At 42.3% G+C, this 72,089-nt stretch overlaps 2 protein-coding genes across 5 annotated transcripts in view; both read left to right on the top strand.

The window, feature by feature from the left end:
• The window catches only part of LOC308090750 (T-box transcription factor TBX3-like), a gene marked incomplete at both ends in the record, with an annotated part of 8,038 nt that extends 201 nt beyond the window's left edge, over nucleotides 1-7,837 (top strand). Inside the window, 7 exons of the mRNA XM_080436014.1 lie at nucleotides 1-86; nucleotides 713-980; nucleotides 2,479-2,625; nucleotides 2,894-2,970; nucleotides 5,076-5,133; nucleotides 5,717-5,936; nucleotides 7,779-7,837. The exon at nucleotides 1-86 is cut by the window's left edge and continues 201 nt beyond it. Coding sequence (XP_080292140.1) covers nucleotides 1-86; nucleotides 713-980; nucleotides 2,479-2,625; nucleotides 2,894-2,970; nucleotides 5,076-5,133; nucleotides 5,717-5,936; nucleotides 7,779-7,837 — 915 coding nt within the window. The remainder of the gene's footprint in view (nucleotides 87-712; nucleotides 981-2,478; nucleotides 2,626-2,893; nucleotides 2,971-5,075; nucleotides 5,134-5,716; nucleotides 5,937-7,778) is intronic.
• An 11,700-nt stretch (nucleotides 7,838-19,537) lies between these two features.
• On the top strand, nucleotides 19,538-67,852 carry LOC308090403 (acetyl-CoA carboxylase). 4 transcript variants are annotated; one of them, XM_080435560.1, is made up of 55 exons: nucleotides 19,538-19,708; nucleotides 21,933-22,194; nucleotides 26,023-26,155; nucleotides 26,323-26,461; nucleotides 26,850-26,959; nucleotides 27,182-27,263; nucleotides 27,486-27,584; nucleotides 28,404-28,510; nucleotides 28,630-28,740; nucleotides 29,219-29,428; nucleotides 29,941-30,111; nucleotides 31,388-31,549; nucleotides 31,690-31,853; nucleotides 32,392-32,542; nucleotides 32,964-33,067; nucleotides 33,447-33,674; nucleotides 33,937-34,087; nucleotides 34,187-34,321; nucleotides 34,450-34,596; nucleotides 34,693-34,881; nucleotides 35,322-35,422; nucleotides 35,815-35,903; nucleotides 36,167-36,291; nucleotides 36,401-36,514; nucleotides 36,919-37,032; nucleotides 37,150-37,239; nucleotides 37,543-37,661; nucleotides 39,556-39,579; nucleotides 40,057-40,185; nucleotides 40,789-40,932; nucleotides 41,738-41,843; nucleotides 41,964-42,071; nucleotides 42,729-42,785; nucleotides 43,088-43,132; nucleotides 44,355-44,396; nucleotides 44,992-45,207; nucleotides 45,537-45,692; nucleotides 46,082-46,309; nucleotides 47,252-47,407; nucleotides 47,516-47,662; nucleotides 48,471-48,740; nucleotides 49,189-49,286; nucleotides 49,809-49,929; nucleotides 50,941-51,051; nucleotides 55,496-55,639; nucleotides 56,304-56,424; nucleotides 57,888-57,984; nucleotides 58,704-58,800; nucleotides 60,056-60,191; nucleotides 60,977-61,154; nucleotides 61,264-61,376; nucleotides 62,468-62,622; nucleotides 64,030-64,200; nucleotides 65,810-65,946; nucleotides 66,117-67,852. In XM_080435560.1, the coding sequence occupies exons 2-55, from the start codon at nucleotides 21,962-21,964 to the stop codon at nucleotides 66,241-66,243; spliced, it is 7,212 nt and encodes a 2,403-aa protein (XP_080291686.1). In that variant the 5' UTR covers nucleotides 19,538-19,708; nucleotides 21,933-21,961; the 3' UTR covers nucleotides 66,244-67,852. The 4 variants fall into 4 exon arrangements, with proteins under 4 accessions (XP_080291686.1, XP_080291689.1, XP_080291687.1 ...); XM_080435563.1 differs by lacking the exon at nucleotides 33,447-33,674; XM_080435561.1 differs by lacking the exon at nucleotides 40,057-40,185.
• Nucleotides 67,853-72,089: the final 4,237 nt, after the last annotated feature.

Below are 72,089 nucleotides of genomic sequence, written 5' to 3'. Positions count from 1 at the left end.
GACCTGAAAGTCTCGCTGGATTCTAAGGATTTGTGGAATGAATTCTACAAAATGGGAACGGAGATGGTCATCACGAAATCGGGGAGGTAAAGATGTGTAGTAAAGCAAACTTTTACATTTCAAGGTCTCTCCTTAACTCTGACAGTGTAAATGGAACCAAATGGACCCATTTGGTTCCATTTGAACCCAGAGAGTCCCTGGAATGCACTTTGAGAACCACTGGTTTAGAGACAAACTAATTCGATCCAAATGGCAAGTAAATGTAAATGGATATATGGCATGTACATGTCTATGACTGGATGAGATCATCTAAACACTTTCAAAAGTAGACCTAAAGTAACTTATTAATCTTACATCCATGTATGAAAAGCCTATAACGGCTTGTAATGTTTATTGTCTGTTAATTAAGACTGTTTTATTTAATGAGTTCACCATATATTTGAGATTGTTAAAAAAAAAAAAAAAACATTTGGTTGTATTAAAAAAATATATACTTTTTCTTATACTGTCATGTAATATGTTTTCATGTTATGTAATGCAATTTATTTTTGTGTGGACCCCAGAAAGAGTAGGCTGCTGCTAAGGTAGTATAGCTAATGGGGATCCAAATAAAAAATACAATAATCAATACAATTCTTTAAGGGTTTATTTTGCCTATATGGCCTATACCCTCAATGTTAATTTAATAGCCTGCTCTTATTCTGTTCTACAGGAGAATGTTTCCTCCTTTCAAAGTTCGCGTCAGTGGTCTGGATAAGAAAGCAAAGTATATTCTACTGATGGACATTGTGGCTGCGGATGACTGTCGCTATAAGTTCCATAACTCCCGCTGGATAGCAGCTGGTCAGGCTGACCCGGAGATGCCCAGACGAATGTACATCCACCCTGATAGTCCTTCTAAAGGGGAGCAGTGGATGACCAAGCCGGTTGCTTTTAATAAACTCAAATTAACCAATAATATTTCGGACAAGCATGGATTTGTAAGTATAATAGGCAACGCATTATTATTGCATCTTCTTTTATGTGTGTTTATGTGCTTCAACTTCAGTTGCTTGTGTACGGGGGGGCAGAAGTTCAGAACTCCCGGACTCGGCAGTCACATCGACCTTTGTATGCAGTGGTTGAAAAAGTACTCACGTGTTTTACTTAACAATACGCTATTGTAGAAATAATACGTTATAAGTACAAGTTCGGTATTCAAAATCTACTTGAGTGAAAGTAGCCTACAAAAGTATTGGCACTTTGGCATCGAAATGTACTAGTACCAAAAGTAGACAGTAGGCTACTCATTATTCAGAATGTCCCGTTTCACAAGTTTTCAAAATGTAAGTGTATAAAAATCTTTTGAAAATAGCAGATCTACAAGCTCACAATGCATGGTGCATGGTGACCATTGTGAGCTTGTAGATCGTCTATTTTCAAATGGCCAAAATGTATATAGGGCTGAAGTTTTTAATGTTTTGTAATAATAATACAAATCTACAAAGTAGGCTAGTAACAAAAAAAATCAAATAATATTTGTAGTGAAGTAAAAAGTATAATAATTTGCCTCGGAGATGTAGTGGAGTAGAAGGAAAAGTATTGACAATTGGAAATACTCCAGTAAAGTAAAAAATACCTCAAAATTGTACTTAAGTACAGTAATTGAGTAAATGTACTTAGTTACTTTACGCCACTGTTTGTATAATAGGATAATTGTGCACAGCAGCATGTAGGCACGCCCAGCACATAGTTACATAGTTAAAAATGACACGATAGCTGTCCATGGTGCTGGAACCTTTGCTTGTGTGCGTGCGTGCCTGCGTGTGTGCGTGCGTGCATGGTTTGTGCATGTGCCACTGCCATGGGCAGGCAGTGTAGTGTTTTGTTTACCTGTGTGTGTCTGTTTTAACTAAGCAAACTACATTAAAATGGCGTAAAGAGGGATGATGTCTCAAATGCTTTGAACAATGTTTAAAGCATGTAAGGTCAAGGTTTAATGGGTTATTTTATCTAGCACCATAATGCAACAGTGCTTTTCTGAACCTAATGGTTGGGGGTTGAGGGGGGGGGGGGGGGTGTTGTCAAGTGCTCTGGCCCCAGGGCTTTCTAACTTGCTCCGCCAGCTTGAGTATGTTGTTTTCTTCTGTAGTGAATTAGAAATATAGTTTATTTATGCCATATATATGGATAGAGGTGCTATAGCATTGTTATTTTAACTCAACCATTTCTTTAAAATGACGTGTTTAAGAAATCAAGTGACGATCACGTAAAAGATGGGCCTTGTTAGGCTATAGGTTATCTCCGCCAGGCCTACGGGAGCCTGACAAAGGTCATATCTCACAAATGAGATTTTAAGAAAATCAAACTGTAATATTGTCACCTCCACATTCCTTAGTGTTATGTTTGTCATCACACATGGTTACAAAATGTCTATGCAGGCTATATAAACTGCAGCTGCAAAACAATGTGATGCACTGTCTTTCTCTCATTCTGCAGACAATTCTGAATTCTATGCATAAATATCAGCCCAGATTTCATATTGTGAGAGCTAATGATGTAATGAAGCTGCCCTGCTGCAACTTCCGGACTTATGTCTTCCCCGAGACAGAGTTCATTGCGGTCACGGCGTATCAGAATGATAAGGTAAACTTTCTCTCTCTCTCTCTCTCTCTCTCTCTCTCTCTCTCTCCTCTCTTACTTTCTCTGTTACTCTCACTCTAAACAAATTGTTGCAGGAAAGTACACAATTATTTTCAAGGACTACTTTACTGAGAGGCCTAATTGGCTGCGACCAACAAGGGCCTCATGGACTTGAACTCACTTTCTGTATAGCTTAGAAAATCTAAACACCTTTCAACTTCTTACATAATGTGCACAATGACAGCCTTATCCTTTTCCCCTTCTTCTTCAGATTACACAGCTAAAAATTGATAACAATCCTTTTGCTAAAGGATTCAGAGACACAGGGAATGGTAGACGAGAAAAAAGGTAGGCTGCTACATAGCCTGTGTGAAATGAGCCACTTGTTTTGCAACCAGGATGCATATTAAACAGATTTACCATATCTAATTCTTACCGCACTATAATATTGATGTACAGGTGGATTTACTAATCAAAGGTTGATTTACAGGAAGTACCCAAACCATCTGTCGCTACACAAGGAATATCAGGAATGCGCAGACTCTGATGAGTCCAGTGATCATCCAGGCACCAGGGTTCATTCTCCTCTTGAAGTATCTAACCCTGCAAGTCGAGGTAGACAGTAACCCGATAGCTTTTAATCATTAAAATGCATAAACAACGTAGTCCTGAAGTTATACATGAATGCTGAAAGTGTTCATGTATAAATGGGTTTCAGGCTAGACTATTCATTCTTCTGCATATATGTAGTGCCTGGCTTTGTAGAAAGCATTGATTTGGGGAAAACGAAAATAGGCCTATATATAAAAACAGCCTTTGGGTACTTCATTGTTAACCACTAACATGGAGTTTGAAGTTCAATGGGTTTATGTAGGAGGGGGGCGTGTCTGATTTCTTTATCACAAACACAGCCACAGATGACACAAAAACAACAGCGGAATAGTGCACAAAACATCAGAGTGAAAATATGAAAAAAGAATCCATCCAGGATTGTACAAGTTAAATAGCGAAAGCAGTCGGTTCTAGTGGCCACTGGCCATCAATATGATATTAATAGGCATGGTAATTTGAAGGCAATATAAAGCAGCTCTCAATACTTGCTGCAACAGAATAACCTTTCTCTGTGAAGCTCAATTGATACTCCACCACACGGCAGTGTCGCTTGCCAAAAAGTGATGTGTTCACAATGCTCATGACATTCGCAGTTTCACTGTACAAGCCGTTTGTACTTAGACATGCATGGCTTAATCTTTGAGACAAGCATATGCTACTGGATCAACCAGGTAGGTTGACCCTGCCTGGTAGGTTGATCCTGCCCCGCGGCGGAACAGGAGGCCTACCTGGTTGATCCTGCCAGTAGCATATGCTTGTCTCAACACCGGCTTCAGGTGGTCTCAAAGATTAAGCCATGCATGTCTAAGTACAAACGGCTTGTACAGTGAAACTGTGTTCAGTCATGAGCATTGTGGTACCCTTACGTCCCAAGTTAATTCTTCTAAATTGTCAGTGGGAGGTGGCTTTTATACTTAGGTAGCTATGTGGTTTTGACATTTAGTCCATTTTAGATCATGATCATTTGAAGTAGAGACTTTAGACCTATGTTAACTTGATAGCTGAATTTGACATTATTTAAAGATTGGTTAGATTGAGCCTTTTTGTAGAATGGCCACATGATCAAATTTGAGAGTAGACCTGTCTGAATGAAGACCAGAAGCCTAATATATTAGTCAAGGGGGATTCTCCTTTGGCTAAGCTATAGATGTGTGGCTTCCCTGTGGAAGATCTGGGTTTGAATCCAGGTGGTTATGTAAAATTCACATCACTCAATTCCCAGCTCTTTTGCTCTATTGGTATTGCATGATTGTAAAAGACCACTACACATTTTAGTTGAGCTTCGGGGCAATGAAGCTGCAGCCAGTAATTCTAATGCCCTTTTAATGTCATTATCCACCTTTGATTAAACTCATTTCAGATATTTATTTTAAAGCAATGTATTATTTTTCCTCAGATGAGAAAAACAGCAACATTGGACAGGATGTTGAGTCCCAAGATACTGGAACCTGTACGTCTCCTTTGGGCCAAAAGGGCAAGGAAACACCAAGGACCAATTCAGACCTCAAGAACAGTGACTATGGGTCAAGGGAAGAAAAGGTGTCGTTCAGTGTCTCAGACATTAAGCACCACCATAAGAAAGATTTCCAGAAGAGGGATTTAAATAGTGGTGTTTTAAGTGAAATAAAAGATGGAATCTTACCTCCACTTGTGCCAACAGAGACTCGTTGCCTACAGCGCTTGGTGATCCCGGATTTGCAAAGTCAACAGTTTTTAAAGCCATTGAATTCTGGACAGTTTGCAGTGGTTCCAGATTCATTGTCCACTGTTGGTAAGGGACACCTGTTTGCCTATCTGTCAGGGGTAAATGGACTTGAGAACAGATGCTCAACTTCTCAAAGCATCAGCTATTCGAGTTCCTTCCTGTTCCACCTGTCGCAGCACATTTTGGCATCTCAGGTAGGCTTGAAGCATAGATGAAAGTACATTTAATTAAGCATTTGTGTATCGAGTGGGCTAAGCAGAAACTAAGAACTAAGCAGAAATGCATCCTTTAGCCTAAATTATTTTCACCTTACATTGTTCAGAAATCCTTTAATTAATCCTTTAGTGACAGTGAATAAAACACCACATTTTCAACCTATCTTCATATAATTGGTCCTCTTTAATTTGCTCATTATACGATTATACATTTCTGTCTACTCGCTCTGTGTCTCAGAGGAGGGCTGTGGACAGTTCAATAACCTGCCTACCAGTGACTTCAAAGGCCGGTTTGGTCATTTCAAAAAAATTAAAAATAGATATACTGTATAATACGTTAATGCAGAACAATGGCTTCTATATACCTTCAAATCCCAATTGATGATGTCATTGGTAGGCAGGTTTCGGAACTGACTATTGCCCACCAATGAGACGCAGAGTGAGCTTATAATGAGCATTAGTGAGGGCCAATTATATGAAGATATGGTTGAAAATGGGTGAAGTGCCACCATAACTTGCTAAATGGTGACAATCCCTTTTTTTGTTATATATTTTCTTTCAGGGAATTCCGGTGACACCTTTTGCAGGATTCTTCCCATATCCATACAACTATATGGCAGCGGCGGCCGCAATGGCCCCAGCACTCCTCACCTCTTCAGCAACCTCCGTCCTGCACAGAAACGCCAGGCTCAGCACCTCTCCATCAAGCTTGCGATTCAGCCCTTATCAGATCCCCACCTCTACTGCACCAAGCGAGAATCTTCCCAGCACTAGACTGTCTGGCAAATTAAATGCAGGATCTACGTTGTTGAAATCAGACAGCACAGACTCAATTCCGGTGTCTGAGTGTCATCACAACACTGGGATCAACAAAAGTTTGTCACCTAAAACTCTTGTAAAGGTTTCTACTAATGAGCTGCAAAGTATATATAGTGGACTTGAGAAAACAAAGATGTCGCCCATAAACTCATGTGATGAATAAATCAATTCACAAATAATTTCACAATAGTCTCCTAAAATGGTATAAACAATGACTGTGTAGCTGCAGTTGAAGCCCTCATTGTTTACAATGTGTTATACTGTATACTGCCAATACGAAAACAGAGCTATCCATCCCATTCAACAATCTAATTGTAAATGGTTAAAATATGATATAGAATATTTTTGCGTAGTAATGCTCGGCAACACTCAAAACCTATTTTGTAAATATGTGATAACCTAAAGATAAATAATAACTCATTTATTTTGTATTTACCTATAGATATGTAGTGTTCTTTTTACACATGAAAAAATAAGTAATTTGGGGCAGACAAAGTTTCAAACATTGTTAGTAAGTGTATAATAATCTTCCCATGAGATATGAAGGTAGTGTGTGGACATTTAGGTGATTACAGTCCATATCCAGTTGATAAAACAGTTGAACATTGATTATTTCTCAGGATGCTTCTTTCACCAGCACCAAAGAAGCTTTTTTTAAATAGATTATTCTCCACTTTCTTCAGGTTATTTGATTGATAGTTGATGGTTGTATTTTTCCACATTTAAAATAAAAATACAGTTTTTCAAATTGTTGTTAATATTTGCATTTGACATTGTTGACCTTTGCTAAATTGTGATTGGCCTAATGCAGAAATAAATCAGCATTCATGATAAGTATATTTTATGGTATGTACTAGTTTCAGGAATCTATCACATCACTCCTATTCATATTGATTGAAACCTTTATTTATTCTCGAAAAGAGCATTGAGGTTCACCCTCATTTGCAATGCTGTCGAGATTACAGAACAAGATTAAGATTACACACACAAGAGAAATCAACAGTACATTCTACAATTCAACAATACAACATAAAAAAACACAGAAACAACAAAATAAGACCTAATAGAAAATGTGTAAATGAAAAACAATCACATATTGAGGTAGGTATAAGAGTAAGTCATTAAATTGTCCATAGGAAATTGGGGTGTTAATTTTTAGCTGGAGTTGTAAGGTATTCCATGAAATAGGAGCATCAAACAGTTTTCCCTACCTTAGAGCACCAAAGTCTGACGTCACAGAAAAATGAGGAATACCTATTTTATACTTACCGATCTACAAACTCACAATGCATCCCCATTGCTGCTCTTTTTGAGCTTGTAAATACTGTAAGCTATTTTCAGCCAAATACATGTCAATTTGGGGTCCGGTCTTGATATGAAAATGTTTGAGAACCACTACTTTAGAGATTTTAATGGACCAGAAAGTTAGAATCCAAACCCAAACAGACCTGGTTGTGTTGAAGCCCAAGCCCCCATTTCATGAATCTGACCAGACTTCTCTTTAGGAATTTTCTTAGGAAGAATTTTAAGTAGAAACTTTTTAGGGGGAGCTCTTAAAAACTGTTTTGCCAGGCCCCCCAGAAGGAAAATATTTTTAAATTGTTTTAAAACCTTCAAAACAACCACCTCAAGTTCTTGAGGTGCGTTGATTTGATTTCCCTATGAATAGCCTACAGAGTCTAAATTAATTTAAATTAAACCCTATGGGAATTTGTTTTAAAATAATATCTGTGGCTGTAGTTTTGCTTCTTGGCGTTGCGTGACAATACCTCGCTGGCCCATTCTTCACTCTTGTCATCTCTTAGCAAGTCCGCTGAAGCTGACAGTCAACAGCTCTGTAGGACTGGGAGGCCCATGGACCTAATGAGGTTGATTCTGATGTGATGATTTTGGACAGCGATCCTAGATTCTCTCTAGACACTGCTTCCCCCTCCTCTCCTGCAACATGTGACTCATTAAAGTTCTTCACAATTACTTTCATGACAACTCATGTCTGTTAGACATGAGTTTGTAGCCACACATCATTGTGTAAGCACTAAGCAGTCATAGCATCAGGTTCTGCAACGTTTCTGTGTAGAGAACAATGTGCTCTCGACATTGCACTTTGGATTACCAGCACACCTATGACAGACTATATTCGGAACATGCTTTTTTTTTTTGCCCAATTAAGCCCTGTATACTTAGTTGACCGAAGTCCCCCAGGGGTCTATATAGGCTCCTGTTATCACTAAATATCTTACATGGAAATGACTTATCTACTAGCTCACAACTTTTTGGGGTGAAAAAACAAACAAATTTAAGTAACAAAAACGTGAGAACAAGTGACCAAGAAATAACTGCATCGTAGCATCTATCAAAAGAAGGTGACAAGAAGGAATACAAAGAGAGAGGAGTGCTGGGGGTGAGGTGGGGTCTGAATAGTTGAGACCTATGTAGAGCATTGTCCTGGGTGTTTTATGCCATCATCAAGTGATATGGACTTGCACATAAGCTTAAAATAACACCTGGCCATTGATCAGTTCTCATCTGGACATTCTGCTCCACTGTGAATCTTAGTAACACTTTACAGTAGCATTAACATCAGCACCATACAGACACGGCTTGAGAGGATTATGGTGGATCTAATATATGGGTGGGGGTGGGGTAGTAGGATTCAATCTGATCTGTTTAGTCATAATGTGTTATTCTTCTGGAGGAACGTGTTCACTTACTTTACAAGTGCTCTCTGTCAGTTATACTCATTACGGTTGGAATCCACGCGGGACTGGGGTCAGGCAGGTCATCTCCAGATTTGCGTCAGTGTCCTTGGCTGGAGCCACAGTCCAGCAGTTGTTTGGGTTTGTGTCAAGTCAGCTTAAGGACCAAGGTGCCTAGATTCACAACCTCTGTATACAGTATATAATTAAAGCTGTCATTGCTTTAATTACATACTGACCCTCACCCTCCAATCTAATCTGGTGAAGTGTTGTTCCCATATATCCCAGAGACATACTAGGAAAGAACAAATAGATGGAAGTATGATGCAGGGAAGTGATTAGATCCTGGCTATTGGGCTCCAGCGCAAAATGCAATCAAAAGTTTATGCTAAACTATAAATAGTAGACCACTTTTGTAATTAGTACATTTGATTACATCATGGGTGTAGATTTGGGGGAAGTACTAATGTTGTCCACGCCAGGCATTCCCTTGGCTGCACAGAATGTCAAAAGGGTAAATTGTTCACATTCCTCCATGATTGGTGAGTGAATGGCATTAGACCAAGGATAGACCAAGTAATTCTGACATCACCACAAAAACAAATTTACGTTCGGGTGGATAAAGCTGCTCTGGAGCATTATTTTCTATGGTATAACCTGTGCCACATAACTTATTTTTTACAGCTTGGCTCTGCAGGAGGCTAGCCGTCAATAAGAGGGTCGATCTGTGTGTTTGTGTGTGAGCTAATCTCGTAAATCAATCAGCGCCACATTTCTTGTGGACACTGCCAGCGGGCTAACTTAGTACCTCCACTAATTAATAAAGCACCGATCAGAGCACTACATCATGCGCCGCTTGGCCAATCAAATACGGATGTCATGTTTGTGTCATTTTGTGACATTTGTTTGCCAATCAAATACGGATGTTACCTTTGCGATGCCCACCGTCCACCTACAAGGCAATTTTAAGATGGAAGTCAATGGGGCTGGGATCGTGATGAAACCTTGTTTTTGTTAAATCAACAAGATGAGAAGCAGCTCTTGGTGTGTGTGTGTTCAAACTTCAAAGCAGAAATTGACACAGCCTAGGCCTAATTCATTACATGAAGAGCATTTGGCTTTCCAGTCGCAAACACAACAATTCAATTCAACAGTTCAATTGTCTTCAGGTACTAAGCTGACCAGATGCAGCATACCCCCCCCCACCCCCCAAAAAAAGAGAACAAAAATAAATCCCATACCCATTTGTATGAGTGTACATACACTCTGATGTGGTCTATGCACTGGTGGCAAAAATGACCTAAAATGTCAGATTTCCACATAATTCCTAAAGGATAAAGAGAAACCATTAAACAAATGAGACACAAAGATATGAGTCGCAAAGGTATGTGAACCTCTAAGATTAGCAGTTAATGATGATGAAATTAGAATGAGGGGGTCAGGGGTTTTCAAACAAAATAAACATCCCAGTGGCTTTTAAAGAGTAAAAACAAAAACTCAACTGAATCAAAACAATAAGGAAGGAGCAAAACAGCAGCAGGTGAACAAACAAAGGTAATACAGGAAGTACCAGGGCTCACCATGTTGCATATACATAAATTATACATATTGATGTCATGACCCACTCACCACCTCTAGATACGGACTAGTATTTAAATATCTTGTTGTCCCTTATCTGTGCCCTACCTTTAACACACAGGACAGGCAATGTGCATCACGTTGCAGTTATTGCTGCACAAGGGGGTCACTCCATATACTTACAGCCAATGTTCACATACCTTTGCCACACAGATATGCCATATTGGATCATTTCCCTCAATAAATAAATGACCATGTATAATACTTTTGTCTCATTTGTTTAGTTGGCTTCTTTTTCATTCACCACAGGTCATATTTGTGCTGAAATATAGAAAATTCTAAAGGGTTCACAAACATTCAACCATCACTGGATCTTACAAAGGCTAAATGACTAGAGCAGGATTCTTAAGCATTCACCAAAAACACTCTTGTGGAATCCTGGCCTTTTAAGTGAGTTTTGGCAAAAGTTCACACTTAACGCAGAATCGCAGATGACAGGTTGCAGGGGACACAGAGGGAGATGACCTTCTAAACAGGTACACAGAAGGTTACAGAGACTCTGGGATACAGTATGACAGGTTTGCTTCATTGTGACAGAAGGTCATGTCACTTTGGATATAGAAACACCACTTGAATACACTCTTTAAGATCCCAATTGTCCTAAACCACACTGACAGCTGTCATTCTACCCAACACTGTGAAGAGTGAAGACAGACACCGGCACTATATCTATGGCATCCTATTTCCCAACTGACAAGGGATGATAAAAAGGTTCAAAGACTAAAGCCCCCATTTCAAAGAATTGTGTGTATATATACCTCATACATTAATATGAGCTGTCACCCATAATATACACACACACACACACAAAATGGTTGCCAAATTGGGCTTGTCTATAAGAAAAGACAAATTAATGCCACTGAAGCCACCTATACAGTAGATGTATATAGGTGTTACGGTGGTGGAGTTAATATATTTACGGAAAGAATCCCTGCAGAGAGTTCTCATGTGTGAATTAATTCAAATTGACCTTCTAATCTAACCCCTTGTAGGGCATGAAGCTTATTATTATTGTAAAGGGTCACTAAGACTTGGGTAGTAACAAGTGTTGTAGCATAAAATACAATGCACAGAGCAGTGAGCACTGTGGACATCTATAGTAGAAGGAGAGTCAAGGAAAGTAACATGTTGCAGGTGTCAGTTTGATGTCCTCTCATACACATTACTGAACCTCTTATCTTCTCACCCCTTGTGCTGGATTACTCACGGGGCCTATGAACAAGCTGTAGAAATCAAATCTCACCGAAAGCCTTTCCCCCAGAGGTATGAGACCTGTCAAAGGACACAGCTCTGGAGACTGATGGTGAGCATCTGGAGACTGCTCTTAATCATCAGCTCATCTCCACATGGACATGGGCCTTTGAGAAGAAACACTGAAGCCATGTGACAGGTAGGTTGAAGATACAAAAGGATAAAATAAAACAATCTTAAATATTATTATGTCACAGTGTGTTGTTTAGGGGATCAAGCAGTTCATAAATGGACCCCACATACTGTATCATTGAAGTCTTACTGTCAACCACAGAATAAATAAAACAAGGCATTAGTAAGATACAACTATACATTTGGGTTAAAGTAGGCCTAAATGTAAACGTTTATACTATGGCATCCCAAAACCCCATTAAGCACATGGTGTCGCCGACTATAGCAGATCTATTAGCTCAGAGCATGTCACACTGTGATGTGTTGTGAGCTTGTACATCGGCTATTTTTGGTGTGCAACTACACACAAAATCCCTAACAATTTGATAATCATCACAACCTTTTCTCAGTTGACCAAAACGAGATTTTTGATTAATCCATTTCTGTATCATTGCATATTTGAATACATCAGCAGAAATAGCTAGTATAGGTCATCCAACTTGTGTTATGGAGGTTGAAAGAATATTATATATAACCACTGGGCATGTTTATGGTGGTTAATTTGCATAACTGATGCGTATGTAACAACTCAAAGCAAACAGATTGACATTTTCTGTTTAATGTTATTCCAAGTAGTCTACTTCTTTTTACAAATATTATCAACCTATACTTCACTGAGGTTGCCTAACACCTTCAGCACCATGGACAGCATCCATTTTTCAAGCAAAGGGCAGTGCAGAGGCCAGCTGATGGCAGGTACAGTAGCCTATAACCTCAGTGATATGCTCTGGTATGTATAACTTTTGGTGCAGAAAGAAAATCTTCACCAATAGAATATATAAAAGTAATTCTATGGTATGGGTAATATAAGGAAATCTTGTAGGACTCATTTCCGATTATGATAGGAAGTTGTAGACTACTGCAACATGGCTACATATGATAGGAAGTTGTAGACTACCGCAACATGGCTACATAGTACATAAGAGTCAATGTGGTCAATATCAAATCAATGGCCTCTGAAGCCATCTGGTGGAAAGAAAATGCTACGGCAGTAGCATTTTCTGTACTAAGACAAAATAGCTCAATGGACGCTTTTTGATAACTAGACCATACCCGGTGAAGTGCGCAGGCAAAAGTAGTTGCAAACGTGGGGTTATTGCACGTCCTACATATATACATATATACATACATACATACATATATATATATATATATACACATACATACACACACACACACACACACACACACACACACACACACACACACACAATATATATATATATATATTCTGTCATTCATTGTACTTATATTATAATGAATTGATTACTACAGCAAAAATTATTATACAACACTGTTATTACAACTATTATTTCAACTTAACAACAACAATATAATTATGTGCATGCAGATATGCACTTAAAGGGTGCACATTCAACAGTGGAGAATGCATGGGCGTCCTTAACAAATAAACGCTCTCCACCATTCGTTGCGATCCGGGGCGACCGTGTTTAGGGGCGAGACAATTAGGCGCAGATTGCTCACCCCAGACCGTTCGGTGCAAGCCGGGGCGACCGTGTTTAGGGGCGAGATTGTGAAACGGCCGTATCGTTAGCTTGTACAGATTTTCGGAGACTCGACATGGTGTAATGGCTAGATGAGATTAACTTTTGTGTCTCTGGTGGAGAGATTTACTTAAACGCGACGTGCTACCACCTTTGCACGAAAGGATTGCAATGCATTTCATGCACACACACACTCTCTCTCTCTCTCTCTCTCACACACACGCACACACACACACACACACACACACACACACACACACACAGCACACTCTCTCACCCTCTCTTTCTCTCTGTCTCTCCCCCTCCCTCCGCCCCTCTCTCTCTCTCCAGCCAGCATAAGCATGGCGAGATTGTCTGATTGAGACTGTCTTTGACATAAAAATGCGAATAAACAGCTGAGATTGTAACTTGGGCGAAGCACGTTCAACACACACGCGCGCGACCCGTTGTGAGCGCTCTCACACACGCACATGCGGTACATTCTCATGCGGCCAGACACACACACACACACACACACAGGTATATCCAACACACACACACACACACACACACACACACGACCCGTTGCGAGCGCTCACTGAACCGGGCAGGAAAATGTTTGGCCTCTCAGCACACACACACACACGACGCAGAATGGAATGTGACTCCATGGCGTTGCCATGTTCGCCTATTGTAAGCGGTTTAGGGGCAATATTGGTGGAAGTGTGTTTTTGGCGTTGGTTGTGAAAGTGCAGGTGGGTGTGGGGACGCGTTGTGAGCTTGTAGATTGGCTGTTTTCCAAGAGGCAATGTATATGTGTGACGGTGCTTCGTTTGGCCTTCTTTTCATAGACCTTGTTGCTTGTAGGGCTCGCTTCGTTTGGCCTTGTTTTCATAGACCTTGCTGCTTGTTTGTCTCGCGAAACCTGGCAACCCTGCGCAGCGTGATCTCCCATTGTCGCCACACACACACACACACACACAGTTTAGCGCGAGTCGTGTAGTGCGCGCACACGCACACACATCGTGTCGCCACACACACACACACGCACACACACACACACAGTTTAGCACACACACAGTTTAGCGCGAGTCGTGTAGTGCACGCGCACACGCACACAGTGGTTTAGCACACACACACAGTTTAGCACACACACAGTTAGCGCGAGTCGTGTAGTGCGCGCACACGCACACACAGAGCCGGCTGGATTGGATGCAACGCATGCGCAGTTTGATCGGACGACCCAAGACACCAAGACAGACAGACCGACAGAGCTTACTCAAATTATATGTAGGATGCCAGTCCCTAAAAACTCTCAGGTGTTGATGATACCTATCAGGCGGTGCTTGTGCTTTTAAGAACTGTATCATGTAAGTCATTTTGTGTTGCTTCACCAGAGGTGCAGCTGGGCTTGTTGCACATTACACAAATAAATACAGCAGAGGCCCGAGGGATAATATTTGGAGCTCCATTAGATTCATGCTTGTATTTAATAGATACAATGTAGTTCTCTATATTTGTCTTGTTATTATTTTTCTCCTGTGTCACAAACAATGTTGTGCTGTGGCTACATATGCACAGCAGCTGTGCATGCATATGTATCAGAGTGGCTCACAACCTGATGGCCAGAAACTCTAATATCTCCCAGGAGCTATGGAGAACTCCCTTTGGCTTCGTGGTTAAGATGTTGGCTTTCCACGTGAGAAACCCGAGTTGGAATCCCGGGCGTTACACATATATCATTTATGTTACTCCCGTGGCTGTTGGCTGTTGTCTAAACGTCTCCGGTTCAATGAGTTTAATAGTGTAAAGTTTACACTCGGTCAATGGTCATTTATATCGACCAGATCTGTAGAGGGCGCAGTGGAGTAAATAAAACAATTTCCGTCTGGCGGACATTTTATTTTCTGCCCAAAAAGTGTATTATACTGAGAAGGTGGGGTGCTGAGAGGCTTCCCAGTTCCCACCCTGGAGAATAGACTTTCAACAACACAAAACTGACTTTGTTTTGGCGATTAGCGAAGTAGTTTGGTTTATTTTTTTACTAAAGACGGAGACCTCGCACGGCAGTGGAAATGTCGGTCCATGAGCAGAGCAGCGCGCCTGGCAGGGCGTTAGATAGCTCCATAAAGAACCTCTCACTCCGCTATACAGCTCCGAGATGAGGTTCTATGTCGTTACCTTCCAGAATCGGGTATACGTCCGCCAAGGCTCCGCTGTTTACCCTTTTGTATACGTCGTATCCCAAAACTAATGGTAGATTCCAAGCCGCACGGATGTTTAAAGTTTGGAACGGAATGGAAAATTTTAGGAACGGAGCGAAACTACCCATTTAAATCGCTTATTTAGTCAGCCTGTGGCCATGTTTCCCATTCAACCCGGAAAACCCCCCTACGTCCGCTGCCAGTACTGCTCCCGGTTTGGCTACAATGGGAAACATGGCCACAGGCTAGGTCCGGAGCGAAAATACCCGTTTAAATTGCTTATTTAGTCAGCCTGTGGCCATGTTTCGCTGCCAGTACCGCTTCCGGTTTGGCTACTGGGAAACATTGACTAAATAAGCGATTTAAACGGGTAGTTTCGCTCCGGACCTAAAATATTATGCTCCGGACCAAACCTTAAACATCCGTGTGGTTTGAAATCTACCATTAGTTTTGGGATACGATGTATACAAACGGGTAAACAGCGGAGCCTTGGCGGACGTTCCACCGATTCTGGATGAGAACGACATAGAATAGAACCTCATCTCGTAGCTGTATAGCGGAGTGAGCTAGGCGTTAGATAGAACCATAGAGGTATAATATAACTAGAGGGCGGATTGCCCCGCCCCCAGCTATCATTTCAATGAATGTGCTCAGTGGCGTTTTGAAGCACCCGGAAACCTGCCGGAAGTAGAATTATTGGTTCGATTTTGTATCCCCCTAGAGTTATGAGCATGCGCACTAGTGTCCTTTTTGCGTTCTACGGCAGCCCGTGTGTCAAGGATTGAACGCGAGATATTTATTAAATACACTCGAGATGCATATTTATATGTAAATGCATATGTATGTATGTATAATATGTTTACATATTTATATGTATAAATATAAATATCTGTCAGTATGTTTTGCGCGTGCATGTATTTCTCCCCGCCTGCAGTTCCAGCTTTGGCCACTGGGGCGGCAGCTTCAATGTTTCTCAGCAACTCTGGGGGCTTGGATAGAACTCACCATAAACGCTCTGGACTGGACCAGGGGCAGGGCTAAGGGCTACCGGAAAGACTGGTGATGCGAGGTTAAGGGCTACCATGGCGAGGAAGACGCCGGCCCTTCACCGTCCACTTCGTCGTGCTACTGTGTGGCGGGCCGAATACAGCCGATCTACAAGCTCACAACGCGTCGCACCGCGAGCGATCGCAACGAGTTGTGAGCTTGTAGATCGGCTACATTCGGCATCAGGCTTCACACACCCACGGAAGTAGTCGTAGAATCCGATTGGTCCGTCAGTATCATATGGAAACCACAGATATAGAATACATAGAAACTGATCAACACTCTGGCTGGTACATGCAAAATGTCTGCCAAGTTATCCGTTTATCCATGAATTGGCCATGCCCAGAGGTGATTATTAATAAGAACCACTTTATTTTACGATTGCTCCTCATTCCAGTTTCTAGGATACGCGGCTTTCAGAAAGCTGAAGTTTGCTCACGCATATTTTGGTTTAATTTCCATTGCGAAATACATTTCGAAGGCAGCCATTTTTGATGTACCTTGGAGTGCTAGATTATTGGCCCTGGATCCCATTGCCGGGAGCGATGGTCTCGCGGCTGGTTGGTTATCAGGCAACCAATGACGATTGACAGAATTGGTACACATTGTACAATTCATATATATATATATATATATATATATATATATATATATATATATATATATATATAGATATATATAGATATAGATAGATAGATAGATAGATAGAGATATAGATATAGAATTTATATATATATATATATATATATATATATATATATATATACCGTATATATATATATATATATATATATATATATATACTGTACTATAAAGATAACAATTCAGAAACCTGCCTACCAATGACATCATCGTTAGGGCAGGTTTTTTGTTTTAAACAAGAAAAACGCATTTTGATTTTTATTAACGCAAGAACAATGGCTTCCAATAGCCTTGAATTCCCGATGATGTCACTGGTACGCGGGTTTCTGAATTGCTCACAGCCCTCCTCTGAGACACAGACGGAGTAGACACAAATTTTACCACATTATAATGAGCATTGCTGAGGACCAATTATATGAAGATAGGTTGAAAATGGGTGAAGTTGTCCTTTAATGATGCAGTGGTCAGTAAGCCAGGGGGTCAGGTAGAGGTATCTTTTATTGATTGATTTATTGAATACTTTATTAACAGTTTGTAAATAGTACATTGATACGATTATACAATGATGCTAAAAGGATAACACAAAAAGCCCTAAGTGCTTGTTTCCATTGTGGTCTTATGTATTCAATTCATCAAGACATACAATAACTTACAAGAAATCATCAACACTAGTAGCAATACACGTATATGTACAGAAAACAATTGGGGGGTCAAGCTTAGAAGACTTTAGGCCCAGTTGTACATTTCAGACCGGTGCTCTTTTATGGCGGTTTTGAAGGAGGGTAAGGAGTCACGTGATGGCTGTTGGTAGGGCATTCCACATTTTGGTGGAATTTAACCCCATGTTTGTGCCGAATCTGGGTTGAACAAGATCAGTGGAGCTCCCTCTGGTGTTGTGCCTGTGTGTGTGTCTCACACATTATTGAAGTGAACTCTGCAGAAGATTCAGGCTGCCTACTGTTTGTTCAATTAATGGATGGAGGAGGCCGCACTATTGAGAGCAACAGGGAATACACCTGATGAGCTGAGGCCTTTGTTGAATTGCACAAAAGTCATCCCATCCCAACACTGCATGAGAGCAGCCATTTGAATCTAATTATCACCTCCCTGGGGGTTACAAGTATCAGGGCCGGGGGTATATCCCCTTGTTCAACCAGTATCCCCTGATACTGGTTTAACAAGTTACAGAGTATATAACAAGGGCCACCTCAGTGGGGTACCAGTCCCACAACTTGACTGAGATACCATGCCAATGCCATCACTCAGTCAGATGAAGACACAACACTGCAAGGATTAAGAGTGATATCCCTGTCCCTGGCCTCAACTATTGTGGTGATTTCTTCCATTGACTGTTTTGAAATGTAAGTGAAGTAATAGGATACATACGTGAAGGTATGCATTTTGTTTGATGTGATAGGCCTAATTCACAGATTATGTGTACTGAGATTAATAGCTTACATTGTTGCCATGATTTGTTTGTTGTTAAAGGAAGGGTAAGTGATTTTCTTTGGGTAAAATAAGTAAATAGCTCTATATTCTGTTACTCATTGGTATATAGTGTATGTTCACTAACAGGAGTCTCCATGTCTCTCCAGCTCTTAATTAAACAGAAAATACATACAGTAGGAAGTGTACAGTTTTACATTTTTATTTGACAATAAAAAAAAGAAAACACACACACACACACACACACACACACACACACACACACACACACACACACACACGCACAAATAATAAGTAATGTAAAGTAGGCCTATATATGATGTGAGCATACATGGCACATCATTATCAGACTTAATCTTATCCATCAACTTCTTGTTTATGCCCCAAAATGAGTGGATATACAGGTTTTGTAGCAATTTGTCGAATGTTTAAGCATGTTCTACTCATGTATGCTTTACTTTACTTAAAAACATTTTCCTTTTTAAAAAAAAAAATATATTTTGGAAAAAATTGCCAATTTAACCCAGAGATGCCCACTCCACTCTTCCTTGGTGCCCACCTATCCTGTTACCCACAAAAAGTAGTCATTATCGCAGAGCCAGGGGAGAACATAAAAAGGACACAAATAGAATAGATCGATTTTGCTGCTTTCGTATTTTTGAGTTACAATGGTTTTAGTCCAGTCCACTATTAATAAAGGCTTAAGAATGGCTTGGAAAATGTACAATACATTTAGCTAAAAACATACAATACATACATAAACATAACCACATGAGTATGTACTCAATATTCGGTTGATTACTGTCTGTCATTCATTGTGATAATAGAAAACCAATACAAACAGTACATTGTGTACAGTAGGGAGGTGTCTCTCTACTCTCTCTAGTTCTATGACGCGGAAGCGGCGGGGTTCAGGGGTGAATGGCCACTAGTAACCCGCTGGCGCTGCATCGCATCATGATCACACCACTCCTCTGCTGTCTGTCACACCCGGCCTTTCTATCTATCTATCTGTATGAATGAGCTCATCACGATGTGACTTCCTTTGCTTTCTTTCATCATCATCTGGCGTGAAAGAAATGTCCATGGAACAGATTGAGTAACTTGTCTTTTGGGATCAACGTTTTCAGGATTACTTGTCGGTATATCTCGGACGGTGAGTTAATCTGCCTGTCAAACTAACCCCTCTCTAGCTGCTGCTTCTGCCTCGGGTCTGGAGTGGACATCTCTGTCTGGACCACGCGTGGGTTTTTCTGGTTAACCAGTGACCCATCTTAACCGATATATAACTCTATCGTCTTATAACTGGCGCCCCCGGACCTGTATGGAACTGTTGTGTCTGCAATCAGAGCAAATTTTGTATAGCATAGGTATAGTTTTCATCAAGTATAACCCGGGGTGTCTTTAATAATCGTCTGAATGCAGTTGTCTATATCACTTGGTGATGTATTATAGTTGGCTCACATTTTGTCTGACTGCTGCACTGCTCGGCTTGTTTTTCTGGTCTCGCAAGCAGCTATCGATAGGTAAGGAATTAGGTGTGCCCCACACACACACTGCACTTGCATGACCAGTACATCAACACATTGTCATTTTGTGTCACTCTAAAGCCCCTGGGTATCTAGGAAAGGGGGGGGGGGTGACACATTGGTCACATTCTCTGGTTAATTCTTACGTTTGCCACAATGTTTGGCAATGCATCCCTAAAGCAGTTAGCAGGCTATTATGCCTAGCTATATTTAGGGGAGACAGCATGTAAGAAGATACTATAGATGTGTGGGATGCCATCATGCTGTGCCTTTAAATCCCAGTCAGCACCCTCGGAATTGTGCCATGTCACATATTCCTCTGGGAATACTCCATTGAAGCTCGCTGTTTCGCAAAGTAGCCTATGAGGGTATGTTATATATTTGATAAAGAACTGTGCAAACAAATTGATTAATCATTTACTATACAGCATCAACAGTGGCACATACTGTAGTAGGAGTTAGAAGGCAGTTATAAATGATATAAAGTTGCAGCCGGTCATGATGACAATAGAGAGGTCTTGTCTTGTATGTATGGGTGGGTGGGTGGGAGGGAGGGTGGGTGGAATGGCAGTGGTGTGATTGGAGGATATGAAGGTGTGGTTCAGTGTGGGCAACACAGAAGGGGTGGGTGGGTGGTGTGCCTGGGTGGGTACCCCAGAGCAGTAGCTCTCAAACTAAGGTCCCCCAAATTAACATATATTTGTCCGTGGACCCCCCATCTGAAAATGTTTTGTGCCAGGGACAGAAGATATGTGTTAAAAAAGTCAAAATTATTCAAAATTTCAAGATTTTTCAAAAATGTTCAATAACAGATGTGCAAGCTTGCAGCGGCACGAAGTGACGCGCTGTGAGCTTGCATATCAATTGTTTCTGCTGGGGACCCCCTGGAACCCCCTCAAGGACCCCTGGGGGTCCCCAGACTCCACTTTGAGAACCAATGCCTCAGAGGATGTCTTTTGCAAATTGCTGCTGTCAAAACTGATTTAAATGGAAATGCCACTAATGACTCTTAAATGAACGTTATTCATGTTTATTAACCACCAATCGGCCTTGTTTCAGTGAGAGAGGCACACATTCAGTACCGCTAGACTGAGACTTATGAATTGCTCCTGCTCTCGTACCTCTGGAGTAGCACAAGCCAGATGCCCTGCAGTTTCCTTTAGCTACTTTCTAGCTAAAGTGTTTTAAAACAGAGATGATCTAAATAAATGCATCTAGGCATTTTCAAATCAAATGTATGAATTTAGTTTATTTTCCTCTGCAGATAGGCATACTAAAAGGAGCCAGCAGTTTCTGTGTTTATATTGTACTACAGTTTACCGACAAAGGCTTCATTGGGATTCTTCTCCTGATTGAAACTGGTTCTTATTAATGGGATATTAGGAGTTGATTAGTTTAAAAAGATCCCACAATACAGTAGTATCTCAGTATAACATTATTATTATCTTTGATTTCCAAACCATTTATTGCGCTGTATAACATTTGTAGGACATTTGTAAATGAAGTGTTGTCAAAGCCATATTTTACTTTACTTGCTCATTGTCGATCAACATTCAGGGAAGAGACAGACTTTGTTCCATTAAAGGTGGTACCTGTACCTGTTCAGAAACTTGTACCCTGTAACCCTATGCCACAGTACTCTTTGGCTATAGTTGGTTGGTTGATTATAGTTTTGCAATATCTCTTGCATTATCAATATCTTCAAAGTTTGTGCAACCCACTGATGCAACATGGCAAACAGCAGCCGTTGCCAAGTGCCAACCATGGGCAGTCTTGTCGTGTCATGCTCTCTGTGCTTTTTGGACTCCGTGTCTCCTTTATAACCTTACCACTGCCCTGTCCCCTGCACAGTGTTTGCAGCCTGTTCGTGTCGTCCAGCCATGGCACAGCAGGTCGCACCTGCTAAGAAGAAGAACCCCGCGGTCGCTGCACTGCACTCGAACTTCATCGTGGGCTCGGTGTCGGAGGAGAACTCGGAGGATGAGACCCTGGGAAAGCCACTGCTGGAGGAGAAGGAGTTTCGCTCGCTGTCACCGTCCTCTGTTAGTTCAGACAACAGCAGCAGCTTTGAGATTGGCTTCGACCACATCGATGGCCCCTTAAACAACCTAAGGTCAGGATTTGGCCCTTTCACATTCACAAGTTATCTATCATTTTATTTATAAAAAAAAAATATCATAATAATTTAAAAATATATATGTATATAAAAATATATTTTTAGAGATATATATATATATATATATATATATGCATGTGCATTACTAATTTATTGACATACAGTTTGAATAAAATGCTCCGTGAACAATAAAAGGCAGCCTCCGCACACTCAAAGCTGTGCAAAATCTGATTTGTATGACCGAATGTTTTAAAATATCAGATGCATCAGGTGTGCATACAGTAGGCTGCCTTTTATTGTTCATTTGGTTTCATTTTGGCTCCAGCACCGTACCTAAGTTTAATGATAGATGAGCGTGCAGCGTGTTTTTTTCACTAATAAAATGCTGTGTAAAATAAAACCTTTCATCTGATATGCAACTGGACCCTTTGGCCAAACTCTCAGAACATCCCCAGGCTTTCTTGTGAAGCCGTCTGACTCTGAACTAACTAAACAAACACAGATTTTGGATTTGCAGTGGTCAATATTGTAGTTTAAATATTTGTTTTGAATGCTGTGTGCAGCTCTAATTGATCATTGGGAATAGATACTCCTTTAATGCCAGCATCACAGTGCAGTCTGTGTCTACTCTGTATAACTACTATATTATGCTTTTTTTTTAAATTGGACAACAATTTTTAATGGCTATGAAACGTGTGGGAGCGGGTTTGTGTTTTGACAAAGCTGAAAGTACACCATGTTCGGTTGAGCTCCGGGCCCCAACCCCCCCCCCCCCCCCCACATACACACACCCGACTGGATCATCGGCCCCTTTTCTCCAGCAAGCGTGTGTGAAGAAAAATGTGGTCTCTCCAGCTTTCCACTTCCACAGAGTATCTCTGTATGCTCCTGAGGCTGAGAGGTTTTATGCTCCTGAGTCTGAGAGGTTGACCTAGCCAGTTTATTTCACTGAGTTGCCCTTTTCATTCCACTGCTCCAGTCCTTTCACATATACCACTGTATCGGCTTTCTGTACGTTGAGGCACTTCACTTTAGACACTGCAGAAAAAAGATTCAACATTCAAGATTTGTATTATTACATCTTACGGTCTACAAGTACACAAGAGTAAATGTATTTGGAAGAAATATAGCAGAATATGTACAATAGTCATAGCACACATTATGGTGCTTGAAGGCTGTGCATGGTTCGTACTTCTGAATATTATCCGTCTGTATGTGCTCACTGCACAATATGTGTAAACAAAATCTCTATGAGATTTGTTTTAGATGACATGGGGGACATGCATCCCATTCTTTTGATGGCAATATGCATCTGACTCTCCCTCATGATAGCTTACAAATTCCCATTAGACATTTTAAAGCCAGCGCTTCATAGTAAGGCTGGGCCAGGGACAAAATCAAATATCACAATATTTACTGCCTCAGTATTGATATTGTGATGATAATGAGGGGATGGCTATTGGTGCTTTCACAAAATCTAATTTAAATAATGAAATTGGATTTTTGATAAATATTAATCATCAATGATGCCTATATGATAACTACTGGTAAATGGGAAATGCAAATAATATAACGGCTAAAACCTGTATCAGCTAGACAGGTTAGTTCTGAAAATTACACCACTTTACAGCCTTTAAAACCAGGAAAGGGCAATACTTACAGTACTTAGACACTTAGCCAAAATCCCAGACGATATCTCCTAGTATTCTAACATCACTATCGGTGATATTGATATATTGCCCAGCCTTACTTAACAGTGTAAGGTTCATGTGCAACATTTAAGCAATACCCTAATACAAGAGAGGGAGTGACATATTGGCACTGGTGTGCTGCAGTGGTAGCTGTGGGTCAGCACACCAGTGCCAATATATCATCCTATGTGGTATATCACAAGCAAGAGTGTAATATCTATGATTAGATGGCAAATAAAGCATGAAAATTACAGCTGGCACGCCTGGCAGCTAAGTAATAGCAATGGTGCATATTACGTTCAGACTCGGAGTGCTGTTAATATTGATAGATATTGACACTCATTATGATGCCTCTCAGCCAATTACAACGCAAGGTTGGAACTAGCTGTGGTATAATTCGATTTGGAACTTGTTGTCCCTTTCTTGTCGACAGTGATGACTGTTATGCTTCGCCACTCTGTAAGCAGGCCTACATCTTGTTGTTGATCCTGATTTATGTCTGACTTATACTTGGTTGCACGCCGAAAATAGCAGATCTACAAGCTCACAACACGTGTGGGACAACGGTGTATAAACAAGCTTTAGACCCTTACATCTTAGACTTTAGAATCTCTCAACATTTAACTACCACCGTATGCGTGGTCAGCTTTAAAAGAGTGAAAAGGCTTGCACGAGGCTAGACACTAATGAATGAGGACCAGACTGTCAGAACTATAAATACTGAATGGGTCCATGTGCTTCCCCTCCCCAATTTAGTCTCTCTCCCTTGGGCCAAGGGGAACCCATGCAGCTCTGTGCAGAAGCTGCATGGCCTGTTTACCCTCAAAGCACCTCTTTGACGCAACAGTGTTGTCATGCCACTGAAGGCAGCCAGCCAAACAAGCTCAGACACTCACACACTCTTCCCTCCCACTGTACTCCTCTTTCTCCTAATGGCTCACTCTGAGGGTGGAGTTTAGTTTAGAAAGTCCAGACACTTGCACAAGCCTGTAAACACGTTCCAAGAATGAAGCCAAGCTGATGATTAGTTTCTTCCCGTCATGTAGACTGGGGGTTGTCCTGTACTGTTGTGCTCTGTGATCTGCAGTCCCCCCGCACTGTGAGTTCATATCATTGATCAGTTTACAGGTTCTCTCTCATTGACAGATCCTGTAACTAACACGGTAGTCAAAACTGCTACTACTCACACCAGCAGTTCTCTATCCTATTGAGACTATTTATCCACCCTGTTACTATCTCTCCGGAATGTAACCAAACGTTCTGTTATCAACCCTTAGGTGATGTGTGTGTTTTATGAGACAGTATGGGTCTACTTGTAAAATCACAGCTACTATCTTTTGAACCCATTAACCCATGTAGAACAGGATTTATTTGTACTGTACTTCCTGTACAGAACAGTACAGTACAATAAGTACAGACAGACAGTCTGTCTGTCTGTCTGTCTGTCTGTCTGTCTGACCCACCCCTGAAAAGCATACCAGTTACAGCTTACCCCGCTGTGGGCATGACGTCACAAAATTAAAAACACTTTCAGTCATAAACGAAACACAGCATGACCAGTCTGCACAACCAGGAAATATGCCCGTTGAAGTGAAAGTCATGTTGTGTGAAAGTTGGATCGTACAATGATCATAGTTGATCATCTATACATGTAAAAACTTTCAGGGAATATCTCAGTTATACACACACATTGTTCTTGTTAATCACTTTTGTATGTATAGGTGAAGTATTTACAGCACACTAGTCAGCATGCCCATAAGCAGCCAGTTTGTCAATGTGGGGATGGTGCCATCGGTATTTGTCCTGTATTACGCGGCTTTGTCGCTGATCACCACATTGGGATTCATGCGGCTTTGTTTACACAATGCACACATAGTGACATGTCAGGCTGGTCACTTAAATACACTTGAGTACACAGTACACAGGACTTTTGTCTTATCTATAGCATGCACATGGCTAGTGCCAGGCAGGCACAGGCCCTGGCAGGGTATAATTTACGTCAATGTCATTAATGGCATCTTCTCGAAGGTTCTTCAGCTCTTTAGCACAAGGTGTCACTAAGTTATAGCAAACAGATTAGTTTTCACTTCATCACTTCCATTACAGCATTCAACAGGCTGTGCTTCTTCAACAGGCCGAGCATGTCAGGGCTGCACTTAGTAAAGCAGGGAAGGGACCGTCGTCGCATTGACCTGCAGAGGGATTTCACTGTCGCCTCCCCTGCTGAATTTGTCACCCGTTTTGGTGGCAACAAGGTCATCGAGAAGGTATTAGTCGCATTTATTTAGCATGTTATTTACCATGTAATTTCTGTTCTTAACTGTACACAATACTGTGGTGAGACATCAGCACTTCCTTGTGTCTGGTCTGGCCTGTGCCTGTCTGCCAAATAGTTATATAATTGTTTAATGGCTCAAATGTTTTGATTCACCAGGTCCTCATTGCTAACAATGGCATTGCTGCAGTCAAATGTATGCGTTCCATCCGCCGCTGGTCCTATGAGATGTTCCGCAATGAAAGGGCCATCCGCTTTGTTGTCATGGTGACCCCTGAGGACCTGAAAGCCAACGCAGGTGAACTATGCTTTGTCATTTTAACGTGATAAAAGCTTTAGTAAATGTGCTCAGTGAGTGGTGCTTAATGTCACAGCAAAACACCTGACACAGCCAAGATGTGGCCCTAATTAATTTATTTGAACAAAGGTTAAAGTAAAGAGTGGAATCTCAGATCGATCAAGCCTCATGGCTTTAAAGTAAAGCATCCCATTAGCAAAAAGGAGAATAATTGAAAACACAATGGGCAACAGTAGTAGAGATTAGGCAATTATTTTGAAAGTATGAATATAGCCAAGTTAAATATAATGAAGTTTGATATTGTAATATGGCAACATTCGTAGTTGACCAAAAAATTTGCATTCATTATAAATGTGCGCTCATGTTGTCATCTGTTCATCTCCCACAGAGTACATTAAGATGGCTGACCATTACGTACCTGTGCCAGGAGGCACCAACAACAACAACTACGCCAATGTTGAGCTCATTCTGGACATTGCTAAGCGCATACCTGTTCAGGTAACTTAAGGAGTTTCGTTTCCATCTCATGCAGACACAGTAAAGCCCATAGTGTTCATTCAATTCAGCGAGTGTACAAATGGAACCAAATAGTTCTATTTTGTACACTCTGAGTTAAATTAACTCTGAGGATTTTACTGTGTACATTTTCAAAGAGAAACTGAGGCTGTGCTTTGAAGTATTTGCTATTATTTAATAGCCTTATTTGTATGTTCTTTACAGGCAGTGTGGGCTGGATGGGGCCATGCCTCTGAGAACCCCAAACTCCCTGAGCTCCTTTACAAGCATGGCATTGCCTTCATTGGTAAGACAAGGCTGTGCCTTTTTCTTAGTTTACTGTTGTATAGTTGTTTTTTGTTGCATTGTTGTTTTGTCCAGTTGTAACGATTGTTTAAATCGTTTTACTGCCTGTACCTTTAAAAATTGTCAAAGTATTCAATCCATCAATCAAACTCATACAAAATGATCTACCCATTGGTTGATCTCTTTGACTGTTTTTATTCTCTTTTTGCCTTCTCTTTCACAGGTCCCCCAAGCCAGGCAATGTGGTCTCTCGGAGACAAGATTGCCTCTTCTATTGTGGCTCAAACAGCTGGCATTCCAACCATGCCCTGGAGTGGGTCAGGTACGTTTTTTTCTTAGTCTCGTATCTATGGATTCTTCTCTATTAAAACTGGAAAGAATATTCTGGAAATGCAAAAAGATGTAGTCATTACTTCTGGATAAATATGGGTTACATTTACTTATTTGAGGGCAATTTCCCTCGCATTACAACCTCTGATGTTAGGTAGAGTAATAAGCTGCAACTAGCAAAGTATTTTCTCAGTGATTTTCTGATTGATTCGTTTTTAAGTTAATTGAAAAATGAACCATAACCACATTTTTTTATTTCATTTGCAATCTTATATGGGACCTACCACAACTTTCTTCTAATCTGATGTTGGTTCATTTTAACATTATTGTGTAGATACAGGCTGGAATATGACTCAGATTACTCAACCCATTTGGTTAAAGAAAAATCGCTCTGGATTAAGAGCTTCTGCTAAATGCCTAAATTGTAAATTGTGTCGAGAGATTACTCAAGCGCAACATGGAAAGTGCTTTGCCTATGAGCGGCCTTCAAGTTCAGTGAACCGCAGGGAGGACAGATTACTCAGTCTTACCTAATGGGGGATCACTTACTACCAACCAAAACAGACAACCTTACTCACCATGCATAAACTATAGGGGAGTGGAACCACACAGCAACAGCACACCATTCAAACAAACAGGATTAGAACCTGCACAAACCCAGGGGAAAAAAACTCAGCCTGGCCTAATATCCCGGACGAGCCCCTATTATGTACTTCAAAGAAGAAAAAAATCAACTGCCATCCATGCCACTTGTTGTGTAACTTAGTATTGTAAAAAATAGTTTGATGTTTCTGTGATTCTTGTGTCTCAGGTCTGACAGTAGAGTGGTCAGAAGAAGACCAAAAGAGGAAAGTCATCAATGTCCCTTCTGATCTGTACGAGCAAGGCTGTATCCATGACGTGGAGGCTGGCCTGAAGGTGATTATTTCACCTACTTGACGTGATGCTTGCAGCTAACCAACAGCCTGTGGGCTTTGGCCTTATGGTTGCATGTATGTTGATGAGCTGTGTGTGTGTGTGTGTGTGTGTTTTGCCAGGCTGCGGAGAAGGTGGGCTACCCTGTAATGGTGAAGGCCTCTGAAGGAGGTGGCGGAAAGGGCATCCGCAAGGTCAACTGCGCCGATGATTTCCCTAACCTCTATAGACAGGTGAGTGCAGCAAACTTTGTCCATAGTCGAACTGACATCACTTGTGTTTTGTGTAATGTAGTATGTCATCGCTGTTGCTGTTGTTGGCTGCACATTGTATGATCCGAAACCGATACTTTATAGGAAATGCAGTAAAGAACCTGTTTTCCGATGGATCCAGTGTAGTTATTATTTAGTTACAAGCTCTTGTATATACTTTTCATTGGTTCAATATTGATAAAACTGACAGACAGAATTGACCACTTTCACTTTCAAAATGTTTCAAAAATAGCAGATCTACAAGCTCGCAATGCGTCGCAATGTGGCGTGTGGCAAGCTTGTAAATCGTCTATTTTTGCTCTAGTTTTGTTCACTCTTGTACGACGAAGTAGGGTATTCATTTTAGGAACAATTAAGAAAAAAAAGAAAAATAGATTTCAAGGTCTCTGCCTGACAGCAATGATATGGAGTAAGTTGAACTTCCTCCTCGTGTCTTCAGGTCCAGTCAGAGGTTCCAGGATCACCTATCTTCGTCATGCAGCTGGCGAAGCACGCGCGCCACTTGGAGGTGCAGATCCTTGCCGATCAATATGGCAACGCCATCTCCTTATTTGGCAGAGACTGTTCTGTACAGCGACGGCACCAGAAGATCATAGAGGAGGCTCCCGCTACCATCGCTCCTGCAGATGTGTTTGAGGACATGGAGCGGGTATGACCTCAATGTTACACTGTAAAATCTCTGTCGTTAATTTAAGTCAGAGGCAATGCAAAGTCTATGACAAAATTCGAAATGTGTTACGTGTTTATTCTCATTTCATTGCATATTCACATTTAATTAAATATCTCCCGGATCCCTGAGGAAGATTGCAGTAGCTGTGCCATGTGCTGGATTAGATTTAGTTCAATGTGGATATCAAGATTTTACTGGTAAAACTGGAACTAAATGGAGAAGTAAAAAAGATTCTCCCACCCGCTGTTTATTTCACATTATCTAAGCAGAAAGGTTATTTGAACCGTAACCACTTTAGACCTATATACTTAACTTCATCATACGACAAAAAGGTAAAATAGCTCATCTACAATGTAGACAACGTACATGTGCTATTTTTGCAATCTTTAACGATTTTTGACAACCTGCAATGACATGGTGCCCGAAATATGGACACTAGTTTGAAAGTGGTTAATATGCACAATGACTGACGTGAGGTTTTCCCCATCCAGTGTGCGGTGAAGCTAGCTAAGATGGTGGGCTACGTGAGCGCTGGTACGGTGGAGTACCTCTACAGCCAAGACGGCAGCTTCTACTTCCTGGAGCTCAATCCTCGTCTTCAGGTGGAGCACCCCTGCACCGAAATGGTGGCTGACGTCAACCTGCCCGCTGCACAGCTGCAAGTGAGTCTCACTGACATTACGCAGACACACGTACGCACGTACGTACATACATACGTGTACGTACGTAGGTGCGGTCCGTGTGCTGCTTGGGAGGGTATGTGTTACATCACGTGTCATCTACTCGACTGGTGTCTGTTTAGTTTTGGGACAAAGCTGGCACGCATCACCGCCCAGCGCTAGAGTAGGCCCCTTATCTCCATGGCAACCGGCCAAGAAGGGAGGCGATACGCAGAAATGTTGCACTAGGCTGCTATTTAGTTTTGCGTGTGTGTAATGTGTATGTATAGTATATAGGTCAGTGGCGCTGAAGCTGAAGGGCAGTGTTGCGAAGCAACCATGCGGCCAAGCTCATCAGGCCTCTGTCTGTGAAGGACAGTATCTATCCTCTACGCAGGACGTCATCCACACACTCATTTCTCAGCCAATAGCCTTTCTGTTCTTGCTCTTCTTTTTATTATCAGTTATCCACAAAACAGAGCTGTGTTGGGATTGAAAATATCAACAAATCTGAAGTGCCTGGTTCATTCTGCATAAATAGATCTGCAATATACCGTACATACAGTATACCGTACTGTGGCCAAAACAGTCCACATCCGTAATTATTTCATACTTTCAAAATGTTTCAAAAGTAGCAGATGCACAAGGTCGCAATGCGCTTGTGGATTTATTTTTGCCCTAAATGCTCAAAATAGGGACCCCAGGTTGAAAGTAGACAATGAAGTGGAAATAATGATGTAAATATGACTGTTTATTCTAATAATTTATGCAAAAATAATTGCAACTAGCTCAAATAGTTGCAATCAGGCGATTATGTAATAATTGTGAGAGGCCTAATACATTACAGCCCTGGGTAGGCCACCTAGCCTGGTGGAGATATGTGCTCTGTGGTGCACCCTGTTCTAGTTTATCCATGATTTGTAACTCGAAGAGTGTACAAATTTAACCATCTGGTCACTGTTACCGTAAATTTCGGACTATAAGCCGCGACTTTTTCCCCATTTTTCGACCCTGCGGCTTATATAATGGTGCGGCTTATCTATGGATTTTTACAGCTAACGGCCACTAGGGGACCTCCTAAATCTATGGATTTTACACCCGCGGCTTATAGTCCAGTGCGGCTTATATATGTACAAATCATTCAATTTAGCTGCTGCGGCTTATATTCAGGTGTGGCTTATAGTGCGAAAATTACGGTATAATTAACTGATATTTGTTCCGTATTTCACTATGTCCAGAGAAGAGCCTCAAGTTGAACATGTTAATCCTCTCCTGTCAGATTTCCATGGGAATCCCTCTGTACCGTATCAAAGACATTAGGATGCTGTATGGGGTCCAGCCCTGGGGTGATTGTCTCATTGACTTTGAAGGTCTGGTCACGGCCCCCTCCCCTCGCGGCCACGTCATCGCAGCCCGTATCACCAGCGAAAACCCTGATGAGGTAGGTGCCACTGTCTCTCTCTCTCGACACAGGACGTAGAATTTATACACAGTGATATCCTCAGTGGTACTGTAATTTAACTTTAAAAAGTCCACATTGAAGGAGCTCTGTTTAAGTATTTGTGTGATGTGTTGTTGTAGGGTTTCAAGCCGAGCTCGGGAACGGTGCAAGAGCTGAACTTCCGCAGCAATAAGAACGTTTGGGGTTACTTCAGCGTGGCTGCGGCCGGAGGCCTGCATGAGTTTGCCGACTCCCAGTTTGGACACTGCTTCTCCTGGGGAGAAAATCGTGAGGAGGCCATTTCGTGAGTACACGCACCCTGGATGACACAGTGTCAGTCAGTGAATAATTATGGAAATGTCAATTCTCCCCTCTGTTCATGGGAGAGTTCAGTTTTTGGGGCACTTGCACTATTTTTCCTAATTAAAGATGCAATCGATTACTACTTTTGAGAGGAGCTGCTACTTGTTTCCATAGACATTCATGAATTGAACTAGGTAATAAGCTCACCATTCAACATAGCTTCAAACTGCATGCAGTGACATTAATAAGTTGTTAATGAGTTTGTTTGACTCCAGGCTAAGTCGGAAAGAATTGTGCAATTCCCCAAAATCCAAACTCTTTAACTCTTTAACCACTTATATTCTTTGTTGACCGGGTTCCTCCAGCGGTCTAATACTTGATCCCTTCTTTTTTTCTTCCCTCTACACCAAATATCTTCATCTATAATGACATACCCCACATAAGGACGCTAGGGTTAATGCGGTTAATAGCTTTCTGTTTTGTATGATGTGAACGGCACCCAGTGAGATGTATTTACAGTTGTCTTTGTCTCCACGTAGTAACATGGTGGTGGCTCTGAAGGAACTGTCCATCAGGGGGGACTTCAGGACCACGGTAGAATACCTCATAAAGCTCTTTGAGACGGAGAGCTTCCAGCATAACAGCATTGACACTGGCTGGCTGGACAGGCTCATCTCAGAGAAGATGCAGGTACAGCCATATCTCCCATTTGGGGGAGACCTATGAGGAGCATGTAGCATGTTAGGACCACATTTCTTATGGCAGCGGTTCTCAAACGTTTACATTTCAAAGACCCCCATATCTCAGTCCTGTTAAGGGTCCATTCGGAACCCCCTCAAGGAACCCTGAGGGTCCCTGGACCTCACTTTGAGAACCACTGTCGTATGGCATTAAGAAATCACTGTAACCTCAAGTGAATGTTGTATGTGATGATGATTGTACGACATGGATCTAAACATCTTTCTTTTTGCCATTATGTCCCCATGCTGTGTTCCTGTAACATCTCGTCAAACCGAGTATACGCAGTCAAGTGCATGATTAGACTATGGTAGTTGGAAGCTTGATCTTACTGGCATTGTTCTAACATTCACACATAATGCTGTGTGTGCAGGCAGAGCGTCCGGACACCATGCTGGGGATCGTGAGCGGTGCTCTCCACGTAGCCGATGTCAACCTGAGGAACAGTGTGTCCAACTTCCTGCACTCACTGGAAAGGTAGAAAAAACTAAACAAAACACTATCTTAAAGCCACACTGTGGACTAGAATATTAACCTGCCCCCAGATCTGTTTGCTGATGTCAGGATAGAAAACACATCCACTGGGAATCGGGATGGCACAGCGGTAAAGTTCCTATGCGTTACACCCTCCCGGTGAAACTCCTCACTGTCGGGTGAAAAGAAACGGCTAGCGACTCCATGTATATTGGATTAGGCACATGGTTGTCTGCAGCCTCCCACATGACCAAATGTAGGGGTTGGCAGTGTAAGGGACTACACAAGAGGAATTGGCATAACGACCAAATTGGGAAACGGCGGAAAATAGATAAAAATAACCACCCACTAACGCACACACATATCCCACTCTCTTTGCCAGAGGTCAGGTGTTACCTGCACACACGCTCCTCAACACGGTGGACGTGGAGCTGATCTATGAAGGCACCAAGTATGTGCTGACCGTGACGCGACAGTCTCCCAACTCCTACGTGGTCATCATGAACCATGTATCTGCCGAGGTGGATGTCCATCGCCTCAGCGACGGAGGCCTTCTGCTCTCCTATGACGGCAGCAGCTATACCACCTACATGAAAGAGGAGGTGGACAGGTACATTACTGTTTAATGTTTAGAACCTCATTTAGCCTTCATTGTATGACGCTGTGGCACGGTGAAAATAGTCGATCTGCAAGCTCACAACGCATCGCACCCCGGCGCATTGTGAGCTTGCAGATTGCCTATTTCTGGGGAATGACCAATGCCTGTTGACTTTTTGGGCATTTTGTGCACAATCCTATCTGGCCATTCTGAATTGTATATACATTATTCAATGATTAAACTTGGTTAGTACTGTTTGTTTTGTATTTCGCAGGTATCGCATCACTATCGGGAACAAGACTTGTGTTTTTGAGAAGGAGAACGACCCGTCGCTGCTGCGCTCGCCCTCGGCAGGAAAACTCATCCAGTACACAGTAGAGGACGGTGGGCACGTGTTCTCTGGCCAGTGCTATGCTGAGATCGAGGTGTGATATCCAAATGAAAGAGCATTAACAGCAAATTCGCCGTAATTTCATAGACATGGATTTCTAGATGTAAACTGCGTTAACATGTGTGTTTTCCAGGTGATGAAGATGGTGATGACTCTGACCGCTACCGAGTCTGGTTGTATTCATTATGTGAAGAGAGCCGGGGCTGCTCTAGAGCCTGGCTGCGTCATTTCCAAGCTCCAACTGGACGACCCCAGCAGAGTGCAGCAGGTATATTATCTGGACTACGCCTGTTCTTGTTCATGTTCATTGTTCTATGTTCACCTATTACGGCATCCCAAGAATAGGGACGCTAGGGTTCATATGCTCCTCTAACTATATGTGTTTTTGTCCCCAAGGCGGAGCTGCACACAGGTGCCCTGCCCGCTATCCAGGCTGTAGCACTGAGAGGGGAGAAGCTCCACAGAGTGTTCCACAGTACACTGGACCACCTGGTCCACATCATGAATGGCTACTGCCTGCCCGAACCTTTCTTCGGCATCAAGGTCTGAGTTCACGCATAAGAACCCATCAAACACCGACCTAGCTATAGCAACACAGTACAGCAGTTGATAAACATGCTGTTCATTGTATCTCCCCAGCTTAAGGAGTGGGTGGAGAGGCTGATGAAGACCATGCGAGATCCCTCCTTGCCTCTGTTGGAGCTGCAGGACATTATGACCAGTGTGTCTGGTCGCATTCCCCCTGCTGTTGAGAAGTCCATCAAGAAAGAGATGGCACAGTATGCCAGCAACATAACCTCAGTGCTGTGCCAGTTCCCAAGCCAGCAGGTAACGCACAAGCGCTTGTTTCTAAATGAGGCTATATATTTATTCACATGATTCTTATCAAAAATGCAGTGAAAAAAATATATTATGTTAAGCCTTTTGAACTTATCTGATCCAAACATGTTGTTTGGGTCAGTAGTTTTTCAGCCACACTGTTCGAATGACAGAGGCCTGAATTCACTGTTGCCCTTTTGCCTGAATTGTTTGTGGTGCAAGAATATTTCACAATACTTCTAACTGATGGAATGCTAGTCTGAATGAGGGGAGAAGCAGAAAGAAGCCAGCAATTCATAGACCTTATTACACACTTTGTGTGTGTGTGTGTGTGTGAGTGTGAGTGTGAGTGTGTGCGTGTGCGTGTCTATAGACAGGTTCTTTCTTACTTCCAATCAAGACAAATGGTTTAATTATTATGAACATGGAATGTTATCACTCATTTCCAGATCGCCAACATCCTCGACAGCCATGCTGCTACTCTGAACAGGAAGTCAGAGAGAGAGGTCTTCTTCATGAACACTCAGAGCATTGTGCAGCTAGTTCAGAAGTGAGTATATCCTAGGATAGGATATACTAGTGCTTTTTCTGCCCGTCATCCTCCACCCTTGACATATCATCATTTTAAAGCTTAGGCTACTTAGGCGACTAACCGAGGGGCAATTTGAAGACCTGTTGAGGAGGGTTCAGGGTTGAGTTAGCAAACTCGAGACACACAACATTTATCGTGATTTTTTTTTGTCAGCTGATAAAAAGCATCAAACTAATGTGTTGCCTTTTGCTCATTTCTCATTGGTTTCATAATGTAAAAAGGTGGTGCCTATATTCTGTTGTAAAAGGAGGACAATGTAAACATGCCCTAAGTAGTTCTCCTCGCCGGATATGGCTGTAGTTGTCTTTGCCTGGTATCGCAGTCTAAAACTGACTGTACTTGTCTGCCAGGTATCGCAGTGGCATCCGTGGTCACATGAAGGCTGTGGTGATGGATCTGCTCAGACAGTACCTCAAAGTAGAGATCCAGTTCCAGAATGGTGAGAAATAACATCTATACACCACAATTTTAGCTTTAAGGATGTGTTAATGTGCCAGGTAGTTGTGCATTTTGAATAATTTATGCATGTGCAATGGGGTTTAGATTTGGTCACTTTTAGAAGTTGCCCAAAAGTATTGCAGTACCTCAATTGAACCAGTTGAGGGCACTGCCTCACAATTAATGTTTTGTACCATCTTACCACAGTGCCTGTAGATGTACAAACTGTCCATCCCGGACCCTTATGCATGTTCTTGTTCACAGGACACTATGATAAGTGTGTATTTGCACTTCGTGAAGAAAACAAAGCCGACATGGCCAACGTGCTCAACTACATATTCTCCCACGCCCAAGTTACCAAAAAGAACCTCCTGGTTACTATGCTGATTGTAAGTGTCTCTTCATGTCTAGTAACGTATCCATTTGTAACTCTGATAGTGTACAAATTGAATGAGCACTGGGGATTTGACTGTGTACGTTGTCCTCTTGCGTGTCTAGGACCAGCTGTGTGGGCGAGATCCCACCCTCACTGATGAGCTGATGACCATCCTGACCGAGCTCACCCAGCTCAGCAAGACGACCAACGCCAAGGTGGCGCTTCGTGCCAGACAGGTCTGACTCCTCCCACGCGCCATTCACCCGTCCTCAAATCAGCCCTTACATTTCATTGCTACATAACAACATACTGTACATTCAGCTCTCCTGAAATCAGTCCCCACCTTTCATAGCTACAGTACAGCACACATAGCCTGGTAAACCCTCCCCGGTTGTGGAATTCAAATTCATTTTCATTCAGCTGAATGAAAATGAATTTGAATTCCGCGACAGGGAGTGTTTAGCAGGCTACAACGCACATACAAAGATGCACCATGTGAAACCGTTAAGTCACCACTTAATCATTAAGGGGTGACTTAGCAGGATGCATTAAGGTTTAATGCATCCTGCAGCAGCTATATTAATTTATGACCGACTGAAAATAATTGATGCCCGAATTATTTTCCACCCCCCCCCCCCAGGTGCTGATAGCCTCCCACCTGCCCTCCTACGAGCTCAGGCACAACCAGGTGGAGTCCATCTTCCTCTCTGCCATCGACATGTACGGCCACCAGTTCTGCATTGAGAACCTGCAGGTATGAGCCGTGAGCAGACGAGATGTCAGGAAACAGCTTGTGTGTGCACCATGTGATCTTCTGACTGTGAAGCGAGCGTTTTTTCACACATTGACAAATTTGTCTCCCTATTTGTAGAAACTGATCCTGTCGGAGACATCCATCTTTGATGTGCTACCCAACTTCTTCTACCACAGTAACCAGGTGGTCAGGATGGCTGCCCTGGAGGTAAGAGTGCCATTGTCTCTGCTGCTCCATCCCAGACATGTAGCAAGGTTATTTTGGTTTAGCATTTTCCATTACGTTTTTTGTTCAGATTTTTTTTATTTTCAAGTTCAGTTTAGTTTTAATTAAAGCGGGTTTGCCTGCCAGGTTTTAGTTGGTTTTGTAAACACAAAATACAGTGTCCGTTATAATTATTTTGAAAAGACTCGTCGTCGTTTGTTAATTTCAATAGCCTTGAGGTGTAGTTGGATGTATGTGGTTCACACATCTTAACTCCATATCTCCACTTCCCCTGCCTCTCCCCAGGTGTACGTGCGCAGAGCGTACATCGCCTACGAGCTCAACAGTGTTCAGCATCGGCAGCTGAGGGATAACACTTGTGTCGTGGAGTTCCAGTTCATGCTCCCCACGTCACACCCCAACAGGTAACACATTCATACAGTACACGGTAACGGGAGTGTTCATTTATCTCTGAGAGAGTACAAATGGTTGTACTTTTTTATTTGTTTTGTTAAATGAGCACTCTGATTTACAGGGTACAAAAGTAAATACATAAAGTCACTGGCTCTGCATAACAACCCCCACCCCACCCCCGCCGACAGCTTTCGGCGGTGGGTGATGGGGCCCATGCTAAATAAAAGCACTCGTATGTATTGACTAGCTTCCACATCTTGTTGGTCTACTGAGAGATCGTTGTTCTGTGTTTTTATGTAGACCATAATGCCTAGCGGCGTGCGTAGTGTGCCACTTGCCAGACGCCGTCTGTCGGTGTAGCAGTAAACCGTTGCTCATTAAAAGCATTTGAAAGCGAGGTGGTGTGTTTATCGCTAGAAAAAGGTAATGATATTTTCTTTAGATTTTATAGAAAAAAAGGTACAAGCCTCAAATTATTATATTAATTGCAAATTAAAATAAAGACAATGAGTTTGGATACCAGTTAGCTGCCACTCACTACGACAAACATATTACATAAATCCAGCATGCAACCATATACATGCACATAACTACTGTACACACCTATAAATACAGATATACACATACTGTACATGCACACAGATCTACAGAGACTGTATGTATCAGTAGCTACTGTACAGATACATACCCACATATCCATGCTCACACACATACACCTAGAACAACCGGCACTTATTGTACAATTTAAGTAAAAATAGTATCGTATATAGTTTAGTTTATTTAAAAAATTGGTTGGGGCTAAACCAGCATGTGGCTGCTAGACATGAAGGTCTCTGTAGAAAGACCAAAATATTTGATTATTTGATGCTCTGAAATTAGTTTGTTTTCTATCCACATGGAAATGACTGGTAACTGACTGGAGTCAAGGAGGAGGGGATTGTTGGGAGCCAGTGTTTCTTGTTTTTTTGTTATTATTATTTTTTTACAAAATCCACTAAATTCTTCCACACGTGCCTGTGACACCTGATCCCACTCCCCACCTGTGCTGCCTGTTTGTCGTATTCCGTGTAATGTATGATCCTCATGTGCAAAAGAAGGCATTTGACGAAACTAAAATGATTTTGTCAAGTAGTGCCATGTGAGTCACAAGTCCCGGAGGTGAAGCAGTTGCTTCTATGCCAGATGGAATCTGGGAGACACTAGGGGCAAACTACAGCAAAGTTTGTCGTACGTGCTCAGCATCTGAGAAAGTGGCCTGCCCTACCCCGTCATTTGTTTTTTTCCTTAACGTTCTACCAGTGTGGTTGTAATCCCTGTGTGTGGATGCATTGGATATATGTTGTGATGATGTATTGCATTTCCTGCTTGCTACTTTGCAGTGCACAATGTATTTTTCTTTGGTGTAGTAGAATCACCATGGAGTCACGGCTTCTAACAATCATTGTATGCTTGTCTGATTGCATGCATCTGTTTCCATGTTGGCCTATACTGCATGTGGATTAACCCCCGCATCAGCCGCATGGTTGGCTGCTAATGATCAACAACAACATGAGAATGTTTTCAAACTGTGACATGAGAACGTAATGTGGTCACTCCAGTCTCCTACTCTATTTAGAATTATGCCTGAGGAGATCTCATGTTGCACATTATGGAGGTAGCAGTCAGAAAGGGAAATGCGTGTGATTAACGATTGCAATCCGGATGTCATAGTTCCCTTTATTTTCCTGCAGTTGCAACTGAGGCATTAATTTGGATTTAGAAAAATGCAACTGAGATTACTTTGATTACTACATGCAATGCAGTGTGAAAATGAAAATATCCGTACACACACATTCCTAAATCTTGAGTGTTTTCTGATTGATGCTTGCCACTAACCATTAAGTAATCACTGTTGTTTGATTGCAGAGGGAACATCCCCACTCTAAACAGGTATAGTAACCGTTCTTCTTATTGAAACCTAGGCCTAGATACTATAGACTAGCTAGCATGGTCAAATAATCCTCCACATAATAAATTCATCTTATTATGATTCAGACAGTCGGTTGTTTGGCTATGCTACTTATTAGTATTACTATAATGAATCTGATAGAGACACTATCACACATGGTATTTCTTAATTTACTCACAAGAGCATGGCCTTTGGCGGTTCGGCCTTTGGCGGTGTGCGTGTATCTGTGTGTGTGAGTGTGTGTGTGTGTGTGTGTGTGTGTGTGTGTGTGTGTGTGGTGTTTGTTTGTGTTTTGTACATGTCTAAATATTGTGCGTGCCATGTATTTGAACACTGTCAAGTGAACTGCAATATACCCTGTGAACAAATGTTACGTAATTTTTTTAAATTTTGGTGGGGAAAATTACAATGTTTTACGGTTCCTGTATGTGCACTGAAATGTGTAACTGTCCTACCAGGAAAGTGTCTGTACCAATTATCAAAATGTTTGATAATGCTAAGATCCAGGACCTTGAAACAGAGGATAGCAAAACTCAAGATACAAATACAGAGAAGAGTAAAGATTCAGATTCGGAATCTATGGACAGGTTTGGCCCTCAAATAAATACCTCCTCTAAAACTCTCTTTCACTTAAGGGACTAACATCCAACAATGTGGAACCCTTTCGGATATGAAAAGCTCCCTGGTGGGAACCGGTGTCTTTCTGGTGTCTTTACCCCCTCATACCTGATATGTTTGGGTTCATAAATATTGCAATTGCTGTTTCGGTTTAACTAACATGGTCTTTTCCTGTGTCTGCTGCACCTGCCTTCTGAAATTCTCTTGTAGAAATTTTCATTGATCTCTATTGATCATATCCAGCAGGATTTTTTTTTGTTGCTACACTGCTTTCTACTCTGCTCTGACCCTCATTCACAGTAAGGTTTTCTTTACATTGTAAATGCCTCCAAATTTGTTTATGCAATTTACATTAATTAACGCATGAATGGGGAGTCAGATTTGCTGTAGCAAAGCAGTCGAGAACTGAGAGACTGAACTAATTTAGATATGGGGATGATGAACGTGCAGGGGGAGGATGAACCCCCCCCCCCCCCCACTCTGCTAAAGCTCTGGGCTGGGGCCTGGGGAACTATGTACAGTAGTATAGCACACCTCCTCCAGTGTAACGGTTGTCTGTGTTGCCACTCCAGGATGTCGTTCTCGTCCAACCTGAATCACTACGGCATGGTGCACGTGGGCGGCGTCAGTGACGTCCTGCTGGACACCTCCTTCACTCCGCCGTGCCAGCGCATGGGGGCCATGGTGTCTTTCCGTTCCTTCCAGGAGTTTACCAGGTCAGTTCTTAACGCATTAAAGACCTGAGATACGATTCTACAAGTGTCTTCTAAATCCTAACAGTTTTCTGAAACAGTTATGTTGCTGTAATATCAGTGGTGCTCTAACTTGATGTCAAGGACCCCCAAATGTATATGTATTTAACCGCAGACCCCCCATCTGAAAATATTTTTTTCTGGGATCCCCCAGAAGCAAAGATTTGAGTAAAAAAATGTCCCTTTAAATATATATATATATTCAAATATTTGCACAAATGTTCGATAAAAAAAAAAAATTGCAGATCTACAAGTTCACAGTTACACAGATGCGTTCCCGGTTTGAATGGGTTAACCTGGAATTGTGGGTGTTGTGTACCGGTGGTCAATCTAGCCGCAGTGTGATCTGTTCCAGTGATTTGTCTAGGACCCCCCCCCCCCCCCAGATTGATATTAGTCCACAGACTATACATCTGATATGATATTTTATCTCAGGGACCCCAACCTACTCTGCAAATTCCTCAGTGTTAATTTAACTCTTGACAGTGTACAAATGGAAACAAATGGACCCATAAGGGTCCATTTGGTTCCATTTGTGCACTCTCAGGAAACTAATGGGCCCTTATGGGTCTGTAACTCTAACTATCAATCGTTTAGCTGGGGACCCCCTGGAACCCCCTCAAGGACCCCCCCGCCCTGATCCCACATTGAGAACCAGGGATCTGTTCTGTGCATACGGCTCTGTTGTAAGCACACAGCTGCAGTTGAGCGGCGTGAACGTGAGTCGAGTTATGATTATGAATGTAACTCTGATTGGCCTCCTCTGCAGGAACGTTAATGATGTGCTGAGCTGCTTCTCGGACTCTCCGCCACCGAGTCCTACCTTCCCAGAGGGAGGAGGGAACCCTGTGCTCTATGTGGAGGAGGACATCAAGGTGAGAACAGTGGCAGTGGTGGTTGGTGTTGTGTTGACACCCTCCATATCGCATCAAAACAAATTCAATCTCTCTGACAACATTGCCAGGCTTGATTGTGCTTGTTCCTTGCCCCTGCAGAGTATCCAGGACGAGCCTATTCACATCCTGAACGTGGCTATAAAGACGGACAGTGACATCGAGGACGACGGCCTGGCGGCCATGTTCCGGGAGTTCACTCAGTCAAAGGTCAGAGCGGTCTGGATGGAGCCTAGCCTCTGATTCCTCCTTCTTTGTTTCACGGTTGTGTCTTTGTTTTAATGGTTGTTTCTTTGTTTCATGGTTGTTTGTACAGTTTGTTTTGTGTTGTTCTATGTCTCAAGGTGGACCACAATGGAAACAAGCTTCGGCTTTTTTGTGTATAATCCACGTTGGCGTTTTCCTAAATAATGACATTGTTGTGATTTTTTTGTAAACTGCCAATAAAGTATTGTATTCTAGTTCAACAGAGGAAGTTATGGTCAATGTATCGAGTCGAACGACACGTCGCACTTTGTGTTGCACGATGTTTCGGGTTTGAGCATTCATACTTTCTGCGACTCACCAACAGCATCGCCACAACATTTAAAACGAAGTTGATGTAGTCTCCATGGTAACGGAGCTTACTTCGTCTTTACAACCAGTCAGAGTGTGCAACATTTTAGGACAGCGTCTGCGACCATTCATTTTTCCAGAACTATGTGACACCCAGTGCAAGGCTCCCCCGCGACACATTTCTGCCGTTTTGACGATACATTTGTTGCGCAATGCGTTGTTCGACACAGCATGAATTGACCTTTATAGGTTCTGCTACTGTTTGAAGAGATCTTCTCATCCTAACAGGTTTTATCTTTTTTTTCATCCTAGAAATCGGTGCTCTTTGAACATGGCATCCGCAGATTAACGTTCCTAGTGGCTCAGAAGGTGAGGACCTCCTTTCTTATCATCCCAGTTAGTGGACAACCCCGTTTCCTTACAAGCCACTCCCTTGCTTATCACTAAATCCCTTCATCTCAATAGAATGTATCAAATGTAGCACAAATTTAATGTAATCACTTTTTTTTTCTTTTTGCAACTTGTTTGTGTGAAATGACGTAATTGTGATAATCTAAGCAATTTAAGCTAATTAACGTGTCAAATTTGGCTGCCCCCCCTTTCTGCCTGTGCACCCGCTCATTATCTCCTTCCCTGTATCTCTTTTGCCTTTGCTTTGTTCATGCTGGCAGGATTTCAGGAAACAGATCAACTATGAGGTGGACCAAAGGTTTCATGTGAGTAGATAAATGAAGGAATAGAGGATCTAGTTTATTCATCCTGTGCTCTTTCCATGTGTTCATAAGTATAGCATAACATGACATTTTAGTAAATGTTTGTTTATATCAAAAAGGCCCTTACTGTACATTACCAAGCTCGTGGTGTTATTACCATGTTCTAGTGTACATACGTATTATTACACAGGTCCTTGTTTAATCCCCCACAATCAAGCCTTCGTCAAGAAAGTACACCCACTCATTTCGAATAAAAGGTGATTTTTCCCTAAGGAGATATGGGGGAATGTCTTTGCAATCATGGTGACAATAGTCCTTTGATTTTCCTGGCCTTGGACAACAGGCTCTGATGAGAATTAATAGCGTTCATTTGTGTGTCACCATCATTAGGTGGCACTTGTTATACGTATTGCAGCACTCAGTAGCTGTTGAATAAGCATGCTCACATTCTAAACCAGACTACAGTATGTGATCACACCATTATGGTTCTCCGCTCGCTGCATTGTAGAGTGTGAATGTGATGCAGAATGAGCCCAGCATTAAATCGTGACCATACAGGTTTTGCGGTGCATGTACAATTACGGTCTTGTTTTTATGCAGGCTTTGAGTTGGCAATTGCGCGTACTGACAATCGGTCCGGTATTGTCCTGACAAGTAGGCTCTTCTCCCGGTAACGTCTAACAAGACAACCGATTTACATTTAGAAATTCAGATACATCGCTGGGAAAGAGGAATGTTTTATTCATTGGCATCGTGAATGGTGCTCCAAATATTGTCCATCGCTGTCATAAATGTGAGCATTTGAATGAATGCACTGCGATTCTCCCGTGAGATAGACAACAACGGCACCATTGAAAGAGCACGGTGTAAAGACAAGCTCCAGATGATGGCAGCATAATAAACCATATTCGCTGGTGTAACAGTTCAGGCAGCATCCATCATCTGCAGTGATTAGCTTTCAACAATGCTGCATATATGTGTCTGGCTGTTTTTTTTTTCTTTCTCTCATTCCATGCATGCACTAACCAGAATAGCTGGTATTCTACATTTACAACTCAGGTGTTTACCATCTGTGAAGTTGTTCTACTGTTGTATGCTTTGTTTTTCTTGAATTTCATAATTTCCCCTGTTCGTTCTCTTGTCTCTCTCTCTGTCTCTGTCTGTTTGTCTGTCTCTCCCTCTCTCTCTCTCACTCGCTCGCTCTCCCTCTCTCTCTAACTCACAGAGAGAATTCCCAAAGTTCTTCACATTCCGTGCCAGAGACAAAGTGAGTATCTCTGCATACCAGTGTGCCAGTCCTTGATCTGAGGTGCTGGTGAATAGCAAGCTCAGTGTCCAGAAAGAAATGAACGGGACTTCCGGAAAATGTGGGCTTTTGATTTACAAACGTCAAAAGACGTCTTTGGCAGGGAATGAGTTAGGGAATGCCTAGCTGAAGTTTTAACACCAGATCATTTGGAGATAATTGAACAAGGGTCCATTGACTGGGTTTATGTGACTGCTATGGCATTCACAAGTAGAAGATGTGAGAAATGACTATCTCACCACTAAAACTCCCACCGTGATCGGCAATGGCTCTTCCTCTCCACTGCCCCCGATAGTTTCACTTACAATGGCACTACCAAAACCCATTACAGTAATGAACTATTCAATTATGTCTCCCATTTAAGAGAAATGACGCCTATTAGCAGGCGATCTGAGATTGAGATTGCCTTTGATTTCATTTACTTTGTAACCACCACAGCTCACGGGCATCTCTGGAGTTGATGACAGCAGAACCCAACTAGTGAAAGGAACTTTGAACAAATCGTTAATAGGCTTCATATGGCTTTTATCTGACCGTGTCCCACCTGCTTCTGTAGTTTGAGGAGGACAGGATCTACCGCCACTTGGAACCAGCGCTGGCCTTTCAGTTGGAGCTCAACCGCATGCGCAACTTTGCCCTGACCGCCATCCCCTGTGCCAACCACAAGATGCACCTGTACCTGGGGGCAGCCCGTGTGGAAGTAGGCACCGAGGTCACAGACTACCGCTTCTTTGTCCGGGCCATCATCCGCCACTCTGACCTCGTCACAAAGGTGAGTGGAAAGGGGAGCAGGTGGCGTCTTTTTAAGAGTTGTTTATTTCCTTTCTTTTGTTTTGATCTTGTGGCTGTCACATTCATAGTATGTGGTTGTATTTCCTGCACAGAGCTTTGTGTGATTCACATTTCATTCTATTTTGTACTCAAACCACAGGAACTCTAGCGTCCCTTTTCTGGGATCATATTTTGGCGTAGAGGGGAGAAAAAAAGAGGGAACCAGGTGTAGACCCCTGGGGGACCCCAGTCAAGGAAATGTATATATAGGGTTAATACAATGAATTTCACCTGCCCTCTGTTGACCTTTTGGCCCTTCTTTCTCTGTAGGAGGCATCGTTTGAGTACCTTCACAATGAGGCAGAGCGCCTCCTGCTGGAAGCCATGGATGAGCTGGAGGTGGCCTTCAACAACACCACCGTACGAACGGACTGCAACCACATCTTCCTCAACTTTGTCCCCACTGTCATCATGGACCCATCAAAGGTCAGTCAAATAATCACCACACACAAAATACAAACCTGGAGATTAAAGACTGTTTTAACTCAAATATGTTGTTCCAGGGACCCCCCAGAAGCAAAGATTTGAGTTACAAATGTTGGCCTTTAAAAAATATATAATTCAAAGATTTGCACAAAAAAAGAAAAAGAAAAAAAAAGGAGATCTACAAGCTCATAGTGCGACACTCGCCGCGCTATGAGCTTGTATATCTGCAATGTTTTTAATAGCCAAAGAAATCAGAAAATGACACACAGATGCATTCCCGGTCTTAATGGATTAATCTAGGCTTTAATCTATTTGTGGGTTTCACTTGTGTTACAATTGTCCTCCTACTGTTTTCCACACTGATGGCGTTCCATCATGCCTGCCTTCAGATCGAGGAGTCGGTGCGTTCCATGGTGATGCGCTATGGCAGCCGCCTGTGGAAGCTGCGTGTCCTCCAGGCTGAGCTGAAAATCAACATCCGCCTGACGCCCACGGGCAAACAGATCCCCATCCGCCTGTTCCTCACCAACGAATCGGGCTACTACCTGGACATCAGCCTGTACAAGGAGGTCTCTGACTCTCGGTCGGAACTGGAGGTGGCGCCCAAAGACCGACAGGTGGGGCTCGTCTCTCATTTCATTCATTTGCCATACCCGTCGGGGGATATGAGTGCCCAAAAGTATGACTTTGTCTAGTCACAGGCAAACGCATAAGAGCTGGCGGACAGCCTTTAGCCTGGTGGACAAATCTGTCCACCATTTGACTTGATATAGCGGAACAGGCATGTACATGATCCATTCCATCACATTCCATTGCCACAGCAGGAAGGCAAAGGCTTGAGAGAATATAACTCAGGTCTGTTTTTATTAACCCATTGAGACCTGAGAAGATTCTAGAAAGGTCTTCTAAATCCTAAAAAAAAATTGGAAAAAAAACCCAAATTTTTTTTTCTCGATTTTTCAAAAATAGCAGATCTACAAGTTCATAGCGCGGCACTCGGTGCCGCGCTATGAGCTTGTATATCTGCTATTTTTGAATAGCCTAAAGAAATCTTAAGTGACACAGATGCGTTCCAGGTATCAATGGGTTAAGTATAGAGGTTCTAAGTGGTTAAACTGAAGTGATCTCGATCAATTCCAAAAAAGATCAAATTATTCTGCGGCACCCCGGACTTGTGTCACGGCACCAACTTTGAGAAACCCTGACGTAGTGAACATTTAACTTGCATGACTAGTATCAGTTTTGCATAAAGAAAAGTACAATTCTAAGTAGAATTTGGATGAAATCGCACCGTAAGATTTTCTGGCACACCTTAGATCTTGGTTTAATAATCGCATAATATTACCGTAGTATAGTAGAATGACGATTTTGGCATGCCTGATTGCTCAGCTAGTTAGTGCACTGACTACATGCTAATTGTGAGTGACGAGGATCCAACTCCTGTCATGTCTTGCATGTTGCCCCTGACTCTACCCTAGGTTTCTCTAAATAGAGCATAAAACGCAGGGTAAATACATTCTTTAGAGAAGTGACACTCTTCTCTGTCCCCGTTTGTCCAGATCATGTTCCAGGCCTATGGAGACAAGCAGGGGCCTTTACATGGCATGCTCATCAACACGCCATACGTCACCAAGGACCTGCTGCAATCCAAACGCTTCCAGGCCCAGTCCCTGGGCACCACCTATGTTTACGACTTCCCTGAGATGTTCAGACAGGTAGGATGTCACATGGCATAGACCTTTGCCCCAGTGAATTTGATCATCATTGCTGATTGGTCAAACACAGTAACATGTTTTTTTCTTTTTTTAAATAATTCTTGCCAGGCTCTGAGGAAGCTGTGGCATTCCACCGAAGCCTTCGCCCACCTGCCCAAATGCCCTCTACCCTCTGAGCTGCTCACCTTCACAGAGCTGGTGCTGGACCCCCAGGGTCAGCTGGCGCAGATGAATCGACTGCCAGGGGGAAATGAGGTGAGAGCTCACTTTTTCCCCCGCAGGGAGTGAAATTCAGCAAATGAACACGAGAAGGAATATGAAAAAAAGCATACTCTTACAGCCAATTACTACGCTAGAGAGGAGCATGTTAATGTAGGATGTCCCCTGTCCTTCATAATGTGCAGTTTTCCTTCCTGTCCCTAGGGGTCTCTGTGTTTCTTTGGATGCATTGCTTAGTGGTTATTTTACATCTTAAAAGGTAGGGTAAGTGATTTTCTTTGGTTAAATTAAGTGTTAAATAGCTCTATTTTCTGATAGTACTCATTGCTATTGAGTGCTTGTTCAGTAACAGGAGTCTCCATGTCTCTCCACCTCTTTATTAATCAGAAAATGCATTTTCAGGTTGGGATACCAATTTTATCAGGATAGAGAACTCAGTCAGAATGCAGATTAAACAAGTGAAATTGGAAGTGATGACACTAAGAAATGAGCAGACAAAATTGGAACTGGAACACTATAAATGAAGCTGATAAATGGGTACTCTCTCCTGATTGGCTGAGATTTTGTCACCTACCTGAAAATGTTCTGTTTATTAAAGAGCTGGAGAGACATAAAGACTCCTGTTACTGAACAAACACTCTATAGCAATGATTGCTATCAAAATATAGTGCTTTAACCTTTTCACAAAAAACTTTTTGTTTTAACCAAAAAATATCACTTACCATACCTTTAATATTGTGTTCCACAGAAGGTAAAACAAATCTTGCAAATGCTCTGAACCCAGAAGAATGTATGCTATATGACATGTACATGAAATACATGCCTGTCTCTGGTGTTCCGCTAGATTGGTATGGTGGCGTGGCGGATGACCCTGCGGACTCCAGAGTACCCGGCAGGCCGGGAGATCATCGTCATCAGCAACGACATCACATTCAAGATAGGGTCGTTCGGCCCCCAGGAGGATGTGCTGTTCCTGCAGGCCTCTGAGATGGCGCGAGAGAGCCGTATACCTCGCATCTACATCGCCGCCAATAGCGGTGCCCGTATCGGCCTGGCAGAGGAAATTAGGCACATGTTCCATGTGGCCTGGCAGGACCCGACCGACTACTACAAGGTCAGTCGGCAGCTTTTCAGTTATTCATCCTATAGCAACGCTATAGGATCTATGCATAACTGTAGTTGGTTGTATTTCCCGAAGGTGGCATACCCGTCTCCTGTTCCAGTTCATTTTCTCATAGCTTTGTTAAATCGGCTTGGCGGCAGAGAATTTTTCAGAGTGGCCTGTCGAAACGTTTATCTGTAGGCCTGAAGTTATCTCTGCATCTTGTGAGGAATTACATGTGCCAGTCTTTTGTCTATTCAAACTGTTGTTTATTTAAAAAAAATAAAAAATAAAAATAAAAATACTTTCATTTTATTAAGTTTTCAAGAACAAAATACATAAAACAAAAGACAAACAATAGACATCACATATGCTGCCAAACATCATCTTATATAATAATAAAATAAAATAGAATAGAAGGAAGGCACAGGTGCTGACTGTTGTTTCTTTTTGATGACAGGGCTTCAAGTACCTCTACCTGACACCCTCGGATTACAAGAAGGTCTCAGCCTTGAACTCTGTGCACTGTGAGCACGTGGAGGATGAGGGAGAGTCGAGGTGTGTATTGTATTAAAGCGTTATCAATGCATTGACTACAGGTCAAATTTAAGTTTATATGCACAGTAATAGTCACTGTATATTGAAATGTTTCGTCCTTGAGCTTCTCATGCAAAGTAAGTATAAAGGTGAAGTGTACCCATGTATCCGGGAACGCATCTGTGTCATTTAAGATGCTATAAATGACATAGCCGCTCTATGAGCTTGAGATCTGGTATTTTTGAAAAATCTATGAATACTAGACCATACCCATCAGGGGATATGAGCGCCCAAAGTATGATTTTGGGGACGCACGCGCTTGTTTCACACACATGATTTTGATCATGTCATTATAGGCGGTCATAACCGGTCATTACAAGCTCACAACGCATCATGTTGACGTTTTGCGAGCTAGATGGAACCAACAGACTGTATGACTAGAGACCTGTGGTTAGCATAGCAGCTACAGTATGTGGCTGAAGTAGAAAGGGGCGAGGTTTGGTCTGACGGGTGTCAATGTTCTGTGCGTGCGTGGTGTTGCAGGTACAAGATCACTGACATCATTGGGAAGGACGAGGGGCTGGGCGTGGAGAACCTCAAGGGCTCTGGAATGATTGCAGGAGAGTCTTCTCTGGCATACGAGGAGATCATTACCATGAACCTGGTAAGAAAACCATGATAGTGGACACACACATGCACACACGTGCAGAGCCTTGTACTCTGTTATTAAGTAAGACATCTTCTGAAATATGTGTTTGTCAAGGCTAGGGCTGGGCAATATATCAATATATCGATATCTTGATATGTCTGGGATTTTGGATAACGGAATTTCGTGACATGGCATGTTTTCCTGGTTTTAATCACTTAAGCACATTTTATACTTTCAAAATGTAATATATTCCAAAATAGCGGAAATTGACGATCTACAACATAAGCACAATCAATGCTTTGCAATGTTGTGAAATATTATCATAATATCGATATTGAGGTATTTGGTAAAAATAAATTATATTTGATTTTGTCCATATCGCCTAGCTCTGGTCCATAGCCTAGAAGGAGTTCTCCTTAATGCTATGGGACTTTCGAGCCTTTGCGCCCGCACCACAGGCTGCATAGCCTCTCGTCTGCAGTAAGAATTAAAAATACACTTTCGCTACTCACCAAAACAAAGACGGTTTTATGGAGTTGAAAGCCAACACTACTAAGTGGAACACGGTCAATGGAATTTTTCTATTGACAAGAGAACTGTAGAGGGCGCAGCGGAGTAACTAAAAATGTTTTTCTTTCCGGTGAAATATTTAACATTCTGACCAAAAAGTTTATTTTAGACGTGAGGTGGGGGGCTTAGAGTGTTCCCATTTAGTAGAGTTGGCTTTCAACTCCATAAAACCGTTTTTGTTTTGGTGAGTAACGAAAGTGTATATATATATTTTTTTACTGCAGACGAGAGGCTATGCAGCCTGTGGTGTGGGCGCAAAGGCTCGAAAGTCCCATAGCCTTAAGGACTCCTTCTAGGCTATGGACCAGAGCTACATATCGCCCAGCTTTAGTCAAGGCTATAATATCTGATGTTCTATGCTGTACTGCCTAAAGACTCTAAGGGATAGACTATGCATGGCTTTGGTCCTTTTTACAAATCATTGTAGATTTGTGACGAGATGTTATTGTCCTACAGGTAACATGTCGAGCCATAGGGATTGGAGCTTACCTGGTGAGGCTGGGCCAGCGCACCATTCAAGTGGACAACTCCCACATCATCCTTACTGGAGCCGGAGCTCTCAACAAGGTACACATTCCCTTCAGTTAACATGACCTGCACAATCCCCCACAAAGCAATACGATGTCTTGAGATTGCTGGTCTGTCGTGATTCACATGCAAAACTGCATGCTAGCCTATTTATACAGCATGAGACATAATGATTTGCCAAAACTGAATTAATAAATGCCACACATTGGAAAAACTAAACTTTACTGTGAGCTCAAACTAGGAATTTAAAAAGATTTTATGAACAGATTTAACTTCTTCTTAACATGCAACAACTTAACAATCATGTTAAACTGGTAGGGCTTTAGCCTAGCGCTGTGTTCCTTCTGGTTCCTTCTACCTTCTTTCATCTTCTTTATCTTCGCTGTTCAATGTGCCCGTCTTGAAGGGGATCACTCCTGCACCCTACAGTTCACTCCAGTATTTGCTCTGAGGGTTCGTGCAGCCGAAGGATAAAAATGTACCCAGAGTACGGATGGAAAGCCCCATATTGTATCCATCTCCTCCGTATAAATGGGCCTTAATATGCTACCATCTTACTGATCTTAGTGTAGCTCCTATAAATTGTGGAGATACGACAAATGAGCCCATTCCTACTGCAGGACAAAAGGCAATGTTCTGTTCTGCTTTCCTGATACATTGTCATGTGTTCTAAATATATAGGAGGCATGATGTATGTAATTATGAGCTTGTGCGCTGTGCTCCTTCTGTGCCCGAAATAAAGGCCATTAATGCATCTGCATTTTAATCTTCAATTTACAACTGCCTTGTATTAACGGCATTTATTCTGTGACGATGGCAAAGAAACCTGATGAGGAAGTGGATGTGCGTTGGTGGTAATGAAATTGGAATTGGAGAAAAGTAAAATAAAGGAGTGCATTCTGAAAGGGCAAACGGCAGCACATGGGTGATGTCTAAATCAAAGACATTGTAGCGTGTGCCGGTTCCGGCTCAGTGACCAAGCGTTCTTCAGCCATGGGCCTGTTCTACGTGGATTCCCTTTCGATCCCAGCCTGCCCGCTCTGACTGGAATAATTGAAAGTGAACCGTGCAGTTGTTATTTGCATAGAAATGGTGTGACATGCCGGAGGCTGCAGCCCGGGACACTCATATCATTTGTCTCTAATCAAAATGAAGTCTCGCTGAGGTACGTGTGTGTGTGTGTGTGTGCACGTGTGTGTGCGTGCGTGTGTGTGTGCGCGTGCGTGTGCTTCCATCTCATGCCAAGTCACATGGTGTGTTACAACAGGATGGAACAAGTAAACCATTTGCACCTCTCTTTGCTGGAAGCACCCCTGCTTCTTCTTTCAAATTGAGACATAATGAAAAATGCCTTTTTAACCCCCTTAGATCACATCCCTGTTCTTGTGTTGGGCACCTATTTAATAATATATACCAAAACAAAATGCATTCTTATATCAAAATCCAATCATACCCCCCCCCCCTCCTTTCAACATTAAATCCAACAATTAAAACCAACGTTATGTCGCGTCTACGTATCCTGCTTCGCTAAGAAAGTTTGATACCACTTAAGCCCAACGTCCCTATTCTGGGGGGGGCTACCATTCTACAAAAAAAGCTGATCTATAAGCTCTCAACGTGTCGCAACACGGCGGATGTGCTGTTTTGTAGAATGAAAACAGGAGGGGGCCTAGTATAGAGCCCTTGGTCAACTAAGTGTGTAGGCTGGGTCCTACTCGGGGCTCCCAATCCAAGGAAATGTGGGAATGTACAGTACTGTACTGGATACAGTAGTGGCCATTGATAGGCGTCTGTCATCTGTAATTCATAGAACATATTTAACATAAACTACAATGTTTACTATGATTGTAAAATGTGTCAGATTCAACTGTGAGATTCAAAGTGATACTTTTAATGACTGCTCTGGAGTGTCGCAGAGGGATAAATATCCAACATGTTATATGCTGTCATGTCCATATGTTACGCGGCTTCATGGCTTATTAACTTTAACTTAATGGAGAGGAGACTTGCATCCAGATCCAGAGATCGTAATTTCATTGAATGCTGGAAATACCTCCATTTCTTTTTATGGGGACTGAATAGTAACTACTAGCATCCAAACCCCCAGTGGACATCTAGGTGCCCCCCACCCCACCCTATCCCACCCCACCCCACCCCACTCCTCCTCCTCTTCATCCCAGCACACCTCCTCCTATTTCCTTCTCTGCTGTCTAGTATGGAATCTTAATGAAGCAGGCACTCGCCGCAGGCTATGGGGTTGTGTGCGTGTGTGTGTGTGTGTGTGTGTGTGTGTGTGTGTGTGTGTGTGTGTGTGTGTGTGTGTGTGTGTGTGTGTGTGTGTGTGTGTGTGTGTGTGTGTGTGTGTGTGTGTGTGTGTGTGTGTGTGTGTGTGTGTGTGTGTGTGTGTGTGTGTGTGTGTGTGTGTGTGTGTGTGTGTGTCAAGGTGACTGCAATACTTCCTGGGGCCACAGTCTGTCCTGACAGCTTTAGGAGAGTGCCCCAGATTTGTATCCAGACACATAACCATTAATGGTAATAAAGAAAGTAAATGATGGCCGAAGAGGTGAGAGCCGAGAGTAAGGATTGAGCTCCTCTCAGAATTTCTTTCTATTTTTTTAATGTTTTTTTTTATATCTTTTTATTTTTTATATTTTATGGAACCATGTCTGGTCCGGGCCACCTGTTCCTGGCTCCCTGACAAGAGGGGACGCTGAGATAGTGGGGTATTTATGGGTCGGGGGCAGTTAAAGGAGCAGTTTGGATGCCAAAACGACTTCTGTGGCCTCTGCGTCCTTCTCTATTAAACCCCTGCCACACCTTGGGGATGCACAGTAAACCAAGACAAGCACTGTGTCCAATATCGTCGCTGTCAGGCAGAAACCCTGTATGTCCAAATGCTGTTACTTTTCCGGAAATGATGGAAAATAAACTGCGTTCCAATGGATCCAGTGTAGTTATTATTTAGTCACAAACTCTTGTTAATACATTGATTCGTTCAATAATTGTTCAACACACAGATACACTTTCACCACTTTCACTTTAGAAAATTTCGAAAATAGCAATCTACAATCTCGCAACGCGTCACAGCAGTGCGACACGTTGGGAGCATGTAGATTTGCTATGTTTAGAGATTACTTTTTGGGGCTTTTTATGCGTTTATTTGACAGGACTGTAGGCTGACAGCAAATGGGGAGAGAGATGGGGGTTGACACGCAGCAAAGGTCGTTGGGATGGGAGTCAAACCCCCGACACGCTGTCAGGCTGGATTACCAGACGGTTAGCCAACCGTCCGGGCCTAGATCGGCTATTTTTTGCTACTTTTGTATAACACTGTAGTATGACGAAGTAGGGCATTAATTCATTTACGGGGGGGGGGGGAGTTTAAATATGGAGATACGATGTTTCTGCCTGACAGTGACGATATGCTATGTGCGTATACCGTATATACATGCATATATTTGTGCGTGTGTCAGGGGAAGAAAAAGGAAAAAAAATCTACATACGAGGCTGGGCAGTCGATAGCGCTGTGTGTGAATAGAGTATCTGGGAAGAGAAAGGGCAGGTGTTAATTCACTCCGTCTGTCACAAATAACCCTGAGGGGAGAGGCAGGTGCCGGCAGCCCCCCAGCCACCACTGTGATGGAGGGATCCCTGGCTGCCGATCGGCCGTATCGACGGGGAGCTCGGGCTAAGTAGCGACGGGGTCCACTTCCCCCCCCGGCATATCGCCGCCGTCGGGCGGAGACCTCGTACGTCCAAAGCCGTTAACTTTTCAGGAAATGGAATAAAGAACTTTTGTGTTCCAATGGATCAGTGGTAGTTATTATACAGCCAGAAGTTTTTAATTGCTTTAATATTTATAAAACCCACAGGTAGATTTTAAATTTCTAAAAAGATGAAATATTGAGGTGTGTGTGCGTCTGTGTGCATGTGTGTGCATGTGTGTGACCCTATTGATCCAGGGCCACCGGTACCACAGACCTGGTGACAAGACCCTCCATTTTCACCCTTGGTGGCACTATATCAAAGCCGGTTCTCTGTTGGCCTGGTTGCTGTAATGGGTTTGGGAGGATTATTTATAGAGGGGGCTTTTGCAGCCTCCATGTTAGGCGGTGTGTCAGCCCATGAAACATAGTCTAGTTTATTATTAACTGTTTAAAATGTTGTATTCTGATGACTGACGTTTCGGTTTTTAATCTAAATTGAGTTTACTTATTGTTTATTTAGATTGTATAATATTATAGATATTGTAGAAGTTATTATAAAAAAGAAAAGGTTCAAACATTTGTTCGAAAATTACACCAAACATCCAAATAAGTGGCTTTGGGGCCAGCCCTAATATACTTAGTCGGGCCGGGGTCCCGCAGGGCTCTATACTTGGTCTGTTTCTTTTTTTTTACCTCTCCACCAAATGTCTTTGCCCCAGAATAGGGATGCTAGGGTTCATGTGGTTAATTCAATTGTATTCTTATTTCCTCTACAGGTGCTGGGCAGAGAAGTCTACACATCAAACAACCAGCTCGGTGGCATCCAGATCATGCACAACAACGGCGTGACCCACAGCACTGTGTGTGACGACTTTGAGGGTGTCTACGCCCTGTTGGAGTGGCTCTCCTACATGCCCAAGGTAAGGTGATGTGTTACGCATTACTGGGTCATGATATAAGGCAGTGATTGACAACCCTTTTCATATCAAGAATCCATTGTTTATTCTGCATTTGTGCCACGGATTCATCACCGTTTGATGAGATTTAGCCTATCAGATCCAAAACTTAATGTATTTTGTTATAAGATTTTGTCCACAATTCCATGCTGTATTGATGTGGTACCAGAGAAGAGATAACAGGCAAACAAAATACAAAATATTCTACATTCTCGAATTGTGTAGACTTCTTGTAAATTAAGTAATGCAGATGTTAACAATAATTTAACTCTTGAGAGAATGAAATCAAATGTGGTTTCATTTTACACTCCATCATTTAGCTGGGGACCACCTGGAACCCCCTCAAGAACCACTGGTGGCCCCCGGACCACTGTTTGAGAACCACTGCTTTAGTCTACACAGATCTCTGTGACCCCAATCTACAACATAAAGTCTTCAGTGTTAATTTAACTGTGAAAGTGTACAAAGGGAACCAAATGGACCTATTGGTTGGTTTTATTTGTACATTTAGCTGGGGGGGGGGGGGGCCTGAAACACCTGGGGGTCCCCGGACTCCACGTTGAGAACAAGTGATCACTTTGTGCTGTTGTAAAACATGGTTTCTTGTGTTCCTTTTGACTTCCTTCAGTGGAAAAGTAGTCCCGTACCCATCCTCAATGCCAAGGACTCCATAGACCGCCTAGTGGACTTTGTGCCCACCAAGGCTCCTTATGACCCTCGCTGGATGCTGAGCGGACGGCCCAGCCAGAGTGAGTACATATCACATCAGTGTTTCTCAAACCTTTTCATTTCAAGGACCCCCCCAGATTGGTATACTTATTATGCATATTTGGCCACGGACCCCCCATAACTCTCAGAGTTACAGACCTGTAAAGTTCCATTTGATTCTCAACTATCAATCATTTTCCTGGGGACCCCCTGGAACCACTGAACCACTGAAGGACCCCCATTGAGAACCACTGTATTACATGAATGTAGTTTCATCTAAAAGTGAGCAAAACCCTGAATAATATTCAGTGTTTTCTTGTTATATCCTCGCCCACCTCCACCCACATAAATGCTTTATCAGCAAACTGTGAAGAGCCCAGCCCTTCATATTTCTTTTTGCGTGTGTCATTTTAGAGGTAAACACGAGGTGAGGACAGGTGTTATCATTTCAGGCAGATATCCGCAGGGTCACGGGTTAAGCTAATTCATGACTAGGGAGGGGGGCCATTAGGGGATGGGAGTGGTACTTATTCACTCACTAAAAGAGGCCCGGACCAAGCCCAGCATCACACACCACGGCAGCCCGGGATCAAGATAGCTCCACGATGGATGTTTTACACAGCAGGTCAGGACCAGGCAGATTCCATATCAATGTAATTACAAGTCAGGGACGCTCAAGAGATTGAGCACGGCGAGGGGAGCCCGGCCCACGTCTTTAGTGGTGATGAGTGCCGCAGCTTAACTCATTAAAACCGAGGAACGCACCTCTGTCATTTTAGATTTCTTTGGCCAGTCAAAAATAGCAGATATACAAGCTCACAGCACGGCACCGAGTGCCACGCTATGAGCTTGTAGATCTGCTATTTTTTAAGAATTGTGATTTTGTTTTTGCAAATCTTTGAATATATATATTTTTTAAAGCAAACATTTGTAACTCAAATCTTTGCTTCTGGAGGTCCCCGGAACAAAATATTTTACAATTGTTCGCTTTAAAAAATATATATTCAAAGATTTGCACAAATGTTCATGATTTAAAAAAAATTGCATTGCCATTTTTGAATAGCCAAAGTATAAAATAATGGTTATAGCAAAAAAATCTAAAATGACACGTGGATGCGTTCCCGGATGCAATGGGTTAATTGAATGGTAACCTCTCAGGCTGGCCATGTTTCTCTCAGTCTGCAGGCAGGCACAAGCGCTGACCCAGCCTCTTTATACAGTCATCCATCATGGCCTCTGCCAAGATCACAGATTACAGGTGAACAATACACAACTTCTGACTGCGCTGAGATGACAGCGGTGTATAATCGGGAACACTGCAGGAGGGTAGAATGTATTTACTGAAGGAGAAAAAAAAAAGGACAGAAATGTCTGTGTGTGTGTCTATATTTCTAGTGTAGCGTTGGAACAGCCCCAGACACTGAATTAAGTCTGTTTCTCCTCTTTTTTGACTCGCTTGTCATTGTGCCCTTTCCATTGCTGTCGTTTCCCCATATATCTATAGCGCCGAAGGGCTCGTGGCAGAGCGGCTTCTTTGACCAAGGCTCCTTCATGGAGATCATGCAGCCGTGGGCCCAGAGTGTGGTGGTCGGTAGAGCCAGGTAAGTCCCAATGATAACACTATTACAGTGGTGTAAAGTAACTAAGCGCATTTACTCAAGTACTGTACTGTACTTAAGTAAAATGTTGAGGTATTTTTTACTTTAGTGGAGTATTGCCAATCTTCAATACTTTTACTTCTACTCCACTACATCTCTGCGGAAAATATTGTACTTTTACTCCACTGCAATTATTTGAAAACTTTAGTCACTAGTTACTTTGCAGATATAAATTATTATATTTATATTATAAAACATACATTAAACACTTAAGCCCTATTTTATACATAGGCTATTTGAAAATAGCTGATCTGCTAGCTGATATGCTATTTTCAAACATTTAGTACTTTTACTTTTGGTACTTTAAGTATATTTTGATGCCAATACTTTTGTACCTTTTACTCAAGTAACATTTTCAACACAAGCCTTTTACTTGTAACAGAGTATTTCTACATTGCGGTATTGAGACTTTTACTCAAGTAAAAAAGTTATTTTTCCACCACTGCAATATTAATCATAATAACCTATTTCTACACTTTTTTTTTTCTTTTACGATATGTCCAACCACGCCCGGAAGCCCTGATTTAGTTCTAAAGTGATTGTGTACGTTAGTGCCTTTTAAACTGAAGATGGAGGCACTGTATGAGCTTTGTGAAATGTCGTTAATGACATGGGTTCACTTGAGCTCTAGTCCACTTAATATAACTGGTGTCTCTCTAAAGGCTTGGTGGGATACCTACTGGAGTGGTTGCTGTGGAAACCAGATGTGTGGAGCTCTCAATCCCAGCTGATCCGGCCAACCTGGACTCAGAGGCGAAGGTAAGGTTTGCTCAGGCTACAGTATATTATGTAGGTTTTCATACTGTCAAACAGTCCCTAAACATTACAGAGGTATGTGGTGTTACCTGGTAATTAAAAAAAAAAGCGAAAGGTACACCACTGACAGAATTTCAGTTGTTTAGACACTATTCCATGTGTTTTAACTCTTAATTCCTTTCACAAAATGCATAATATATACCGTATAACACTGCATTATTGAAAAGCGTTATAAAATACCTTAACATATAAGTATAGTACTAACCTAACACAGTTCCTAGTTCACTTCTGATGGGCCTGATGTTTTACCTACAAAGATTTCACTTTAGCGTTGATTTTATAGAAAAGAACATTAGATCTGTACATCCAGACACCTTGTATATTTAACAACTTCAGGAAGAACTCTGTTATACTCGCTCATCTAATTATATCTCTGTTTAAAGTCAAAAACAAATGTAGCTGTCCTTTGAAATACAATTATAGATAGCGATATGCCTCATAGACAATCCTCTTTTTCCTTTTGAAACTGTCCATCGAGTCTTGCTAATGTTGCCACAACATTGATGCTATTTGCACTTTGCTCATGCATGTGCACCTCACTGCAGTTTGTATTGTAAAGCATATAATAAGGGGGACGCACACTGATAATTCAAGGACTTTTAAGGTCGCTGAGTCTTGGAACTTGCTTCAATGGAAGACAATGTCCGCTGTATCTCTGTTTGCATTGACTCACCTGATGAAATGTTATGATGAATTGAAATGGATACCGTCGCCATTTTGAAATAGCTTTTATTACCTACCGTATTACTGTTATACCGCCCTAGTGCACAGTGCACACACACATAAAATGTATAATTAGTTGGCTTTCTCTAGAAGAGCGCCTACTCTTGATGTTTCCATTATTTATTAAATGTATGTTATTCCCCAAAAACCATAATCATTTCCATTTTGAAAAATTATCAAACATTTTCAAAAATATTGGAAATAGCAGATCTACACGCTCAAACCGCCTAGATCCATGTTTTTTTTAGTATAAAGTAAACGTTAAATGTAAGTTATTTGTCATAACTGCGCTGTGCAACTTTAGTTTACGAAGCCAAAAAGAAAACAGAAATGTAATTTCTATTCATAATGTTCCAATGTTCAGCAACAGAAACACAATTAAGTAGTAAATCGCAATTATTTGAGCGACAATTCATCGTCAAAGTAAAACGTCGTGGTGACAGCCCTGTCTGTGTCTATTTCCTTTTCTCTGTAGCTTATCCAACAGGCTGGACAGGTTTGGTTCCCAGACTCTGCCTTCAAAACAGCCCAGGCCATCAAGGACTTTAACAGGGAAGGCTTGCCTCTCATGGTCTTCGCCAACTGGAGGGGTTTCTCTGGAGGAATGAAAGGTACCTCTCTCATTCTCCATGGAATCAATGGCTACTTTTGAGACTACTCAAAATTGAATCATGTGGATCTCGGGATCCACATGGGAACGACATGGCTCCAATGTGGATGCATGGCATAGCTATGTCATATGACTCCGAATGTGGTCAAGGTTTCAGCCCGAAACGTAGAACGTTATGTGAAAACAAAATGCAGACACATTGATTCTAGTGGTAACTGGCAATTTGCTTGATCCTTTTAACAAGTTTACCCAATTTTACAATTGACCTATTCACCTGTTAGCAGTTGTTGAGAACGTGAGATGAGGGTTGTTAGGAATTAGTTAGTATTGTCTCAAAGTCATGAGACTACTACTATACTAGTCCTGTCAAAATGAGCATGTTCAAACTGTAAAACCCAACAGGGGTGTTCTATGCTTCAGTATCCCAGATAATATTGAAATATGCCAGGCGCCTTGTTCAGGTTTCTCATAGCCAGGATAAACACTTACTAGGATTATTATTGTAAACGTGGTATGACGTTTACATGCAATAGCGCTTATAAAAGTAACAGCTTATAAAGTATCTCAAACATGAAGGGGATTTCTTTTGCCTTGTTAAAGACGAGGCAATGTCAGTCCGACGATTGGTTGGTCAGTCCATCTGTCCACCACTTGGTCCTGAACTATATATCTCAAAATCTAAAGGGCGGATTGGCTTTAAAAGACTTATTGATGTGCAGTTTGCCAATGAAGAACATGGAATTGCATGTATTCAGTCCATCATATGGGAATTCCCTCTCTCCTCAGATATGTACGACCAGGTGTTGAAGTTTGGGGCCTACATTGTGGACGGCCTCAGGGAGTATGAGCAGCCGGTGCTGGTCTACATCCCTCCGCAGGCCGAGCTGAGAGGAGGGTCCTGGGTGGTCATAGACCCCACCATTAACCCCCGCCACATGGAGATGTATGCCGACAAGGACAGCCGGTGAGCCTGAGACCCAACGCTCAACACACGTCCCGTAACGAAAGACAAGAGAGGCCGCTTGCTAACTTGAAATCGCTAATCGCTCTCTCCCGTCCCTGCTTCTCTGTAGAGGTGGAGTTTTGGAGGCCGAAGGCACCGTGGAGATCAAGTTTAGGAGGAAAGACCTGGTGAAGACCATGAGGAGGGTAGATCCCATCTACATGGGCCTGTCTGAAAGACTGGGTGAGTCCACAGCTTCATTTTCGTGTGTGTGTGTGTGTGTGTGAGTGTGTGTGGTCTCTACCTCGTTCTTATTCATAGCATCTTCCATCCCTCTCCCGGTAAGGAGAGGTAATACATCAGGTAGGAGCATGTGCGGTGTCACCCTCGTTCTTTATCTGAGGTTTGATGGTATCGTCCCCGCCTCACCCGCCCCCCCCCCCTTCCCCCCCAATAGGGAGACATGTCAATCACAGCAGGCGCAGATCAATCAGCAGCTGCACTGTCTCTCCTTCTCTGCCTATTGATTTTCCCCAAGGCCCAGAGCGGGGGGGGAGGGGGGTTGGTGGGTGGACTGAAGGAACGGAGGGGTGACCAGGAAGAGCTGGAGGGTTGAACGATTGGAATTGACAGAAGTCAAGTCAGCCCTGGCGTTTGTGGAGGAGACTAACCTAAAATGCTAATCACCGGGAGCTAATTCAGCGTCTTTCTCCACTAATAATATTTGTGGAGGAAGGTTTGAGATTCTAAACCTGAGCGGCTTTAGAAAGCTCATCTAAAACAATACAACCCAGTGTGATGTGAGGTTGGAGTGAGGAGCCTCGAATCAGCCTCATGGCATTCAAACTAAAGAGCAGTAAACTTGATCTGAATAGGGCTTCAACGAACTATCTATTATTTTCTTCGCGATTATTCAATGGATAACATTTTTGATTAATCGAATAATCGAGAAGGGCATTTTTTAATATTTATTTTACATTTTATATATGTCAATGAATCGAATTACCATGTTTTTATACTAAAATTGTTAAAATAGCAGATATACAAGCTCACAATGTGTTATTGATTGAAGTATGATTGAATACTTTATTTATTAGACAAAAATGTAAACAGTGATGCGACGTGTTGTGAGCTTGTAGATTGACCATTGTAACAATTTACTTGTGCCTATAATGACATGCCCAAAATAGGGATTGATTATTTTATTAAATGATTGATTATCAATTTATTTTAAAATAATCGATTAGTTCGATTAACTTTTGAACCCCTAGATCTGAATGGTGATCTGTGCATTGTTGTGTGTTTTAATCTGCGGTGTCCTGAACTTCCAACAGGAACTCCAGAGCTGAGCCCCACAGAGCGTAAGGAGCTGGAGACCCAGCTGAAGGAGCGCGAGGAGTTTCTCCTGCCCATCTACCACCAGGTGGCCGTGCAGTTCGCCGATCTCCACGACACCCCGGGCCGCATGCAGGAGAAGGGCGTTATCACGGTGAGGGGGGTGTGCCGTGATTCATGTGAAATCACGATCGGAATCAGATGGCATCGGTGTACAGCACATTAGCGATGTGGCGATCGTTTTCATCCGTTTCATGTTTTTATTTATGTTTTTGAAGCTATCTTTGTCATACATGCAGAGGTAGTAAAGTGTCGCATGTGAATAACCAGTGCCACATGAGCCTGCCTAGAAGCCTGGAGGCCAGTATCAGTCTAGCTGCTGCTGCACCTCCCCAGTGAATAATGTTGTAATCTCGCTCAGTGCTATGAGACGCGTCTTCACAATTATCTTCTGATGACCCTGGTCATTCACCTCAGCAAGCCAAGCACAGACCTGCCCCAGGCTACCCCCATCCTGCTCCATCCCAAACCCATCCTTCACACATAAATACAAGTGTGCTCTTTCTCTCACTCTCACTGTGTGTGTGTGTGTGTGTGTGTGTGTGTGTGTGTGTGTGTGTGTGTGTGTGTGTGTGTGTGTGTGTGTGTGTGTGTGTGTGTGTGTGTGTGTGTGTGTGTGTGTGTGTGTGTGTGTGTGTGTGTGTGTGTGTGTGTGTGTGTGTGTGTGTGTGTGTGTGTGTGTGCCCAACTCCACCGATTACCAATATTTTTGAAAGAATTACAAAATCTTTCAATCAATTTGGAAAGCGTAGATTTGATTCAAGTTTCTATTTGAAGCAAACATATATAGGGATTTTTTTTGATAATTAATATACTATATTAAACTGCAATATATGAAAAGAACACTTAACTTTAAATAAATATAAAATACACTCATAAATGGAACTTTGAAACATTTCAAAAATATACAATCTATAAGCTCACAATGATTGCAGATCGGCTATTTGTGAATCTTTTTAAAAGACCCACCGGCTGCATAGTAGCTCATACAAAAATTGCCAAATAAGTACATTTATGGGCCAAACCGATATACATGTATGGATCAGCTCTAATATATATCTGTATGCTAGTGGGCTTGTTTACCTCACACAGTTGATTCACATTTTATAGAATGACAAATTAGTTTCCCTTTGATACAAAAGTCAAGCTTGTATAACAAAGTTCCTCATTAATTTGTAACCAATATATTAAAGTACTGTTATATCCAATTTCAGGGGATTGTTTTACTTTTTCGCTGCTTCATGATAGGACAGTGTAGACAAGAAAGCATTGAAGAGAGGCAACACAAGTCTCAGAGTGGGATTAAAGCCTGGAACATTGTGCTTACATGACCCACAAACTTGTTGAGCTACCAGGGTGCCTCAGAATCTGCCATTTTAACATTTTGAAACGTGATTAATAGATTTATGTGAGAGATGAGATATTTTTGCCAGTGAAAATCAGATAACGTTTGTTTTTGTTTAGTTTTTTCACAATTTGTGTTGATTTGTAAATTTCCCAGGACATCCTGGATTGGCAAACATCCCGTCAGTTCTTCTACTGGCGTTTGCGGCGTCTGCTGCTAGAGGACACGGTGAAGAGGAAGATCCAAGCGGCCAACAATGAGCTGACTGATGGCCAGATCCAAGCCATGCTACGCCGCTGGTTCGTAGAGGCCGAGGGCGCTGTCAAGGTAAGATCCTTCCAGATCCCTGTTTAAATCAGAGCGTAGAAATGTAACATGCATTACATATACATGCATTACATTTGTTCACTCTCAGAGTTACAAATGGCTAAATTAACACAGGATTTTACTTTGTGCAAAACAATAACAAAATTACCCGCACACTTGTCTTGCAACGCCATGCAAAACAGCAGTTTGACTACACTAGTAGTCTAATGAAAGCACTTTAAAAAGCAGGGTATTATAACCTGTTTTATTCATTCTCATGCTTTTCCTACAAATAATCTCAGAGATAATAATGATTGTCTTGACATTTTTCATTTAAACAGTTGCAAAGTCAGCTGTTTTTGATTGCAACAATCAACAGAACAAATCCTCGGAGAACCAGACAATCTAGCTCTGATAATTATAGCTTTTATTGTACAATTCAGCCAGCCATAGTGTGATATAACTAAGGTCCAGCTGACCCACAAAGTCCATGGATATCCATTTCCACTTCAGTTTCAGGGCTTTCAAAGAAGTGCATCGTAATAACGGCAGTATTGTTTTAGTAATGTACGTCAGACAGATAAACTGTAAGCGTTCTTATTACTGCCTGGCAGTAATCCTACTCCAATGTAAACAATCTTTGTATGATTGTTAAGTGGAGCTGAATTGACACAGTGTGTAATTCAAAACGACGCCCCATGGAGATAAACGCTGTCCGCCGCGGGTCAGACTGGGGTTAGAGGACTAGCTGCAGGGGTTACTACAGCCAGAGCCGCTTTTGAAGAATCTCAAGTAGTGACCCTCTTGTTGGCTAATGCATTACTCCAATTGGGATTGCCTGTCTTAAGCTACAATTAATCACAGCCCTGGCACGTGCAGATAGGAGAGCAACACGCTGTTTCTTAATTAAAAGCAAACAGATTAAAAATGATTAATAAGGGCATTAAATGTTCTAGTGGACTACAAGCAGGAGTGTTCATAAAAAGGCACCAGACCATTAACGCCCTGGAAATCTTTGCTAAGCCTCCAGCCTGGCTTTGTTTGGGATCAGGCATGCCAGCACTCATGAATACTAATTTTTTCAGTACCAGGTCCAGTCACATGACATTAAGCTTTTTCTTTTGATGGGAGAAAGTGTGTGTGTGTGTGTGTGTGTGTGTGTGTGTGTGTGTGTGTGTGTGTGTGTGTGTGTGTGTGTGTGTGTGTGTGTGTGTGTGTGTGTGTGTGTGTGTGTGTGTGTGTGTGTGTGTGTGTGTGTGTGTGTGTGTGTGTGTGTGTGTGTGTGTGTGTGTGTGTGTGTGTGTGTGTGTGTGTGTGTGGTAAGCAAATTTCTACAACAGCTGTCATTTATGTTTATTTTCAGCTAATTTCTACAACAGCTGCCTTTTAGGACCATTTAGTACTTGGCTGTATCAATTGTAGATCTTTATTTTCTTCTCACTGGATCTGGAAAAAACATGACTGAAGTAAATATATATATGTAGATAGATAATATAGATCCTCGCTGTCAACATGAATCAAACCCTATTATTTCTCCACGCCTTTTGATAGCTGATCTCATGAAATCTTGCTGAATATTTGAGCCCCTGGTATCCATCCAATGCTAAGTCCAAGTCGTTCCTCGTTGCAGGCCTATCTGTGGGACAGCAATGAGGAGGTGGTGGAGTGGTTGGAGAGGCAGCTAGCCGAGGAAGAGGGTGCGAGGTCCGTCGTCGACGAGAACATCAAGTACATCCGTAGAGACCACATCCTCAAGCAGATTCGCAGGTGACACCTCTCAATAATGCACTTTGACAGAAGTGGGATATTGCTTTGCAAGACCAATTTTCACCTGTCCTTTCACCACCTACCCCCCACCCCTCCCAAACACCACTTGCCATAATGGCATTATGATATCATTTTCTCACATGAGTGTCCTTCTTCTTCCTTCCTCTCAGCTTTGTTCAAGACAACCCAGAAGTTGCCATGGACTCCATTGTTCACATGACCCAGCATATCTCGGCCACACAGCGAACTGAGGTGGTCCGTATCCTGTCCACCATGGAGTCTCCGGCCTCCTCCTAGGATGACGAGGGGGGCTGCCCTCTCTTCCCTGAGGAAGGAGCCAAGCTGACGGCCCTTGACGGCCCTTGACGGCAGCCAAGTTACTGATGAAGCTGTTGGCAATGATTCTCAGCAGGGGAGAATTTGAGTGACTGATCTCACCTTTAACATTTTGTAAATGTCTGACATGTGTGCTACAGTAGTGTGGAGATAAGTTAATTGTATTGTATATTTAAGTGCAATTGAAAAATTACACAAAGAGACCAGAGATATCCAGTAACAAAAGTGCGGGTTGTTGAGATGTTGCACAATTGGCCAACGAAGGGGGTTGTTATTGTTTTGTGATAATCAATTGGGCCTCTGTCCTGTTTGAACTGGAAAATGCATAGCAATACATTCAGGAATTCAGGATGTAGTCCAAAAAAGGCACCTTCAATTGTAAGGTTTGCACGTAAAGATTTGAAGCGTTTGATGCAAATTTGGACAAAGTTACCATGTTGCCCGGGAGTGATGGCAAAAAAAATCACACTCCTTACCAGGGAGAACTTAATTACTGGTCAAAAACTGGGAGAATGGGGGGGGGACGGACGCTCCATAGCATGTATGTTGGGGGGGGGTTGTCTGCTTTAAACACGTGGACAGAAGAGCCCAGCGGGGCGTAGGTACAAGGTCCCATTCAGACCCTTGCTGTTTCACAGGTACCCCGGAGTGAGCTGTGGGCAGCCAGCCACACAACAAATCCACGGGAGACGGAATAGCAGCTGCCACCTCTGTTCTCCCTCACACTGCACACACATGCTGCTTTGAATGCACTTTACTGCTTACTGGTCCCTCACACTGCATCCGGCAGCACACACGCACAGTGTTGCAGTGTTGAATCATCGGGTGTGTGAACACACTCTCCCTTTCTCTCTCTCGCACACACATACACAGTTGATTATGGCAGTAATGGACGCATACTGTTTCATAAAGTGGATTCTCCTCCCTTGGGCTACATTCTCTCCAATTATTGAGGCTTACCCCCCCCCCCCTCGCCCCCCCAAAAAACTAAAACAATCATTAAAAAGAGAAGGTTCTCTAGCAGTCTTTTTTTTTACCTGGAAAATATTTTTCAATTTATTGCAATTAAATGACTAAATTGATAAGTATTAGTTATGTCAAAGAACATAACTGCATTACTGTATGTCACTCACTGGACTTACACATGCTGTGTGACTTAACGTGTGATTTTTAACTTTTATTGTAATCTTAAGTTTACTGTTACGTTTGAATTTTTGGCTTTGTGACTTTTTTTTATACTGACCTCCCTAAATGAAAATAAGAGCATTCTGTGTTTTGATTAGAAATGGGGATACATCCTGGATATGATATGGTAAAAAATAAGTAAACAAGTGAAATCTTGCAATACATTACAATGATGCTTCATTCAACCACAGTTCATTGTATCCTAAAACCCTGCTGAAAAGGCAATATTAACAATGTTGTATGGCTTCATAGGAGCCTGTTGGGACACATGGTTCTGTTATGTTACAAAGTTGCTTGTTGTTTCCTGGATGAGGATGGAGAGCAGATAACAGTTGTGAGTCCTATCACATTGCAATCTTAATAAATGTTGCCGAACATACAATAATATGCCGTTTTATGTGTTTGTGTTAACTTTGAAATTGTTTATTAAGGCATAGTATACACAGTGGTGGGTTCTACCGTCAGATGCTGTGTACGCCGTATACCTTGAGATTTTTTTTCGTCGCCACCGTACACCTTCAAAAACTGTTCAAAACAGCGTTTTTTACATTTAATTCATTATAGACGCGCGCATGCCGTGCGTGTGGGAGGCAGGGAATAAACATAGTATACCTTCATAAAAAAAATAGAACACAACACTGAGTATACAGTAGCTGGAAGTAAGAATACAAAATCAACAAAACAACTGAAGTTGTTAAAAAATGCATTAATTTAATTTCTCAATTACTTGCTTTTTATGTATTGATGCCCCTCAAGATAGATTATCACATAACTGGAAGCCTCATTAATTAGAGCAATCAGAATGAAGTCTAATACACTGGAGAGACTTGTTCTGATTGCTCTAAAATGATAGTCTCTTATTCGTCTACCCACAGACGATTAGTGACATCTTTTTCTTCTGGATTTTAAACTTCAACGGTCTTAAGGCGAATGAAGCAGATCACATAATAGTGAAGGGATCCATCTCCTCCCCGTGTGTGTGTGTGCGTGTGTGTGTGTGTGTGTGTGTGTGTGTGTGTGTGTGTGTGTGTGTGTGTGTGTGTGTGCGCGCCATTCATATCTTCCCCTTGGCTCTGTCAACTCTATTACTGTCCTACCAACAAATATGTAAGACAAATTGAGTTGCATGCACCCAATACCCACCACAATTATTGGAGGCCCAATAAGAAAATGACTCATTTGGTGTTATAATTGGAAATGTGACTTGCCTGCTCTCTCTGCTCTCCCAGAGGGCTTTGCTCATTTGTGGAGGCATGCTAGGCTGGCTAATTCTTCTTTTAATCACAGACAAACTGCAGAACCAGGTCCTTCCTCTATAACATTTGAATGGAAGGATGGGGATTTGAAAAAAAAAGAAAGAAAAGAAAAAAAGAATCAGAACAACGTTGCCAGGAAGCTGTTTGTGTTACCATTCTTCCCCAAGTTTAAAATGAGATGCACCACTTTGTTTCCCAATACAATGCATCCCATAACCCGTTGCATTAAAATGTGAGGCAGGTGTTACTGTTATTACCATTCACTGTTCAGGCATATCCAACTTTTTGATATTATTAGGCTACAATAAGGGAGTAAGGCTCAAAATCATCTTAAAATGTTGCTGTTAGCCTTACGCATCTGAAATGCATAATCATTTATTTCAGGCTACTGAGCTTTAAGACGGAACAAAATGGATGGAACAGTCAGTGGACAAATAGAGATGGTGACAGTCTACGACAGAGATGAAGAAGATTTAACGGTGGGGGGGGGGGTCTATGTCTGGGTTTAGATGGAGAGGGGGTAGCACTAGCAGGGAAAGAGAAGCAACGCAATCATCATGCATCCGAGACGAGCATAATTCCACATTCACGGGTCTCAACGACTTGACTTGAGAGACAATGCCGGGTGACCCAGTTGCAGAATTCCAATTAGTGGGATGTATGTATGCAACAGTTGAGATGAAAAGAGAACAACCAATCTTTACAGAGCCTTGGGGTCGTCTGATTGCAGCCTCAAGCTGGTATACTTCATCGCACGACGATGTTGCTCCCCCAAAATAGCCGATCTACAAGCTGACAACGCAGTGCATTCGCAATGCATTGTGAGCTTCTTAGGTCTGCTCAATAGAAGGCTCTGGGTCCTGCTATTTTTTTTTCGTGCGACACCTTCGTACCACGCAGCATAAATGAAACAGGATTGAGATTGGGGACCATGCAGGCCCCAGCTGTGCTCCGGCTCTCCAGACAGAAGATTGTGAAGAAGCCTCATCTGCAACCATGTGCCATTTATTTCAACCTGCGTTCTCAATGCAAAGCAGCCTATTCAGACCGGGCACTCTATGATTTCACATCTTTATTTTGAGGGTGTTTGTCTGTCTGACGAGCACATCTGTTCGAGAGTGTCTGGATATGAGATGTGCAGCAGGAGGGGGAGGGGGTGAAGAAAGTGAGATGGAATGGTCTCACACCTATTGAGGATCATTGGAAATCTCTCAAGTAGGCTCTGAGCAGACACTAGATGGCAGTGTGTGATGTCCCCAGGCCAACACCACTCAGCACATCCATGATTTATCAGTAGGCTATGAATTGTCAGGGTGACTTACAATGTGAATACAAAGAATCATATATTTTTTGGTGGCTAGTAGTCACTACTTATAGAACAGCGCAGCACATATGAATTAGTATTATTCTTTCTTCAAGGATGTCAAATAACAGCGGTAAAATATATTTTGTAACTGAACTTGATTGATTGATTGAATACTTTATTAGCAGTTTGCAACAAAAAAAAAAGCACAGGAAAGTACAGTTCAATACAAGGTCTGGTAAGAGGATTTTAAACCCAAGAAAGCCTACGGCTTGTTTGCAATGGGGTCCTTTGTACTCAATTCATCGAAACATTTAATGACAGACGCATATACAATACTATGCAAAACATCATATAAACAGTTAGAAATCAAATAGAAAAATATGTACAGTAAAAGTTGAAAGACTGTCTTTTGTATCTATCTGTCTGTCTGTCTGTCTGTCTGTCTGTCTGTCTGTCTGTCTGTCTGTCTGTCTGTCTGTCTGTCTGTCTGTCTGTCTGTCTGTCTGTCTGTCTGTCTGTCTGTCTGTCTGTCGAGAGGGAGAGAGAGAGAGAGAGAGAGAGAGAGAGAGAGAGAGAGAGGGGCTGCTATAATTTTTTTATTTTAGGCCCTATGTAATAGTTCTAGACAGTAAACTTGATCTCCATTTCTATTTGGAGGCTTTCATTAAGGTGTGCTTGCCAGCCAAATTTTGGGCCCTAACCCTGACCTGTGTGTTAAACAGTCCTGTAGGCCTATGTTGATCTGTGATAAGTTAAGAAATTATAACATTCATAAAATGATTTCCACCTACAAGAACTGTGTAAATATAGCCTACCCCAAATTCAAACAAATCAAGTCTTTTCTCAAACCGTTTAGTATCCTCCCTAGTATACTGACCCCACTGCATTAAGTTAATGCAGTGGGGTCAGCATACAAGGGAGGCTGCACGTGTTAAGCTGAATATGGCTGATTTTCAAGCTAACCATTGCTATGCATTGTTAACTTGATATTCAGTAACTTTTCAGCGAGCGACACTGTGGTGCCACAACGTATAAATAGGGCTTTACTCTCTGGGGCCAAGAAAGCAGTCTGTCAACCAGCTTTAGGCCTAATCCCTAATCCCCATTCGAAAATTTGCCGCTAGGGTCAAAGATTACAATACATTCTGATCATCACCACATAATGCATACATTCTCATTCTGCCCGTGCTGAGTAAACAGTGGCTGGGGAATACTGAATAGCAGGATGACAGGGGTGAAGGCTAATTCACAAGCTGCTGCAGACAGGGGAGGGGTGGGGTATTAGAGCAAGGCCAAACAGAGGAGAGGTTGTGAGGTCTGGGATCAAATGACCCTTCAGAACGGCAATCCTTTCCTTTGTATACATTATGTTATATGGCTGATCACTACAGTAATACACAAAAAATATATAAACACTGTAATAAATAAATAAATGAAATACTTGTAAAAAATATTGTCCCCTGGATAGCACATGATATCCTTGCTGTTTGTTTACCATTGAGGCCAGCGAAAACCTACAGCAAATGGAAAATGACACTGACCAGTCGGTATAATTGATATTATAACATATTGCATTCTTACTGTCTGTCCATCAACAGCGACACCAACAAAAACTTTTAGGCAACGTCTCTATATCCTATTCACACACACTTTGCTGTAGCCTAATAGGGGACCAGACTGCCGTATATAAGGTATAAGCCACGGCAGTATAAATTAGGCTTTAAAAACCTGAGCAGTAGTATGCACAATAACAGCTTTATGGATGAACCTGTGCCGTGCAGACCAGGTGAGATTTCTCTGTTGGCCATAGGCAGCTCTTTTCTCCTCCTCTTTTTCCCCCCCGACCTGACATTAGCATTCATAGAGGCACTGGAGTGTGGCGAGCTGCGACCGTCAGGCCAGCTATGAAATGCAGCAGTGGAGCGAGAGGAGGGGGGGGGGTGGGGGGTGAATGGGGCTGATGGTAGAGGTTGCCCAATGCGGGATTGTGGGAAAGGTCAGCGGCCAGTGTGCTGCGTTTTGTGGCACATACATCACTGTTATTACTGTAGGTCATTGAT

The sequence above is a fragment of the Gymnoscopelus braueri genome (genome assembly GCF_963280865.1).
Source record: "Gymnoscopelus braueri genome assembly, chromosome: 8".
NCBI classification, from domain to species: Eukaryota; Metazoa; Chordata; class Actinopteri; order Myctophiformes; family Myctophidae; genus Gymnoscopelus; species Gymnoscopelus braueri.
This window is presented reverse-complemented; position numbering and strand designations above follow the sequence as displayed.

What these genes read in the sequence shown, in the direction of transcription:
- LOC308090403 (XM_080435560.1), top strand. Translation starts at nt 21,962, where the DNA reads ATGGCACAGCAGGTCGCACCTGCTAAGAAGAAGAACCCCGCGGTCGCT. An exon ending in TTCCTGCACTCACTGGAAAG is followed by an intron (nt 33,068 to 33,446) that starts GTAGAAAAAACT and finishes TCTCTTTGCCAG; the next exon opens with AGGTCAGGTGTTACCTGCAC. An exon ending in CATTCCGTGCCAGAGACAAA is followed by an intron (nt 44,397 to 44,991) that starts GTGAGTATCTCT and finishes CTGCTTCTGTAG; the next exon opens with TTTGAGGAGGACAGGATCTA.